The sequence below is a fragment of the Magnolia sinica genome, chromosome 15 (assembly GCF_029962835.1).
Source record: "Magnolia sinica isolate HGM2019 chromosome 15, MsV1, whole genome shotgun sequence".
Classification (NCBI taxonomy): domain Eukaryota; kingdom Viridiplantae; phylum Streptophyta; class Magnoliopsida; order Magnoliales; family Magnoliaceae; genus Magnolia; species Magnolia sinica.
In genome coordinates, this window is record NC_080587.1 from 1,932,808 (window position 1) to 2,004,896 (window position 72,089).

General features: G+C 39.5%; 2 protein-coding genes across 8 annotated transcripts; one reads left to right on the top strand and one right to left on the bottom strand.

Moving 5' to 3' along the window:
• The first annotated feature begins 26,485 nt into the window (after window positions 1-26,485).
• Window positions 26,486-34,894, top strand: LOC131227495 (uncharacterized). Its single transcript, XM_058223281.1, has 9 exons — window positions 26,486-26,686; window positions 28,253-28,416; window positions 28,661-28,765; window positions 28,882-28,938; window positions 31,917-31,997; window positions 32,635-32,669; window positions 33,683-33,772; window positions 33,996-34,146; window positions 34,572-34,894. Exons 1-9 carry the CDS (start codon window positions 26,527-26,529, stop codon window positions 34,689-34,691), a joined length of 963 nt encoding a protein of 320 aa, XP_058079264.1. The 5' UTR covers window positions 26,486-26,526; the 3' UTR covers window positions 34,692-34,894.
• Window positions 34,895-36,952: 2,058 nt separating this feature from the next.
• Window positions 36,953-47,563, bottom strand: LOC131227328 (ABSCISIC ACID-INSENSITIVE 5-like protein 2). Of its 7 annotated transcripts, XM_058223111.1 has the most exons (4): window positions 47,423-47,563; window positions 45,827-46,702; window positions 45,662-45,733; window positions 39,525-39,623 (listed from the first exon to the last, which is right to left on the bottom strand). In XM_058223111.1, exons 2-4 carry the CDS (start codon window positions 46,700-46,702, stop codon window positions 39,540-39,542), a joined length of 1,032 nt encoding a protein of 343 aa, XP_058079094.1. In that variant the 5' UTR covers window positions 47,423-47,563; the 3' UTR covers window positions 39,525-39,539. The 7 variants fall into 7 exon arrangements, 5 of the variants coding, with proteins under 5 accessions (XP_058079093.1, XP_058079094.1, XP_058079092.1 ...); XM_058223110.1 differs by lacking the exon at window positions 39,525-39,623 and adding an exon at window positions 36,953-37,388 and having other exon boundaries at window positions 45,827-47,555; XR_009162204.1 differs by lacking the exon at window positions 39,525-39,623 and adding an exon at window positions 37,372-37,388 and having other exon boundaries at window positions 45,809-47,556.
• Window positions 47,564-72,089: the final 24,526 nt, after the last annotated feature.

Genomic DNA, 72,089 nt, shown 5'->3' on the forward strand with positions numbered 1-72,089 from the left:
TGGTCCACCTGAGATATATATCTCTTTTATTTTAAAAATCAAACCTAAAATGATCTTTAAAAATATATGAACGGAATGGATGAAACAAATACATCATGGTAGGGCCACAGAGCACCGACCACCAGCCCCGGGGCTGGTGTCAGGGGGAGTAGCCAATCCGTTTCCACATCAGGTGGTGCCGTACCATCTCCTGCCAAAGTTGCCGTGTGGAGCGGATTAGGTGTGGTCCCCTGACTGTGGGGCCCACCTTGATCTATGTATTGCATATCTAATCCGTCCAGCAATTAAATGGGCCACAGCGCATGAACTTAGAGGTTATAAGAGCAAATTTTCTTTCTTCTCGTTGTTACAGCCTATCAGAGCCGTTATCAAGCTGGATTCAAATCTTACCGCTGGAAATAGTGATGATTTACCATTATTAATAACTTATTATGTATATGAGCACTCGAACCCAAGACTTGAAATTCCTGAGAGCCTACCACTGAGGTAAGGACTCAAATCCAAGAACGGGATGTAATGTGAACATCACTTTGTCTTATATAACTTTTAGTCTTCCGGGTTTTAAAAAATTGAAATAAATCGTTCACAAAAGATAAGCTTGCATCAAATAGCCATTTTCGTGGGGATTTTATCAATTCGGGAACAAATGCATTTTAAATTATAATATATCACAAGTCCTCGTTTCCTCACTTTATTGAGATGCTCGCACCCCCCAGGCAACTAGAGGTGGGCACGGATCCTTACTCTTGCTCCGGTGGTAGACTCGCCGTAGGTGGTGAAATTCCACTAGCGTGAGTGTGTAGGGGTGTGCGTGCTTGTGTTAAAATTGTTTTTTAAAAAAAAACAAAAAAACAAAAAAACTAGAGATGGGCACGGGATGACTCCATCTGGCTAATTCAAACTTGTTTAGATTTGACTTGACCTGAACCGAATGAGTGAGTCGGCCCGAATCAAGTAGGCTTTGTCCAGTCTAAACTCAAATCAAGTTGATTTCGAGTTACGTAGTAACTCTACCTGAAACTCGATTGGTCATACTTGACTTGATCTGAAACGCAATTGAACTTGAGTTCGGGTAAAAGAAATTTTTTTTTAAAAATTAATAAATAATAATAATAATAACAACTAATTTCTACCATCTCAAAACCTACCTGCCGCACCATACCATAACTCCAATCTGATCCTAAACTCTCTCTTTCCCTCCTTCATCCTCTTCTTCCAAACCCGGCAACCATCTACCACCATCACCCTCCTCACCCTCCGCTCTCTCCCCTCCACTCTCTCTGCTTCTTTCTCTCTCATCTCTCAATCAAACTCGGTGCCAACTTAACCTGACTCGATACTTCTGACCGGATTGAACTTAGTCCGAATCAGTTCAGGCTAAACTGGACTTAAATCAAGTCAGGCATGCCAGACTCGATATCGAGTTGGATCAAGTTCAGGTCAAGCCTATTTTCAAAACTGTATTAAGCCAAGTTAGCCTAACTCGGTTCGACTCAACTCAATACCTAGCTCTAAAGGCAACCAACACATCACCACACCGGGGTGCGGATTTCCTATGGAAGTCTTCCACAGGAAGTTCCTTCATTGGGATGTTGGGGCCCACTGATGTATTTGTTTATCCACTTTGTTCATCCCTTCTCTCAGTTCATTTTAGGGTATGTGCACAAAAATGAGGCACATCCAACGGTCAAGTGGACCACACCAAATAATGTTTAAGGTCAAGTGGACCACACCGAATAATAAACATGATTTGCATTAAATGCACACATCATTAAATGTAAGCGTAATATATGGTCTGTACCACCTACGTGTTGAATCTGATACCTTAGAATTATCTGAGAAAAGAAATGGACAGCATAGATAAACAGATACATAATGGTGGGCCCGCTACAGAATTGCCCGTTCGTGGCCAGAGACGAGTGGGGGTGCGTCCCACCTGATCCGGTTAGCTAAGCCTGCACGTGTGTACAAGCATCCCAGCACGCAATCACTTTTGCCAGCGTTTCGAATGAGTGGAAGATCCAAGCGGTCCATAAGGTAAGTCCTGTCGACCCTGCCATTTGTGCGGCTGACGGCAATCAGATCGGACGCGGATTGGCTACTCCCCCAGCCACCATCCAATGGTTGGTGGTCGGTGCTCTGTGGACCCCAACATGACTTATGTGTTTCATCCATGCCGTCCATCTATTTTTCCATATCATTTTATTATATGAGACCAAAACTGAGATATATATCAATCTCAAATGGACCACATTACAGGAAACAGTGTCAAATGAGCGTCCACAATTAAAAACCTTTTGAGGGCCATAAAAGTATTGGATCAAGCTGATATTTGTTTTTTCCCTTCATATGTACCTGTATGATCTAATTAACAGATTAAATGTCAAATAAACAGTACAGTGGGCCTTAGGATGATTTTAATGGTGGATATCCAATCACTATCCTGTGGTGTGGTCCAAATGAAATTTATATCCCTCTCAATTTTTGTGTCAGGCCCTAAAATGATCTTTAAAAATGGATGAGTGGAATGGATGAAACACATACATCATGGTGGGGTCCATATAGCACCGACCATCAGCTACGGGGCTGGTGGCAGGGGGAGCAGCCAATCCTTTCCCAGTCAGATCGGCCAGAGTTGTAGAAAAAGTCGAACAGCTCAGAAAGCTCTGGATGAGTTTTTTTTAGCCGTACATTTGTTTCATGTATAGGGACTCAGATTCGGTAGTGACCCGTCACAGTGGGTACTGGGAAGGTTTCAACGGAAACGGATTGGCTGCTCCCCCTGCCACAGCCAATGGTTGGTGGTTGGTGTTTTGTGGGCCCACCATAATATATGTGTTTCATCTATGCTGTTCATCTATTTTTCTAGATCATTTTATGCTATGAGACCAAAAATGAGGTATATCCCAATGTCAATTGGACCACATTATAGGAAATAGTGTTGAATGAATGTCGACCATTAAAAAATATTTTGGGGGCCATAAAATTTTTTGATCAAGCCCATCTTTCTCTTTTTTTCCTTTCATTTGGGTCTGTATGACCTAATCAACAGATTGGATGTCAAATAAACAATACAATGTGCCTTAGGAGGATTTTAACGATGGATATCCAATCACTATTATTTTCCTGTAGTGTGGTCCACTTGAGATTTGTATCCCTCTCATTTTTGGGTCAAGCCCTAAAATGATCTTTAAAAATAGATGAACGGAATGGATGAAACACATACATCATGGTGGGGCCCACAGATCACCGACCACAAGCCACGGGGCTCGTGGCAGTGGGAGTAGCCAATCCGTTTCCGGTTTCAACGGTGGGGCCTCATTATCCCCACTGATTTCTGTGGTGTGGTCCACCTGAGCTTTGGATCTATCTTTTCATTAATTAGGCTCATGCCCTAAAATGATCTGAAAAATGGATGAACGGCGTGGATAAAACACATTTATCATGACAGGGGCCACAGATCACTCCAACTCCAACGTTGGTGCTTGAGAGGTCACTACCGAATCCGAGTCTTCACGAGATACACCAAATGAGTGGATGAGATTGGTTTTGGGCCTATATGCCACGCTGGCACAAGTGGACAAGAGATTTTTTGGGTGGAAATCATCAGGAGACTAACGTTATCAGAAATGACAGTACATATTAATAACTCGAACATTTCATGCCCCTTGAATGAATTTGAACCTTATTCTGGTGGGCCCTACTGAAGTAGGCATAGTCCAAGAATCGTAGTCCATAGACAGCACCGGCGTCGGCTATGTGTGCTGCTGGAAAATATCTGTGGCCCCACCATGATGTTTGTTTCATCCACAGCATCCATTCATTTTGCCTGCTCATTTTAAGGCATGAACCTAAAAATGAGATGGATCCAATCTTCAGGTGGACCACACCACAGGAAAACATAGTCATTAAACTCTCACCGTTAAAAACTTTCTAGGGTCAGCTGTAATTTTTACCTGCCATCCAACCTATTAATTAGGTTACACAGACCTGGATGGAGGGAAAACATAAATATCAGCTTGATCTAAACCTTTTGTAGTCCCAAAGAAGTAATTTGTAATGGTGGGTGTTAAATCACCACTGTTTATTATGATGTGGTCCACCTGAGATTTGGATCTGCTTCATTTTTGGAATGATAACCTAAAATGAACTGGAAAAACGGATGGAGGGCATGGATAAAACACACATAAATCAGTTGTGTGCTACACTAGCTATGCAATCCGAGTCCAGGTATGACATGGATCCAACGGTGGTAACTCTTTCAGACATTCTCCATAAAAATATCATAAATGTTTATTTGATAGGGATTCATGGTCCATGCCAAACTCGTGCCTTTGGGATTATTGCAGCCGTGCAATGGGTGGTGGCCATTTAATATAGGGATTTAACTGCTGGATCATCTACACAGTTGGACCACCATTGTGGCACGTGTGCGTGTGAAGAAAATATGCTCTCCCCACATCTATATAACCAATTAGATGTGCCCACACGTGCTAACATGATACCATTGGGACTAAGCAAGCAAGTTGCCAGTGATGAAGACAGGTATTCTCAATAAACTATACTGTCACTGGCCCCCAAAGATCAGAATGAATATATTCGAGCACTCACTGCCAGTATGTGTGTAGCAGTCTTAAACCTTAACATAGGTTGCTTTCCTAGGATGCAATACTCATAAAAATCCACAATGCATGCCTTAACTCTAGTTAACAATTTTCATTTGTAGAGTTCAATCATGCCCCTCCTGCTCATATGCCCTAACGGCATATGCCAGAAATTTGTATCATATATGTCGGATTTTACGTGCGATGTACTAGCAGCCTTACATATAAATATACTCTCGATCAACTTATATAGATTTCTAACCTTATATCTTTTCATCAACACCATCGCACCCTTGGTGACCTTTAATACACCACCAGATGTGGTAAACGTATAACCGTTTGTATTTAAAACCCACATGAATATTAAATTTTTCTTTAGATCTGAGACATGTCTAACATTACCTAGAGTTTTCAATGACTTTGTCAAACATCATTAACTTAATGGTACCTATTTTGATGGCCTTGCATGCTAAATTATTCTCTATTAGAACACTTTCACCATCATAGAATTTATAAAAATCGAACTAAGTTAAATATAATTTTCAAATCTTTACAAGTATAAAAAATCTTCTCCTTTAACACACCATTGTCTATTGAGAGAAAACACTCATATTAATAAAGTCCTAATCTTAAAATATGAACTTAAATATCATTACTTGCACTTATCCACGCAAAACTAATGGTCACACCTTAGTCGACTGTGATATGGACAAAGACTCTTGATCAACTCAACCGGACCTCGGTCAACCGTGAAACAACACAGCATAGTTTCGGTCGACCGAAAGATTCCGAACTGCATGCTATGGTAGCGGAGTCCAAGTCACCATGCAAAACACATTCCTCATGATAGTGGGCCACGGTATAATGGCTAAAATATATTTTCTAGGCCTTCATTCTCTCTTTTCTATGAACTTTGGCCAACCCAGGGACTGAAACAACCTGATGTTTAGTACAACAGATCTAAATAGAGTGGCCCTGATGAAAAGCTCATATTCCTAGCAGGTACGTGTGAAGCTTCTGGTGCCTATCAAACTTCATTCTCATATTCATGACTCAAAGTTATGAAGCAGTTTCATATCTCTTTCAGCATTTCTGCCAATATTTGTATTCTCAACTCCTCTCACCATGCATCACACCATGGAAATCCCAATGCTTCTAGTAATATTCCTTTTCCTCTGCATTCTCATCTCCTTTCCTAACCTCATTCGTCAACTGATCGTGTCGATCTTCCGGCTCGTGGTGAGGATCCACTTCACATGGAGATGGTGTTCATCATTCGGTGGGACCACCATCGAATCTACGGACTGCATTGCACCCGAGATCATTGAAGAACTTAGCATGAGCCACTTCAGGCACACAGGCAGCGGGCCGGACGAACAGGTAGAGTGCGTCATTTGCCTTAGTACGATCGAAGAAGGAGACGAGATTAGAGAGTTGAGATGTGTCCATCTCTTCCATAGGGCTTGCTTGGATCAATGGCTTGGATATCGCCACGTGTCATGTCCCATTTGCTGGGCTCCACTGCAGCGGAAGAAAGAATCCATGGTTGAAGAAAAGGAAGATGAGCTTGAAGATCTGGTGTCTCTATATTCTTCCTATTTTAGCTCCATTTTTCATACTGTCTATTAAGGTGTGTTTGGTTGCACCGAATTTCATGAATCATGATATTTGGTGCAACCAAACAAGCCCATAACTAGTTGTCATTATCATATGGATAATTGCTAGTGGATGATGGACATCATATTGTCCATGCCAACGTTGTAATTTCAGTTATTATGATGATTTTCATATGATCATCATCACCGTACATTTCGTTCTTGTGCCATAATCATGATTTTCATCACGGATAGGTGTGATCTTTCTGTGGGGATTTCAGTTTGTACAAGTAGGGCCCATGGCTCGGTATCCAGATTATTGATATGGGTCGGACCACTGCAGATGGACCACGCCCAAAGCCTCTCAGACTCAAAGATCCACACCATTCAAATCTTAAGTGGATCATATTATAGGAATTAGTGTTAATTGAATGCCCCATATTAAAAACTTCCTAGGACCAACCGTGATGTTTTTATCATCTTTATCTGACATCTAAGTTTGTGGTGGACATGCTCATCGGAAAGTCTCAACCGGTCTGGCACTGGAGGTACTGGTCAACCAGGATTGGAAAGCTGAAGCAAAGAGGGTAGATTAGTTTTGGTCATGTCCTGGGAGAAGGGAATGCTCCTGCAGATGGGATGGCCCGCCTGAGATGTGAGATTCAGAACATTTCCCTTGTCAGGCAGATTTCGGACTTCCCTCCTGAGATTCGGTCTGATTTTATTAGATAGAAATCGGGCTAGGTTCCATTAGACAATCCCTGATGGGTTCTTAAGTTAGGTCTAGTAGATAGGTTGCCTGATAGGCTTCCTCAGGGTATTTTCTCCTTGGGGAAGCCCGGATTGTCCATGGTAATGTACAGCATTATATGTGAAATGAAAATTTTCAATGTTTATCAAAAAAAAAAAAAACTTGCTAAGGAGGTCACATAAACTTGGATGAAGGGAAAGAAACAAATATCAGCTAGATACAATAATTTTCATGGCCCACAAAAAGTTTTTAACAGTCAATCATGACTGATTCTCATGATATGGCCCAACTTAGATTTGGATTGGCTTATTTTTTGGCCTCATGCCTTAAAATGACCGGGCAAAATGGATGGATGGTGTGAATATATAAAATACATACATGATCAAAGGTAGCCCCAAGATAAGGGCCGCACCATCTTCAGTGAGGAGGGAGCGGATTGGGTGATGACTCTGCACCACCCTACTTGTGGGGCCTACTATAATGCATATGTTTTATCCATGATATCCTTCCGTCAGCTTATTCCAGGGTATAAGCCAAAAAATGAAGCAGATCAAAATCTCAAGTATACCACGTCATAGGAAATAAATGTAATCTAACCCGCCAATTAAAAGCTTTTTGGGGGCTACAAAAGTTTTGGATCTGGTTGATATTTTTGTTTCCCTTCATCCTTTAAATGGTGCGCGTCAAATGACCATTATCTCCTGTGGTGTGTTCCACTTGAGATTGGATCTGCTTCATTTGTTGGGACCATGGACATGTTGAATATACAATACATATATTTAGGTGGCCCCACAAACAACACCACTAACGTGTTACCTGGGTAAAAACCTAATCCGATCCTGTCGGTCGGTGTACAAATCCACTTCCCAAGGTTTATATGGCCCTCAGCAATTGAATATTTACTCGGATATTTTCCTGCTGCACGTGATGTCTTAAATCCTACACTAGTAAAGGTTAGAAGGCTCTCGAAGGAGCAGGTCCTGTTGAGTCCTCGAACACCAGCTAATCAAAGTCAGTTATTGCAATGTCGGGGATATTTTAAGAACCAGACGCAGATTTTGGGGTCCAGTGCCCTTTGGTTCTTTCGATGTTGGTTTTGGGTTGGTAGGCCCACTTGAATAAATAAATTAGGTGGTACACTTCTACGATATTTTGACACATTCAAGGTGATTTAAATTAGTACACGTCATTTCATTGTTACAATAATTAATATATTTAAAATTTATAATGTTATTATTAAAATTTAGATATATCCAACTGGACCCATTGACCAAACCTAGACCTCACCGGACCCCTTTTTTATTCACCAGGTCTAAATGGTGGAGCTAAACCCAACCTGATTACAAAACTGGTATGAGAAATTAATTGGACCCGATCACCCGAACCCAGACCCAGACATCCCCTTCTTAATAAAGCATGAGCAGGAGAAAAGCTTTGAAACTTGAGAAGGGTATGATGTACAATTGGAATAAATGTTATTCAAATTGAATATATGGCCCACTTTAGATAGCATTCTGCTTTTAGAAAACACTTCGGGTGATTACTTAATTTTGGCATTGAGCAGCCTATAGAGCTCATCAATAGCATTCCAACATCATATTTGGAAGCTATAATATGCATTATGCTTCTCTCTTTTTTCTTCTCTCTCTCTCTCTCTCTCTCTCTCTCTCTCTCTCTCTCTCTCTCTGCCCTTGCTTAATTTCTCTCTATGTCGGCCACCTGTATAACTTGTTCTACATCATTAATTTGGAACATTGGCTATTTTTATTCCGACCATTCATTAAATGTCTCCAAAGTGGCAAATTAAAACATCTAATTGAGTGCAAGTTTTGATTTATGATCTACAAAAATTAGATTCATGACTTGGACTGTAAGACCCGTATCCTAACCCGTATCGTTCCGTATGCTTCCACGGTCGAATTCCGGTGACCTGCGATGTATTATCGGTGTTTGCACGCGATCCTGAGTCGTGTCTCATATATTAGAGTCGGCTCGATCCAAGACTTGAACCATTGCGACTGCACTGTCGCTGCGGTTCTGACGCCATGTATTTCGCACCGATTTAAGACTCTGGTAGGGAGATGTGGACCCGCGTTTAGTTCGAGAAAAACACCGCGCGTTTGCAATCTCAAGAGAATCTCTACAATATGTCACATCAATCAATCACCTCATGTCAAGTACAAGCAACTCCAAAGTCAACTCTCTCTTACACACTCATACATGTCAAGTACAACTATCACCTCACGTTCATCACTCATACACATCACCTCTCTTACAACCACCATTTCTCTCTTTCTTTCTCAATAATTTTCCAAGCAACCAATGTGGTGGACATCCAAGCATCCTAACAGAGAAAAGTGAGTATTGTGTGGCCCACTTTCCATCCCAAGATCTATCATCCTAGCCTTTCATTTTTCATCATCTTCCATCAAAGTGAAGCACAAGGAGATCAACGTTCCATTGGACCAAGAAGATTGAACGGTGGGTGTTTCTATTGGCCTAGATTTCATGTTTTTATGATGGGGTGAGGCCTACCGATTGATGGTATGGATCTCACTTTGGACCCTAGATGTGTCCGATGGTCCACCTTGATTCCCATGATCATTCCATGGTGGGGCCATTCTCCATGAACCTATCATGATATTTATTTTCCTTGTATGGATAAGGTCATCTAGACCTTGCATTTCGGTGGAGAAAGGATCTCCACCATTGATTTTGATCGGTGGGCCCATATGTAATGGGACCCACTTGATGTACGTTGTAAATCATGCAAGGGAGGGACCATAGTGCCGGGGTCCCTCCATCACTTGATCTCTCTCACTCTCTCTCTCTCTCTCTCTCTCTCTCTCTCTCTCTCTTTTCCCATGTTGTTGGCCCCTTGATGTATGCAATTCATCCTTGTCATCCACCTTCATGGGACCCACTTGATGGACGTGTTGGATCTACATCGTCCAAGTCACATGGGCCCTACCTTAATAGGGATGGGAAAAACACAAATATCAGATTGAGTGGGCTACATCTGTGTGGGACCCACCCTGATGGACATTCACATGTCCAGCGTCTACGCGGTCCAGTGAGGTGTGAACCGATAGTGGGTTGTACTCACAACAGAAGAAAAGGAAAAAAATAAATAAAATAATATATATATATATATATATATATATATATATATATATATATATATATATATATATATATATGTTAGTTTGATTCAAGAATTGGGTGAGCCGCTCATGTAGGCCCCACCTTGATATATAAATCAAATCCATGCTAATGATTCCATTCCCTAACTCATTTTAGGCGTTAAGTCGAAAAATGAGACTAATCCTATTTTTCTGACGGGCCATAGCATAGAAAATATTGATCTTTATCTTTAAAATCGACTAGGACCCACTTTAGGCCAAAACATGTCGCATATTGGGCTTGTTTAGTCCGTCATGAGACATAGAACCCAACCATTGGGTTAGATTTTCCAGATACGGGCCCTACCTAGGAAAAACTGTGATAAAACCAGTTTTCAAAAAAAAAGAAGCAAACAACAGCGTCTGTTGCTGCTGCTGATAGAGGATGGCAGCAGTGTCCTGCGGCTGCATTTGATGGACAGTCCAGGGAGTCCTAACCGTGGGCCCCACCATGATGTATGGGAACATCAACACCTTGCATTTTGACGGGGCCCTTTAGGGCAGTGGGCCACCCCCAAAATCAGCCGTATATGGGAGCTCAAGTGGCCCACACAGTAAAAACAGTGGGATTGAGCATCTTGCATTGAAACCCTTTTGGGCTGTCACGGAAGTTTTGGATCATTACGAAATTTGTTTTTCCTCTCTATCCAGGTCTGTGCGACCTTATCAATGTTGGATGGAAAATAAATGTTACGGTGCGCCACATGTGTGGACCCACCTTATGAAGCAGATTGGCTGGAGTGCCACACACCAGCTATATATATGGTGTACATGACGTCACCAAGTTATGTGGGCCCCACCTATTTCATCCTCGCCGTCCATTTATGGGACCCACCATGATGCATGTGTTGTATCCATACCACCCAACCATTTTGGGAGATCATTTTATGGCATGAGAAGAATGAGTCAGATCTAAAGTTCAAGTGGACCCCAACCATTAGAATAGTGGATAATGACCTCCACCGTTCAAACTTCAAAGGGCCACATTAGTTTCCAATAAAGCTAATATTTATTTTCACTTCATCTATCACTATGTTAACTTATGAATTGGTTGGATCTCAAATACATTACGGCGGCCCACACCATGACGTGATCATCCATTGATCAGGTGGACCACACCACAGAAATAGTGGAGGATTGGACATCTATCATTGAAACTCATTTGGGTCACGAAAGTTCTAGATCAATGGGGAATTGTTCTCCCTCTTAATCCAAGTCTTTATGACCTCATGATTAGATTGGTTGAAAAATAAACTTTACAGTGGGCCCTGTGAATTATTTAACCGTGAAAATTATTATCTCCATTACTATTTGTGGTATGGTCCAAATGATCCTTCAATATGATTCTTTTTAGGATGTATGAGACCCACCTTGGTATATATAAGGCCCATGTGATGATGCCCATCTTGATGTATTTGTGGCTCGTTGTTGAGGCCCACCTTGATATATACATGAGGCCCATGTGATTAGGCCCATCTTGATGTATTTGTGGCCCGTTGTTGAGGCCCAGCTTAATACATACATGAGGCCCATCTTGACGTATTTGTGGCCATCCGTTGAGGCCCACCTTGATATATACATGAGGCCCATGTTATGTGGCCCATTTGATGTATCTAAGACCCATTGGTCGAGGCCCAATGAGATGTACACAAGTCTATTGTAATGTGTGATTTCACCATGGCTTGTGTAATGATGTTTATGGCAGGTCGTGCCATGGGAGCAATGATGGTTTGACGTTTACATTGTGACCTTCCCTTAAGCCGATTGTCAAGGCTGAGTATCGAGGCCGATTCCGATTTGTCGAGGCCGATTGTATATCCCGATTCTGATTGTCGAGGCCGATTTCGATTTGTCGATGCCGATTTCGATTTGTCAAGGCCGATTGTATAGGCCGATCCCGATTGTCGAGGCCGAGTATCGAGGCCGATTGTATAGGCCGTTTTCGATTATTGAGGCCGAGTATCGAGGCCAATTCCGATTTGTTGAAACCGATTATATAGGCCCATTCCGATTATCAAGGCCGAGTATCGAGGCCGATTCTGAATGTCGAGGCCGAGTATCAAGACCGATTTCGATATGTCGATGTTGATTATATAGGCCGATTCCAATTGTTGAGGTCGATTTCGATTGTTGAGGTCGATTTCGATTGTCGAGGCCGATTGCCGAGATCGATTTCGATTACTGAGACCGATTGTCGAGACCAATACAATTAATGTATATGCGGCCCATATTTGAGGCCCTTTGTGATGTGCATTTAGCCCGTGTTTAAAGCCTAATATGGTGTATATGCGGCCCGTATTTGAGGCCCGTTGTGATGTGTATTCAGCCCGTGTTTAAAGCCCAATGTGATGTATATGAGGCCTATGTGATGAGGCCCATTGTAATGTATTTGAGGGCCAGAAGATGGAGCCCATTGTGATGTATGTTAAGCCCATGTGAAAGGCCTATCGTGATGTGTATTAAGCTCTTGAGTGAGACCCATGGTGTTGTATATTTGGCCCTTGTGTGAGGCCATGAGTCCACTGTATGTTAGGCTCTATATAGGTTATTCCTTGGGGACAATGTTAGTTAAATGTCCACATTGTCGAGGTCGATTGTCGATGACGGTTATTGATACCGATTATGAGTATGTGACAGCATAGCATCATGATACATGCTCATACGCATCATCTGCATGTTTGTTATGAGATATGATTGACTATTATATATGTCATAGTGTCGGTTGTTATGAGACTCCCTAATAAGTGGAAGTTATCTCACATGAGCACATGGTATGCGTAGGATTGATGCATGAATGAATTGCATGACTCATGCATCTTGCATTGTGTATTGTGACTACTGTACGCCCTAACGATATCAGGGTCATAGCCTCCATAGGCATATCATGGATGGCTAGATGGGACACCAAAAATATTTGGTTCTAGCATACGGGCGCCATAAATGTCCCTGGGTGAAAATTCCTAAACCTCCATGGCCAGGAGATGCCTTAATGTTGAGACCGAGTAAATATATATTAGCGCATGAGGGCCGAATACCATGAGGCCGCATCTCCCATTGTATCATGGTCGGTTGGGAGGGGGTATGGCCTTACTCGCCTGAGGGTAGGGGGCATTACTAGGCTGAGTTTGACCAACTCGTGAATGAGTCTGCTATTGATGTGCCGGTTAGATATTGGTTGACTACTGGTTAGGCGGATGGTGAGGTCTTTTCCACTTACATGGTAGTGCGTCAGTGGGCAGCGATTTGCATGTTGAATGTACTAGATCCCGATGATGATCCCAGAGAGAAACCATACTGATATGTGGACTTATCGAGTAGGAGTTGCATATTCATTCATTCATTCATTCACTATCCACTCGGATTGGTGGTGCGCAACTAATTGTTGTATACCTTTGTAATGGCAATGATTTCGGTTGGGCACGCGACTAACCTGAGATTAGGAGTCTACTACATTGAGTCTGGCTGTCCAAATTTAAGTATGGGATTGGTTTGGATAAAAGTCCCTTGTGAGGACCCCATAGCTTGCGATACTACATACTATTATCCCGACTTCACTCCAGCTTGGTCATTTCATTCGCATCGCATATTACATTTCATCCACAGCATACGGTATTTTGGATTGTTACGTTTCTGCACTTATATGGCATAACGGATTTATCAGGATTTACATATTGCATTGCATCATCAGACATCTGATCTTTAGTTCTCTATGATTTTGCATTTGTATAGCCGATTCGCATTAGATACTCTGATATCGTATGATTCATGATCTTGTTAGTATTTCTTCTTATTCCAATATTTTATGATTTATAGCGTTGTATTTATGTTCTTAACACTTATCTTGCGCACACACTTTCACCACCCTCCAAGCTTTCTATAAGCTTATGCACGATACATGTGTGCAGGTGATGTTAAGATGCAGCCGATCTGAGGCAGGAGCGTGCGGTAGAGCTTTTGGAGTTTTCTTTGATATCTTTATATGTATTTCCCTTTCAACATTGTACTTAAAGTTTTTGATATAGTAAATATGTGGTGATGTTATTTTGTGACTTGGTTATGCTTGTGGTTATGCTCCATTATAAAAAAAATTCATACTAAAAATCCTCCTTATAGGATCCCAGGATTGGAATCTGGCATGTGAGCGCTGAAAGCCGAGAATGGGGTACTAAAGAGGCTATCGGCACCGGATTCGGCGATCGAGATTCCTGTGAGTCTGATCTTCAGGTTTGGGGAGTGACATGGACAGTTTGTCAAAGAAAGGTATATGAGATGAAGGCAAAGTGTAAAACAAGCATTATGTAAAACACCCAAATATGTGGGACCACTGAGTTTAAATTATGTTAATTACCAATTAGCTGCATCCACAACTTGTAGTCGCTGGATCGTGGGTAGATCGTGCTCACATGTGTGCCCTTTTAGAGGCTTTCTGTTGGTGTAAGAGGGGATGCTATATTTGATTGGAGTCGCCACTAGTTAATTACTCTGTTTCCATAATTAGGTAGATCATATAGAAATGTTAGGAGTAGGAATCTAAAGGATCTCAACCCTAAAATGACTCTTTGATTTACGATTGAAGATTTCATATAAGGGACTACAGTTACAAAGATGAAAGGTATTAGGCACTCTCTCTGCCCGTACGCGTGTACGATCTCCACTTCACGGGTCCATCCATAGTATTGATGGGTAATTGTATATATGTGGGTATTTAATGCAATGCTTATGACAAGATGTAGCTTAGGTTAGATAAATCTACCTTGACTATCCCATTTGCCAAAGAGATAATCAATCAATCCAAGTTTCTGATGGGCAAGATTTGATTAACTTAGCAAGCTATAGATGATACGATTGAATGGATTGGGTGTTAAGTGCTATGTATGCAATGTTGCATATGCAAAATTATGTGATGTCGTGTGTGCGATACAATGTTGGATAGAATTCCTATTAAAAGTTATAGCCTAGGTTAGATAAATCAACCTTGACTCTCTTACTTGCCAAAGCGATAACCAACCAGTCCAAGTTTCTGATGGGCAGGATCCAATTAACTTGGCAAGCCATACATACGTTTGAACGGATTAGGTGCACAATGCTTATGAATGCATTGTTATGGATGGGGGTAAGCAGGGGGGTCGAGAATAGAGTAAATGTTGCACAAAGCTTATGCAAGGATGGTCGAAGTTGATCGACAGTTAGAAGGTAGGATGGATGGTTGTGTTGCAAGGATCGAGTTGAGTGGCTCTGATTGGGGTATGAGTGGCACAGGTACCTAAAAACTTGGCTAGATTCGAGTAAACCTAGGCTTGACTCCTCTAATTCCTACTCTTACTTCTCTTTCGTGGAGGAATGGTAAGGGATTTTTTTTATTTTTTATTTTTTGGAATAGGGGAGGGGGGGTAGCCCCAAGTCTAATTTTCTTATAATTCTTGGCAAGTCTAAGGTTAGAAAGGGGATAAATGGCCTATATTCAAGATTGCCATTTGGCATGATCTGGGTGTTTGGATTGATTGGTAAGATGGTTATATTTGGTCAAAAGGAGGGGTATTGGAGCCATTTCGCATCTCCACACAATTACACCTCAGACGAAGAGAAACCTTACATGCATTGCACCTCCCCATCCAAGGCAGGAGAATTGTCACATGGCAGGCGGCAGCTGGGGCACTACCCAAGCCACAAAACCTCCCCTATTTTGGCTGGTGTGTAGCCCCAAGTGTGTGGGAGCTCTGGCTTTCTAGTGTTATATTGTTAAGTCTTTAGAATTTTTACGGGCCTTGGATTTAGCTTAGTATTAGGTTCAACTTCGGATTGGTTTTGGGATTGATTTGACTAGGTGGATTAACTTGGTGAGTTGACTCGATGAGACAACTAGGTGGGTTGGTTGGGTTGTTGGGCTTATGGTTTAGGGTTAAGTTGGGTTTAGGTTTAGGGTTTTGTGGAGTTGACTCAGTCCAATTTGATCAGCTTGTCAACTTGGGGTGGGGTGTCTATAGATACCCTTCTTTGGTAAAGGCTGTGTGTAATCGAATTCCAAAGCTAGTGGACACCCCACCCTCGTTAATCAGTCGTGATGGGTGACTTCATTCTAGTGGTCATGGCCTACTACTATCCAACATAAGATGATAATGGCTAATTATTCCTCTGCCTAAGATAGCAAAATCCGCCCTTCTGGGCACCGAGTTAAGATTGTGCACGAAACAATTGACAAATGCCTGAGAAAGTTGCTCCCGAATCTTGATTCAATGTTAGTCCAATGACGTGTACCAATCTAACGCGTCGTCTTTTAAGGACTTCTGAAAAAGATGGAACAATGCTCTGTCATTACCTATCATGTCATTAAGCTTTCCACATAATGCTTTTAGGTAGTCTAAAGGACACCTTGTATCATCATATCTTTTGAATTTGTGTACCTCAAGGTCTGAAGGAACATTTGCATCAGGAAAGGGACAAAGGTCCTTGAACTTAATAGATGGGAAATCCAACACATGTTGCTTCTGTAATTTCCTCTTTGTCTCTTGTAATTACTCTCAAATTTGTTCAACTTTGCAGGGATCAAATGAAAGGGATTTTGCCCCATGCCATGCCTGAACTACTCCCCTCTCATAATAATTGGCCTCGTGGATGCCCCTATAACTCCTTCTTGGAGGAGGTTTAACCCAGTGATTGCTCCCATTATGGAGAGTTTGTTGGATTGTGATTGAGAAAGGAAACTGTAAAGAAACTCTAGTTACAACAGGATATTGAAATTGACTGGAACTCTCGTTAGGGAGAGGATTTTGGAATTGAATAGGAGTTCGAGCTATGGGATGATGAAATTGACTCCCGTTCGTGAGACAATATTAGAAGAAATGCCATAAGATGGAGGGTTGTTTTGGTTGAAGGTCTCCTTTGGGAGGGTATCAAAAGTCCTGTGTGGATCCTTACAGCTGCGATTGGACTGAACTGGAGGCTATAAGACATGCAAAAGCTAGTAGAAGTTGCCATTGTGTTGGGCTAGCTTGCGTGCTGGCTGTCAGAATATGTGGACTTTTGTCTTGCACTAGTCGAAGAAGCATTTCTTACACAATCCTCGTATTTTGGACTAGCTCTTGGGTGCAAGACACGAACATTGATTATAATGGATTTGTTCACGAAGGTGATCGTATTTGGGCATTTCAAGGGTTGTGAGAGTTTCCTCCTTATAGTCATTCCAACCCTCAATTGCTGGGAGATACGGCGAACAAGGAACAAGGTGAGGAAGGACGACTGCCCTATGTCTACAACCCCTTCCATTGCTAGAATAAAATGGTGGGCTATGCTTATTTTGGAGGGTCAGCTGAACTGCCTTAGGGAGTTAGGTGTGGTAGGATTGGTTAACTAGTCCCGGCCCAGACAGGTTCATACCATGCAGACTGTCATATAGGCTATGCCGGGTAGGGGATGGGTGAAACTGAATGTGGACGATTCGACACATGGTAATCCGGGTCTATCTGGGGGAGGCGGAATATGTAGAAGGGATGATGGCAGCTTTGTTTTTGCTTTCTCGTCTGCCTATGGGGTGGGTTCGAATAACAGAGCGGAGCTTCGGGCTATATATGATGGTATCGTCCTCTATCTAGAAAGAGGGTTTTTTAGAATTGAAGTAGAAACTGATTCCAAGGTTGTGGCGGGCCTGCTATCTGGGAACTCCATCACCCCTTGGAAATAGAAGCCTTGTGTTTTTAGGATCAAGAACTTGGGCCAGATAGCCTCTTTTGTGTTTTCGGTCATTTCTAAGGAAGGGAATGGCCCGACTGACAACATGGCTAGGGAGGCTAGCAGGGGTCATGCATCAGTAGTGATTTCCCAATTTGGGAATCTCCCTCCCCGAGTTCGCAGCCTTCTGTTTTTAGATAAGGTTAGATTAGGTGCTATTAGAGACACCCGTGTGAAGATGTAAAGTTGTTTTTTGTGTTTTTGTCTATTGGTGGTTGTCTGTGACTGCCTTTATGATAGGCGGCCCTGTTTTTGTCCCAGGGCTGCCTGAAGGTCCTTCATTGTAAAGCTCTATTGTCAATGGAAAAACCTTGAAAAAAATAAAAAATAAAAAATTCTTCCTTGTAGTTCTTCATGGTTGTTCAAGATTGAGTTTGGATTGGGCTATGGTGGAAGGTTATAGTGGTGTTTTTTTGTTTTTATTTTCGTTTTTTTTTTAAAAATAAAGATTGGGATGAATGCTAGATGTTGATGCAAAAGTTGTGCATAAGAACTATAATCCCTAAAAGTTTGTAAAGTCCTATTTTTCAAGCCGGGTTGCGACTAGTGGAACTAGAACATCCTTAGAGTCATCATTCTGTGGACGTTGGATCGCGAGCAAATCATGCTCACGTGTGTACCCTTTCAGAGGCTTTTCATTGGTGTAAGAGGAGAGGTTATATTTGACAGGAGTCACCACTAGCCAATTACTTTTTTCTCATTGTTGGCTAGATCCATTAGAAATGTTAAAAGTGGGAATTTGAAGGATCTCAACCCTAAAATGATTCATTGATCTGAGGCTAAAGATTTTAAGTAAAAGACCATGGTTACAAAGAAGGAATGTGTTAGGCACTCTGTCTGCTTGTAGACTTATACAGTCTCTACTTTACAAGATTAACCAACCTATTAATGATCAAAGTTGGCTCCTGTATATTATGGATGTTAAATGTGTGTAATGTCAGTGTTAAATGCAGCACTTATGACAAGCTATAGTTTAGGTTAGATAAATTCACCCTGACTCTCGCACTTGCCAAAGCGATAGCCAATTAGTCCAATTTTCTAATGGGCATGATCCAATTAACTCAGCAAGCCACATAGCACACATTTAAACGGATTGAGTGCTAAGTGTTATATATGCATTGCTGCATATGCATAGTTATATGATATTGTGTGTACGATGTAATATTAGATGCAATGCCTACGACAAGTTGTAACCTAGGTTGGATAAATCCACCTTGACTCTCCCACTTCTAGAAGAAATAACCAATCAATGTAAGTTTTTTTACGGGTAAGATCTGATTAACTCAGCAAGTCACATAGCATGCATTTAAACGGATTGAGCGCGCAATGCTTATGAATGCAATCCTATGGATTGGGGTAAGCAGGGAGGTTGAGAAGGGAGTAGATATCGCACAAAGCTTATGCAAGGATGGATGAAGTTGATTGGGAGTTAGACGAGCAGATGGACAATTGTGTCACAAGGATCGAGTTGAGTGGCTTAGATTGGGGTCTAGGTGGCATATGTAGCTAAAGACTTGGATGGATTGGGGACAACGTGGGTTGGACTCCTCTCTTCCTACTCTTACTTCTCCTTGGTGGAGGGATGGAAGATGAGAGGCTAAGCAGTTTCTACGTGTGTGAGGGTTTTTTGAGTGGAGAGGTGTGTTAAAATGAGAAGGGAGGGGGCAAGTTTGTTTTTCTTGTAATTCTTGGCAAGTCTAAGGTTGGAAAAGGGCTAGATAGCTTGGATTCAAGATTACCACATGGCATGATTTGGGTGGTTTAATTGATTGGTAAAATAATAATGCCCTTATTTATTTTCAAATAACCAACAGGTGGCATTCAATAAAAGATTTTATGCCAACACAAACTACTATCTTTAGAAAGGAAGGAATGCTGGGAACAACTCATTTGGTCAAAAGGAAGGATACTAAAGACATTTCACATCTCCACACGATTACACCCCAGACCAGGAGAGACCTCACATGCATTGCACCTCCCCTGCCAAGGCAAGGGAGCTTCTAAGTGGCATGTGACGACCAAGGCACTGCTTAAGCCACAACACCTTCCCTGTTTTAACAGGTGTGTACCACCAAGTGTGTGGGAGCCCCAGCTTCCTAGTACTATATTGTTGTGTCTATGGATTTTTTATGGGCTTTGGGTTTGGGCTTGATCTTAGGTTTGACTTTGGGTTGGTTTTGGGCTTCATTCGACTAGGTAGATTGACTTGGTGAGTTGACTAAGTGAGTCGACTAGGAGAGTTAACTAGGTTGACTAGGCTTAGGGTTTAGGGTTAGGTTAGGAGCTTTAGTATAGGTTTAGAGTTTGGTGTATTTGACTTGATCCAACTTGATCAGCTTGTCGGACTGAGGTGTGGGTGTCTACACAACTTAAAAAGGCCATGTCACACTGAAGACTGGAAATGGAATGCCAACCATAGGTTTATGTGTGGGCCACCATATGGTATATCTTTCATTAAACCAGTTAATCAGGTCTAATTCATGAGTTCGAAAGAAGATGCAAAAATTAGCCTAATAAAAAATTTAAATGGATCACATTGTTATTGTTTTTTACGATGATTTTACATTGCTCGCATTGGTGTGACCATATGAGTTATTGATTGGGATTATCTTTTATATATTTTAAATAATATGGTTCTTACTTGATGGGCAAAGTGGATTTCACATGTATAACATGGTGGACCTTATGGAGCATCACACGATCTCCTCTTTGTGTGGGTTACATGCAAAGAAGAGAAGAATTCTCATGAGCTATACACATTAAAAGAAGTGAAGGAAGTAGGTTTAATCTAAGCCTTCCATGATGAACTAGCTATATTTTTATGATAAATTTATCCTTTCTTAACAAATGTTGTGAATATTGCAAGGGCAAAAATGTCCAAAGCTATTGCCATGATATATATACCACGTATATTTGTTGATTTTAAGCGAGGTGATTATTTTATCTATTTCAACTACTTAATAATTATCCATAATCATCTAATTGCAATATCAATGTATTAAAATTTACATTTTATGGATTGTTTGGTTAGTTGTAAAAGCATGTAAATGATGGTAAACAAGCAATTATGACAAGTACTCCAATGTTGTAACAGGTAAACCCCACCATGATGTGTATGTTATATCTACACCATCCATTCATTTTTTTCATATCATTTTAAGGCATGAGCATAAAGAAGAGATAGATCCAAATTTCAAGTGAACCACACAATAGAAAACAGTGAGGATCGAACGCTTAGCGCCTGTTTGATTTTCCATAATACATGTAAATCATGGTAAATAAGTAACTATTACCTTTTCACCTTGTTTGAAAACATGAGAGTAATTCTACCTCAAAAATCGAAACAAAAGTGTTGACTTAAATATGTGGACCCCACCGTAATGTATATGATATATCCGCACTGTCCATCTATTTTATTAGAACACCATGATGTGTATGTTATATCCACACCATCCATTCATTTTTTTCATATCATTTTAAGGCATGAGCCCAAAAAAGAGATAGATCCAAATTTCAAGTGAACCACACAGTACAAAACAGTGAGGATCGATTGCTTACCATTGGAAAACTCCCAAGGACTACATAGGTTTTTGATCTACGTCATTTTTTGGCTCATGCCTTAAAATAGTAGGGCAAAATGAATGAAACACATGCATCAGAGTAGGGCCCATAGAAATTATGTGACACTCCTTCCAAAAATCATACCGATAAACATTTTCACTCTCAACAAACACAAGTGAGCCATCATTGGCATTCACCACATTTTATATGCATTTACAACTAAGTTAAATTTTATTATTTTCAATAAATTAAGGTTTTTAAAGTTTAAAGTCCTATAATAGCTTAAAATTCATATTAGATTCATGTGAAAGAGTTTGCATCAATTTAATAATCATTTACTAATTTTAGTAAATTTATTATTTTTTAAAAAATTCATTGTTCTTAAAAAGTCAAGATCACAAGGTTGAGGGCCTATTCGAGTCACATAAAAGAACTTGGTTTTTTTTTTTTTCGTATTCGGATATTTCTCTCCTTATAAATTTAAGGGCTATTCTTGAGAAGAACGTAGTTGATGTAGAGTGGGTCGCAGACAGTTTCATGGCCAAGATTGATCAAAAAAGGATCGGTCAGAAGCAGAAGTGATCCGGACCATTAGAAGTTAAAACGGACGTATGAGCTATCGGACATACCATATATGATTTTAGGGTAGGATGAGCTACTTTAGCCACCCAACCCCACTATGCCGGGTTGCCCATGACGAATTTATGAAAAACCATCAGATCGACTGTTGAAATCCCATTTTATTTTCATTTTTACTATTTATGGTAAGTTTTAGTTTCAATATAACTCTTCATCGGTTGGGCTTTAGGAGTTGTGCCCAACATGAAAAGTGCTTAGAATAATTAGAAGAACATCATGGTTAGGCCAAATATGGCACTTACTATTTTTGGCCAAAAACCATGCACACTTGTAGACATCATGACCGTCTATAAATAGTAAGTTTACTATTTATAATAAGTCACGATTTATAAGAGTTTTAGTTATAGTTTGATTCTGAAACTTCTCCCATGGCTTAGTATCCCTATTTAAAGGGTTGTGAACTCGTTTATTTCATCCGTCAATCAAATTATGAATTTTACAGAATTTAATTTCTATTTTCTTTGCTTTTTCCTTGTAGATTTGAAAAGAAGTCTATGTAAGGAGTGCAGAGAAGTTTCATAGATTTTGAAGTAGTTATCCTGGAAGAAGACGGTGATCGAGGTCATCACATTCATCCCTGCGTCAATGCTGAACTCTTCTTTTATCCACGCACCCATTACACCGGTTGGTATCAGTCGCTGTGCCAATTCAATAAAGAAATGCCCATTAGTCAGATGATTAATGACTTCATGGCAGGGTAGACAGAATTTCGTGGTAATGACCTATCCATGGTGGGTCCATAGTTGACTGGTTTATTTTGGGTTGATGCATACCACGCATACAACTTCTGAGTGCCCACATATCAACATCACACTCTCCGAGTATTAAATACCTTCCCCATTATATTCTCTCTCCTGGTTCAAAGAGAAGTGTTTGCACCCACCCATCTTGATGGATACACCTTTATTTCCTCCATTCAGTAATAAAATACACCCCAATACCTAAGCTGAGCCCAAAGAAAGTTAATTGCGTCCAGTCCTAACCTTGAGCCAGGGCTAACTCAAAAATGAATAAAAATATAAAATCCCTATTTCCTACTTAAATGTTCTTAATCTATCAGTTGACAAGTGGGCCACACTGGAAAAAATAAAAAAACATTTCAGAGGAATGAAACCCTGGATTCAACATAGACGTGTAGGATTCAAAAGGCATATTTGCAGTCTATAAAGCCTATTTGTGTAAGACAGGTGTAGCTGGGCTGGGCTGGGCCTAACTAGGATAACATGACTTGAGCCCAAGCCCAACTTGAAAGTTGATCAGGCCCTAAATCATGGGCCAAACTAGTAGATCCAAGCCCCGCCCACGAACTGTGGGGACATCTGGTCCGGGATAGAGCTGTATGCGAGCCAAGTTAGCTTGGTTAACTCGCCCGACTTGACTCGAAAAAGCTCGATTTGACACGAAACTAAGTTCGAGCTGAGCCGAGCTAATTTTTGAGCTCGGAAAAATTTCAAGCTGAGTTCGAGCTTGCCTGAGCTGGATTCAACTCGAATCGACTCGGTGACTCGATCATGTTGACATTGATTTTGCTCGCCGAGTGTTTGATGAAATGAATCAATGAAGTGTTGTTTCGGGTGCATACATCCTCCACGAGATTAGCTAGTGGCGAAAAAGGAATGGATAGTGTTAAAAGAAGAAGAAGAAGAAGAAGAAGAAGAAGAAAGAATTTCACATTGGAAAACTAAACTCAAATCATGATTTTGATGTTGCCCGCCCAATGTTTGATGAAATACCTATGAGCAACTATTTCTGTTTTGTATTATGTGAATATTGGAAGATGACCTTGTGTTAGAGAAAATGTCGCTTTGGCTCGAACTCGGCTCGAATTAGCCTGAGGTGCTGATTGATTTGAGCTGAGCTAACCAAACATGTTCGAGGATCCAGCCGAGCCAAGTTCAAGCTAAGGTTAGCTACTGGCCGAGCTGAGCCAAGCTTGACACGGTTTGACTTGTGTACAACTCTAGTCAGTGATATCCTCTTTAAATGAGAAAAGAGCTTTGATGAGTAGGGCTGTTAATGGGCCGGGCCGGGGGTTGGTCTTGGCTGGATTTTCAACTGTTTCAAAATTCTGAGTTGTAGGCCTAAGCCCGACCCATTGACATCCCGGCATGATGGATGGTATGTAGGCATTAATATAAAAGTAATTCAAATTAACCTGCCCAGATTGTGGGTCCCACTTCAGATATATCACCAACGAAATGTTATACATATTTATCTAACCATCGGATTGGTGGACGTTTATTGGACGGTTAAAAATGAAATGCTCGTATTTCAACAAATAAATGGCCACAGCTTACATGTTAAGATTGTTCAACCAATTAGAATTTGGGACTGCGGGTTAACAAACAGTGGGTCCCAGAACTTCTGCTTTTGCAGTATCTGAGTGCCTGCATATCAAGAGTCATTCTTTGCCAGAGTATCAAACCACTCTCGTTGGATTTGGATTGGGTAGTGGCCCCACCGGCCGGTACCGAGATGTTGTTAGGTTCTGGAAAAGCTATAGAGGCCCACCATGCAAGATGCATGTCTTTTATATATCCACGTGGTCCATTCATTTTAGATCTAATGAATGACTCAAAAAATAGACAGATCTAAATCTGAAGTGGACCACACCACAGAAAACAATGATGATTGAACACCCCCTATTAAAATGTTGTTAAGGCTCGTTGTAATATTTATTTGCCATCCAACTTAGTTGGCTAGGTCAAATATAACCTGAATAATAATAGGAAAATATAAATTACCAATGCTTCACGTGGTTTGGTGGTCCACTTGAGATTGAGATCCGTCTCATTTTTTGCATAATGCCTTAAACCGAGCTGAAAAATGGATGAACGGCATAAGTGAAATACATACATTATCGTGGGGCATACAGCACCAATCAGTACCGGATGTGGATTGGCTAGTGACTCAGCCACGAGCCAATGGATAGTGGTAGGTGCTCTGTGGGCCCCATTATGATGTATGTGTTTCATCCTTGCCATCCATTTATTTTTTTTCAGATCATTTTATTATATAAGCCTAAAAGTAAGGGAGATCCAAATCTCAATTTGACCACATCACAGGAAACAATGTTGATTGAACGCTACGGTTAAAATTTTATTGGAAGACACGAGTTTTGGATCAAACTGATAATTGATTTACCCCTTCATCCAAGTCTGTATGACATACTCAATAGGTTGTATCTCAAATAAACATTACAGTGGCCATAAGAGGTTTTTAACCGTGGACATTCAATCAATACTGTTTTCGTGTGGTGTGGTCCATCTGAGATTTATATCAGCCCAAAATTTGGGATACTTCCCTAAAATGATCTTTAAAAATGGATAGACGGAGTTGATAAAACACATACATCATGGTGGGGCCCACAGATCACAGCGTCGCTAGCTAAACCCTGTCTATCAGTACCAGGTCACCACCGAATCCGTGTCGGAACTGAATCATGCAGGCGTCTGGTCTTTTGCGGACGCGGATTTCCTGGGAAAGCACTTCCCATGAAGTTCCTGCGCAAGGATGCTGGGTGGGACCCACCGTGATGTTTGTGATCAATCCACCCCGTCCATACGTTTTTATAGCTAATTTGAGTACCTGTAACCAAAAATGATGTGTAACCAAAACTCAAGGGAGTCACACGAGAGGGAAATTTGGGGAAAGAAATACGTACCATTGAAACATTTCTGGGCTCCACTATGATGTTTATATGACATCTAAACCGTTTATAAGGTCACTCCCAAGTGAAAACACCGAAAATGTATGCTGATACAAAACTTTTATGGCCATAAGAATGTTTCAACGGTGCTCACCGAATCCCCTGTGTTTCCTCTCTTGTGGCTCACTTGAGTTTTGGATCCACTTCATTTTTTGTCATATGTCTTAAAATGATCTCCTAAAACGTATGAACGGAGTGTATTTCTCACAAACATCGTAGTGGGCCCCACCCAGCATCTTTGCGATACTTCCATTTTTTTCGGTTTTTCTGCTTTCACGCGCGCATGAATCCATGCCAAAACTAACACAAACAAATAAAAATATGAAAAACAGTACTAGATCTGTTCTTTTCATGAGGTTTAAATTAATTATTAGGTATTTTTTTCTATAATATAATGCATTTTTACTTTTATGTGGGCCACACTTATACAGACTAAACAGACGGTTAAGAAAAAACTTTATGGCTCTCCCTTCTTTTTTTTTTCATGCTCTGGCCTAGATGAGATGTAAAATATCCATATTTTCAGGAAGATATATCTAGATAATGTATACTATAAGATAGAAAGGTCAGATTACTAACACGTGTTCTATGTTGGCGCGTGTGACTGTATGTGAATGCGCAGGGCTCTCTCAGACACCTTTTCTATCGGCAAACCCCATCTTTTTCTTTTATTTTTTTATGTTTTCTTTTTCCCTCCCTCTTTTTCTTTGTCATAGATAATGCGATCTCTCTCTCTCTCTCTCGTTCAAAAACAGAAATTATGGAAACTCTTCTTGGATTTGGGGTGTTTGGCTTGCATAGTTCCGAGCTGATTACAAACCCATCATCTCCACTTCCCAACAGAATATCTCCATTCCATCATCTTCAAAGAGTTCCAAGGAAATCTCCAAGAGTTTCAGCCTCCAGAAGCTCTCTTTCTGGTAAAGTTGCAGTTTTTCTCAATTGGGTCTTTTTCCTTTTTGATTTTTATGAATTGGGTTTCCTTTTCTACTGATTTTACTGTAGGTGCTTTCCCTTTTCTAGAAAAGAACCCATTTCTGTCTTTGGGCTTGTTTTCTGTTTTCTTTGGTTTTTTATTTTCTTTTTTGATATTGGAAGTAAATGGAAAGTGGGTCTTTTTTAATGTAAATTTTTTCTATTTTTTTAGAGAATTTTGGAGCTTTTGTTAATATTGTCCATAATCTGTTGTAGGAAGTGAATTAGAATTGTTCGTCATGGAACAATGAAATTGGGTCTGTATTATTATGAAATTATGAAAATGCAGAGTTGGGTGCTCGTCGATTTGGAAATGCAGTGGACTTTTTCTTCAGTAAAATAAGATTGCTCTGTTTTCTTTCCGAAAATGCATTGTTAGCAACTTCTTGAATTAGATATGTATGTGGGTATAAGAAAATGTTGGCATTTTAGCTATGCCAGAGAGGAACTTTTGAGCTTGTTTGGATGCTCAATTGAAATGAATTGTACTATGGGAGTGCTAGTGCAATTTGGTCATTTCCAGTTTATTGGACTAGTAATTGCAGTTCAGTTCAATAGGGCAAGTCCAAAACACGCCCTTGATGTTTTCGTTAGTTTGCCAAGTAAGACAGAGCTGTTGGCTTGGATGACCAAGCAGCATTCTCCATTTTCCAGTTATGTATGTATGAATGCAAATTGTACTGCAGCATAGTTGCCTGCTTCACCATCATTCCGGTGTATATTGTTTGCAGCTTTGCACGTCCCAATAAAACTGAGGAATAATATGAACTGACTACTCGGTTTGCCAAGTCAATAATATGAACTGACTACTCGGTTTGCCAAGTCAATTCGTTATTCATAGGGGTCAAGAGCATGGAATTAAATATTGATTTTGGAGTGCAACAACCTGGCCTGGAAACCTGAATTGGTGTGACTCATCATTAGCTTGGTAGGCTAGGGGTTATACACTTGACTCAGCTAGCATTGTGTGTATATAGTAGTGGCGGTTCACTTAGTTCACCAATACTGAGTCCACTCAGTATCAGACTATTTAAAACCATGGGTTGGAATAGAGTTTCATGTTCTTCTAATTAGGTGCCGCTCCCCCTTCAGACTCATGCTCCCATTCTCGCTTCGTACCTGTTTATACTTGAAAATATTTTGAACAGGCACTTCCCCACACCCACACCCGAATATGGAGCACGCTTTGCGCAAAATGAACTTCTAGCCATGATCCAAATGAACTTGGTAGCTATGATCTTTCCTCTTTTTTTCTTTATAGGTAAGCTGGGCTCAATGATCCCACCTCATATGTGTTGATGTTTACACTATTTTAAAGATATTCCTCCCCTTAGCCTGTAGGCTCATTCAACCAGAGAAGCTTTTGTTTTTTCATCATGAACCGAATACCCCATATGTAACCTAACAACGGAGACTAGTTATCTCCAAAGCCCTGAGATTTCATTGTTTTTGTTAATCTTGAGTGTTAGCTGCTAGGGGCTGCATAATTGAAAATCTTTTTTTTTTTCCAGGAAGTGAACTTGCAGGAGATGACATTATACAAATATTTTTAAGGGAAAGACAGTTCAATGGAGATTTTATATCAAAAGTTTCTGATGCACTTTGGAGAAGGGATGGATTGAATTTTGTTGATGCACAGGCTAATGTAGTGGATGAAATTACTCAGCCATTTGAGGTATGTCATATCTTATGAACTTGGTGATTTTATTTATTATTATTTTATTTTTTGCTGCGTTGGGGGCATCCCATCTCAAAGCCTCTTTAAAATTTGAAACTTAGTGAGCTGAGCATTTATTTGTCCGTTAACCAAGAGATTGGCCAACATACCTCTGTATTTGTTGGACAGATTTTTTAACAAGATCCTAAAATTTTAGCATACTGAATTGCTTCTGATACTGTTTTCAACGCCTAATCTATAGGACTCGGACAATGAGAATCCAGGTGGGTTTTTGAAGCTGTCTAAAACACAGGAATGGGTTTCTGGCAATGACACCCCTCCATTGAATAAGAAAATGGCTGCCAAGGTCTGTTGTTAGATTGCTATCCTTTGAATTTCTGCCGTATTGTAACCCCTTCTATTTTTCAGAAGAAGAAGTGGACTTAATATCTAACTTCTTACTTTTTGCATGCCTAATGACAGGAGTGGCAGAATGATAGCGAAAGAAGGAAGAGAATAAACCTTCTCAAATACGATGCAGTATGATATTTCCTTTCAACTTGAATAGTTTTTCTTTTTCTTTTTCTTTTTTTTCATCATCTTTCGAAGTCTGTTGCTTTTCTTGAACTGGGTTTTGATGTTCTTTGTACCTGCGGAAATCCATGATAACAGATAACAAGAAACTATATGATCCCCGAGAAGATATGAATACTGTGTTTGATTCTTGAGCATATCCATATAAACAAAAATGTATTAGTGATCCAGACAATTGATTTGGTGAGCCTACCATTGATTTGGTCTGCCCCAAAAATCTTACGGTTCATAGATTCCGGACCTCCAATCCTTGGTAATTTTCTTTTGAATATGGACCTTTTAAGTTTTTGCTTAACCATCTAATTCCAGGCAACTGATCTAAGGATTAGGACCAAGGTATTAATAAATGGTTACGTAATGGCCATGGCGGCAGTTATGGGCCTGTGACAGGCTGATATGGACCGATAGTTCTTTCCTGTAAATTATTTTTTACCATTACAGGGCTGTAAAGGCTGTTACAGCCCATGCCATAATGGTCATACAGCCAGCTGTTACACTGGCCATTACCATTACCAAATACCTTGGTTAGGACGACTCCACATAGGCATGGTCTATCCATGTTGGTCCCATCATATTAATGGCCTGGATTACTGAACGGCTCCCCGGAGTCCAAGAACACAAAGTTCCCCAACTTAAGCTAGATGCAAATTATATGGAGTAAGGATTGAATTGAGATTTTTCTTGTGTTATAACCATAGAGCATCCTAGCAAGCATGCTTACAGAGGTACTTCATAGTTAAAGGTATTTGATCCTTAGCAAATTTATCATTAAAAAAAAAAAAAAAAAACAATATCCATTGGTCTTGACAAATATAAAGTTATCAAGATACTAGTTTTTGCTGCTCTCCTTTTCATTCTAATTTGAAATTATGTAGGATGCCTCTGTTTATTCCAAGATATTGTTAGAAGTTCTTAATTTTTCTTGAATAATCTGCACCCTGTTTGACCATTCAGATTTTGGTGAAGGCATAGTTTAAAAACTAAAAAAATTGACTCGATTTGATATCCAGCCAGGTTGGGTTGACCTGAAGACTCAATTTGACTCGACTCAATATTTAAATACCAAAGTAGGGTTAAAATTTTACCAATAGTAGACACTTAAAAGTACAAGTATAAAAATAGGCTTGCAAAATCACAAACCAGCTGTGTGGCTTGCTGATAAAAGCTGGGTTATCGCTTGTTTGAGGTTGGGAGTGGCATTTGTTTTTTTTTTTTTTTATAATAATTATTATTTTTATTTAAAGACTTACTCAGCAAGTGACTCCATTCAAGTCACGCCAAGTCAGCCTGAGTTTGAACCAACCCGATCTCACCAGAGAGTTTCATGGTGACGCAGCTTGATTTCTGGACATGTTGAGTTAACTCAGCCGAGTTTTGGGTTGAGTCACAGAGTTTTAGAACTATGGGTTAAGGTTCCATCAAAACATGTCTAATTAGACCATCTATGATGTTTTAGAATATTGTCAGAACCATCTTGCTCTGTAATTTAAGAGGTTGAGAATGCTCTATAGTTGCCAACAACATTAAGTATTTTCTATGCATGAATATGTTAGTGGCACACTGGCACTTATGCTTGTGGTTGGTTCGCGGCTTTGGGCATTTTTCCAACATGAGAGTATTTTTCCAGTCTTGAAGAAGTACTCTCTTTTTTTTTCTTTTTTTCTTTTTTGGTGTCAGATTTCTGGAAACATTAGTTATTTGGATTGATTCTGACAAACCCATGGGATATGAAGTTCAAGGGTGTATTCATTGGAGTAATTACAGCATCCTCATCAGCAAACATACAGTTTCCTGGTACCCAGGATTCCACACATTGTGGCGGCTATGGTTCAGTGATCCAAACCATTAATCTAATTGGTCCCTCCACAACAGAGGGATCCGTCGAAATGTCCCAGATTTAATGAACTCACCCTTCGATTGGTTACACAAAGTAGATTGTTAAGAGGAAAAAAACTACATCAATATCCACATTCAGTGTAAGAGGTTAAATATCCTCCAGTTAGGATTTTCCAGTCCAGAAGACTTCCTGGGCATCCCCATCCGCGTGGGTCCCATCAGATCAAGCATTTGGAAACAGTACATTTGCTGATGAGCAGGACCCCACAATTTCTCTTCACCAAATTTTGGGCCCATTTGGATACCTCCAAATAAGTTACTTTTTCTACTTAAGAGCAGTAGATAAGTAACTTATTTGAGATAAGTTTGGTTTAAGATCAATTATAAGTAACTTTTTTACTTACGGTTAATCACTGCAGCTTAATAAGTAGAAACCAAGATAAGCTACGTATGTCATAAGTAGCTTATCTTAAGTAACCTATGATCCAAATGCCCCTTTAGAGACATCTTTGGTATCATCCCAGTTTTTTGCATGTGGGTCAGCCCAAATTTCCAAATTCGCAGTGTATTTAGGTTATAGTTGCATTAAGTGTGAAGCAAAGCCACAACAAATTCGGCTGGGGGATCAGGAAAATGTGTCTTTCAAAATAAAAACAAGTATGAATAGGTAGGAAACGGGATTCTGAAGTGGGGATTCAAAGCGGAAGCAGCACCTAGTTAGAAGGATCCTGCAATTAAGATTTGGATTGAAGACCGTCAATGAGACTTTCGAGGAATCAATATATTTGCTATAAATGAAATCGAGCTTGGAAAGATTGTATGCATGGAGAGTATGCGCACATATCACCCACCATCCAACAATTTTGAGTGGGAATCTTAACACCCATATTAAAATGAACTTTTTGATAATTCAATTTTTGGAATGTGTCTAGATTCCCTCAACTGTCATTCAATGATGTGAGATAAGGAAGCTCCCGCCTTCTTGCTCCCTGAGCGCATTGAATTCTTCTCAAAGTAGATTATCTTTTAGAGTCATGAAGTGTTAGAATCTGATAGTGCATCTTGACCTTCTGTTTTCATTCTTCCAGCTTAAGAGGGAATTGTTGCTTTTAACCACGGGTATTGGAACTGCTTGCACCGGATATTGTTTGGTAACCTTATCAGTTCAGGTATGTACTCTGATTTCTGCTTTCACATAACAACAACAGGTAGTTTGGAATTCAAAGGCATCTAATTTGAGTTGTTTACTGCTCATTTTTAAGAATTAAGATCAAGGCCATCGCCGTTTAAAATTTTGGAAGCTGTAGCCTTGCCAGTAGGACATCACTAGGGTGCTACATCCCATCCATTGGACACATGGCATCCATCCACGCCAATCCAGATAGTTCAAATGATGGGCCCCATTGTTGCTTGAGCATAGCCTAAGAAACACATTTCATTGACAGATTAAAATTTAACGACAGAAGATTGTTAAAAATTGTCCTTTGGTGTCATCGGTCAATACTCCATCTTCAATGGGGCCCACATTTTTTAAGGTCCGCAATTAGCCACATGTTCGTGTATGGATTTAGCACTCTGCTAATCACAACCAGACCGCACTGAGGAAGCTACAGTCCACCTGCCATAGAGACAATGATTACAGAAATGCATGATGGACATTTCTCAAATTGGTTGAAATTTGTGGTAGATGCTATGTTTTCAGCCTTGCATTAGATTAGTCCTGAAAAGAGAATCTCACTTTATTCTACTCATGTTCATATCACGTGATTTTCTGCCGACTAACCGACTTCTGTCTTGAACTTACAGGCTGGTGTTAGTTATGCAGCAGGTGTCCTTTTCAGGTTAGTTGAAGCACTTTATTTTCTTTTATAGCTAAACTATGCCATTCTGAACAACTCCAAATTAGAACTTATCTTTTCCCTTTTGTAACATTGCAGTTTTCTTCTACACAACCAAAGCATCATTGAAAAATCTGATCCCAACCTTCCTCACAAACACTAACGTTCCGGTTTCCCATTTCCAGATTTCTATATTCGTTTTGTGCTTCATGCTAGATTATTAACCATAGTTCCAAAACTCACTGAATCTGAGAAGACTCAATGACATGGTCGATTTACCACTACTTGACTTGACTTGAACCGAATCACTCATGTTGAGAACATGTTTTTTCAACAAAGATATAAATAGGGGAGCCAGATTTGATCCCCAAACCTCTAGAAATGAAGTTGATGCTGCTAACCAGCAAGGCCGTTAGTTCGTCATCGCTTTGGCTACTGTTTTTTTTATTACTTATCTAAATATGCCAAATATGCCTATTTGAAATGTTTATTATCCATCTTAATATTTTGAGGGTGACTCCATGGTTGATCTATCCAACAAGCCCCCATCATGGCAGATGGATTTCATATAACTCCTCAGCCGAACCAGTCAGACGGGTCAACCTGGCCTCACTTGGTCAAATTGTCCAAGACTTAACCAACTCGCCCGAGTCGGGTCGCATGGTATGAGACTCATGGTATGTCAAACCAGATTGGCCTGAACCGAGTCCAAGTATGTTCATCCTAGACAAGTCGTCAAACCATGATGGCTGGTCTGATCTTTGACAAAGTGAACATGTTTTCATTGACTGATCACAGTCAAAATCACAAGTAGATTCCAACCTTTATGACATTGCTCTAAAGCTTATCTCGCTTACAGCCTACCCAAAAGAGCAAACACATGAAAACTCAACAAAAAGATCTATATTCAAACACAAACACTAGTGTGCGGATGTCCAAATGCATTGAAGAACAAAACTATACATCTCACACCTCCAGAATGTTTATACATCTCACACCGCTCACTTGTACTGCAGTTGTTTGTATCTTCAGCTCCTGTATCACCACGCGGACAACCTATCCAAGGAAGCAGTTCCTCAGATTTTCATGCAGAAGAAATTGAAAAAGTGAGTCGAGGCAACATACTGTCCTAGTTTTTTCTACTGATGTGATCTCTCTCTCTCTCTCTCTCTCTCTCTCTCTCTCTCTCTCTCTCTCTCTCTCTCTCTCTCTCTCTCCATTGATAAATGAATGGTCCTGATCTGGTTAAAGTATGCTCCATGTACAGCAAGAGACATAAATGACCAACAAAGGTTTTTCCATTTATATTTGTATTCATCTGCAAAGCAGGATTGGGATAAGGAGCGAGGACCTGAGGAACGCATTTGAAAAGACAGTGAATGGTAGTATTGTTGCCCTTTCATCGCCGAGACTCGTAATTCCTGCAGCAATATATGGGTTTTGGGGACTGTCACACAATTTCACTGCCTTTGATTTCCAGGTAGTTTGATGGCATTCTTTAGTGTTTTTTTTTTTTACCTTTCCTCACTGGTTTCTGTATGCTTTAAGCTATTGAATAATGCTACTTCCCCTAAACATCTCTACTGTACACATGGCATTTGCATATGATAATCTGGACCCTCGATTTTGTGGGCTACCACATCAATGGGTCATACCCCAAAAAACATGGCCATCTGACTATGGTAACCATTCCAATTGGGGGCCTGAAAGAACGAGCAATGGGTATATCAACAGGGAAAAACTCATAACAAATCAAATGGTTAGAGTTGTTAATTACTATGATGTTCAGTTTATAGCCACCCATCGAACTGGTGGCCCACCGGATCAATAGTCCCAGCGCTTAACATGTGTAAGATACGAGAGTTGTGTTCATTGATGTTCTTTGTATATCATCCATTTTCACAGCTTGTACCAGCAATGGTGGGAATGTTTGCATACAAAGCTGCTTGTCTAGTTCAAGTTTACAGAGACAATGAGGACCTGAGATTTATATTTCCCGAGAGCGAGGACAGTGTAAGTAACTGAAACAGCTTTTCTTCAACCCCATGAAAGGTCCTAAGCTAGCTCTTCAAAAGTGGCAAGTCATGTCTTGCAGGAAAATTGCTTTTGTTATATATCTCTGAATGTGGATTCCTTGTCTGTCTCCACATTCGAATCTGCAAATGCGTTGTGGCAGAAGTGGTCTAGATCAAATGAAAGAGAAAAAGAATCAGAAATTTTGAAAAGAATAGCCATTGTCCAGATGGGAGAGTTTCTAACGTAACATCCCCGTTCTCTTTCAATAAATTGCAGAAAATTGCCATGAATTCTGAGTTAAACCGCCATGAATTCGGAAAAGTGGCAAGCGTTCGTGATTATTGAATTCTCTCAAAGTGCCCATTTCAACTCACCCAATCTCCATACACTGATGTGGAATTACATGATCCTCAACATGAGAATGCGCATGGCATGCTCAGGTTTTCCTTTTCTTTGCTTTTTTAATTTTTGGGTACATGTGGAGCCCATGGTTCAGATCAGGTCCTATAGTACCCATTCCTCCGAGCTAACCGGGTTTTGGTCTTGCTGGGTCCAGTTTTCGTTCTTCGAGACCCGGTTCGGTTATCCATTGGGACTATAGATTTTCTTGAGCTGGCTTAGGTACAAACAAGAGCATTTACATGGTTGGGCCCACCTAATGGATGTATTACATTGCCATACATATGCCACTTAGACACATGCATGGGTGTAAATAGGCTCTTGTGCATGCATATGGCTTAGAAAACCCGGTGTCCTTGCTAGAATAATCAATATATAGTTATGACATGATAGTATTATGAAAACTAACTGGACCCGGCTTGAACTGTCCTGACCCAATTTTAACTGGTCCAAGTTGATGGACCTAGATCTGGCTAGACCCACTTTTCAACCAGGTCTAAGAAGGTGAGGCCAATACTTGACCCAATTGTCAATGGGTCCCCAAAAGGGGAACCAGACCCATTAAAATCAGTTCGGATCCATATGGTACCCGGGGATTCAGATTCCCATTGACAGTCCCAAATCCTCGACTAATCTTAGGTCTTGTTTAGGTAAATTAGGACCATTGCTGCATTTCTGATGTAGAGCGGGTCGCGGACAAGATGGATCAACAAAGGCCTGATCAGAAGCGGAAATGATGCGGACCATCAGAACTTAAAATGGATGTATCTCGCAAACCAGAATGAGCTATGAGACTACCATATATGATTTTGGAGTAGGACATGGTACTTTAGCCATGTAACCCAGCCTTTGGGCTTTAGGAGTTGTGCCCAACAGGAAAAGTGCTTAGAATAATTAGGAGAACATCATGGTTCAGCCAAATATGACACTTAACTATTTTTGGCCAAAAATCATGCTCACTAGTAGACATGACCATCTATAAATAGTATGTTTACTATTATAGTAAGTAGCAATTTCTAGGAGTTTTAGTTGTAGTTTGATATCAAAACTTCTCCCATGGCTTAATATCCCTATTTAAAGGGTTGTGAAGTCGTTTATTTCATCTATTAATCAAAATTATGAATTTTATAGAATTTATTTTCCATTTTCCTTGCTTTTTCCTTATGGATTTGAGAGGTCTATGTGAGGAGTCCAGAGAAGCTCCATGGATTCGGAGCAGTTATCCTTGAGGAAGACAGTGATCAACCTCATCATGTTAATCCGTGTCAATTTCGCATCTTAACCATATATTGAAAGCATACAATTATCTGGCCAATCAACCATCGGCCGGGCTTGTTAAAACGAAAACCCAAAGTACATCGTGCATATACTCCATATACTCTGGCCGACGGTCAGAATTATGGTCCAATGTGCAATCCATCATTAAGCTAGTGGTTTAGCCATTAATGTCCATGTTGGGATTCCTGCGCAAATTGGGATTAATCCCACAATAGAAAAGATGGTTTTACCACTTACAAAAGGCTGTTTGGATGCACAAGCAAATTGAATTTCAAAAATTCAATTTAATCAAAGAACAAATACCAGCAGCAATTAATGATGTTTTTTAGTAATGAAGTAGCCCTCAGATCACAGTTCCCTTGAGCGATCTAAATTGCAATTTGGAGCCCAAACACTCCATACAGGCATGAGTAATCTAATTGCAATTTTGAGAACAAGGCTCGATAGGGATGCTAAGCATGGTAATTGTAATTGCAATTTTTTAAATTTTTTTTTAAATGCAGCCGAAATGATGATTATGGCTGCATTTGGATGTCCCATCAAATGTAGTAGAATGCCCTTCCGCAAAATTTGCTGGTCAAACCTTAAACAGATCCAACAAGCATCGAAACCATTTACAACATGTTGTAGTTCTGGTTTTCTATGCCACACCAAACGCACCCTACATCCAAACAGATCGTGATTTGGTTTACATCCAAAGGCAGCCTCGACCCAGGGCGAGAGAGTAATAAATGTACATAAAAACAAAGCCTCAGCGAGAATTAAAAAAGAGAAAATAAAAAAAAAAACGAGCAGCTCGTGTAGTTTTTTTTGCAAGGCTCCTTAGAAACGTATACAGCTAGCTACCCCAAGAGTTCAAAGGAACTCAGTTGGGCGGAGCTACCCAAACACGACGCAAAATTCAAGAAACCACCCCATTCAAATCTACAAAATTGCATATTAACACAGTTAGAAAGGGGCTGAACTTGTTCTTCGGAGCTGGTACTTTGGCTCTGGAGTAGGTGCACAGCGCAGAATCGTTTCCACTTCCTGCAAGAGAGGATTATGCCAAATCAGGGTTTTTACTAGAAGAATGCAAGGAGCATTCAAATCACTCACTCACAAAGGAAGGAATTTTTGTTAACAAGAGAATGAGCAATCCACGTTCTAATCATCTTACAAGCTACAACACCCAGAAACAGTTCTAATCATCTTAAAGCGACAACACCCAGATACAGTTCTAATAATCTTTACACGCTACATCACCCAGATACAGTTCCAATCATCTTACAAGCTACGACACCCAGATACCGATATGGGTATGTGATTGGAGTACGGCTCTCCATTTTGCATAAAGGTCAGGATGCAATATGGACATGGTGAGCTTTGCTCGTTACACACCACCATGCAGCATGGCACGATAGGTCCAAAGCCCAATCCATAAATCAGAAAAGAACCACTTTTTTCTCTTCTTTTTTTTTTTTTTTTTTTTTTTCTTTTTTGGAGGGGGGGAGGACATGAAAGGATCCCTATATTGATGCACTAGCCCAAGAATCAGGTTGATCTACTGGTCAGGTGAGCCACAGTTTGCAAAACAAATGTAAAGTTTACCCATTCCACCTGTTTCCAGTATAGGGCCCCACATGCTGACCAGACTATGATTTACTTATGGGAAGACACCTAGAAGATTGGACCAACCTGATGGATGCGAAGGATCTCACACCTATGTGCCATGCTAGCATATGTGGCATGTACATGAGCTTTATTGTGCACATGTGTGTGCGCTTGCAGCAAAGCCCCGGACATGGCTATCCATTTATAATTTCAGTTCATCATTACTCGTGCTGTCCATTTGTAATTTCAGTTCATAATTTGCAAGAGATTCCATGGTGTATGTTCTTTACATATGACATAGTTTTAATTGAAAAGCCAGAGGGGTGAACACAAAACTAGAACTATGGAGGGATGCTTTACAATCCAAAAAAACAACTGCGATTTTGGTAACAATATGAATGGAAACGAAGAGTTGTTAAGATTGTTGACCAACAACAAGTACCCAAATTGACCATTTTTTATATATTGGGTCGATTTTTCATGCAAAGATTGAGAACGACATCACCCGTAGAATTAAAGCTGGGTGGAAGAAGTAGAGATGTGCCTCCGGAGTTTTATGTGATCGCCGTGTACCAATCAAAATTAGGGGGGAATCTCATATGATAGATATAAGACCACCCATGTTTATGGGACGGAATTTTGAGCAGTTAAAAGATATGTTCATACGATTAGTATTGCTGAAATGAGGATGCTGAGATGGATGAGTGGCAAGATGATGAAGAATCGAATTAGAAATGAATGTCTTTGAGGGAACTAAGAAGTAGCACCAACAAGTAGTGAGATGAGGGTAAGCAGACTTATGGTTTGGCCATGTTCAACCTAAGCCAAGAATTGTGCTGGTTAGGAGTGAGTTCAAGTTGAAGGCTTTAAAAGGACAAGGAAAGGCCCAAAAGGACATAGGGGGAGGTACTAAAAAAAGACTCATGAACAATGGTTTAACTGAGGATATGGTCCTTGATAGAGTGGAATGGTGGAACAAGATTTGTGTACCCAATCCCAATTAGTTGAGATAGGGCTTAGATGATGATGATTGCAGTTTTTACAGATACAAACACAAGCATATATCATGGAAAGAGAGGGAATCCTCAGAGTTCCATAAAGAACGAAACTAATACAATAGGATTTAGTGAGAACATTTCTTATATAAGTATGCGAGAGTACCTTGTACCAGTATTGGTATCGTATCATGTCCAACACGATACATTGAGCATGCACAAGTGTACGAGTATCATGGCTTATGAGATATTACTTTTGGTTATTCTTTTCTTTTCGCTCTTTGACATGCAAGGAAAATGACAAAGAAAAAACATGGAATCCACATCGAATCATGCTTAAAAAGTTGGAATTGCATTATTGAGATCCTCATTACTAAAAGAAGAAGAAGAAGAAGAAGAAGAAGAGCCCCAAAATGTAATGGAAACTATTTAGTCAACAGCATATTTCTAGCAAAGGGCGAAAAAACATAGGTACCCTGGTATAAATGACACTATAGAGCCTTAAAATATGTCTAGTAAAAAGTAAACATATTCATCTGAGATTACTAAAATTGGGATCTCCCAGATCAACTATCAAAAAAGTTTATGGGATTTACCCCTGAAAGTCGGTGATAAGGTGGGGTTGCCACTTGGGATATGTCCCACCTGCAGTAGGGCTGTCAATGGGTACCCGGACCTGCAGGCATCCAATAGTCCCAACCATGTAAATGCCCTCATTTGATGTGGACCTGACCAGACCTGATTCAAACAGGTATAATGACCCAATCAGTACCTGAGCCAGGAAGCTGATCAGATTCAGTCCTGGGTCCTCAAAAATGAGACTCAGACCCAAAAGGACCTGGACTCAGCAAGACCCGGACCCAACCAGTTAACAGCCCCAACCTGCATGCAATGGCTGCTGACAAGACCACATCGTGTTTTATGTTGGACCACCATTGCAGCAACCAATGGATTGCTGTTCCTCATGCAAGATACCGTTCTCTTCCATACATCAACATAACAAGACAATACCAACTGCGTTAAGGGCATGTTTGATTTTCCAATGTAATCGTAAATGCCTTGCAAATATGTAATAATTACTTCCTAGGGTAATTACTTCATCATCCCCAAGGGTTGATTTGACTCCTATTTTTTTCAACACTAAAATCGAGGTTGCCTACAAATATATGTGGAGCCCATCATGAAATATGAGAATTATTCACACCGTCCATCCGGTATGCCAACTGAATTTAGGGCATGAGTCAAAAAATGAGGTAGATTCAAAGTTCAAGTGGACCACACCATAGGAAAAAGGGAATTAAACACACACACTATTAAAACTTCTTGAGGTCACTGTTTACTTTGGTGTGGGCCACTTGAATGTTGAATTTGCCTTATTTTTTGGCTCATGCCTCAAAATGTTGTGGTAAAACGAATGGACGGAACAGATATATCATATACATCACAATGGGGTCTAGAAATTTAAACTAGCACTTTTAAACCAGTTTCCAAGACAGAAATCCCGATGGATTTTCAAACGGGTGAAATGGTAATAATTACCCATTTACAGGGTATTTACACTTTCTTTAAAAAATCAAACAGGCCCTAAAAGTGGAAGTGGGTTTATCTATGGCAATTAACAAGTGATGAAAATATGGGGCTTGCAATTGCCTAAATGATATAGCAACCTTTTTATACTCATGTTTCAGCACATATCATGAAACTTGTTTACACAGCTTTTTAAATCAAATATGCAATGCATGGAACTAGAGATGTTTAAGACCATGGTGGATGCAAAGGCTATTGCAGAATCGTGGGAAGAGCTGTTCATGAATGAGAATGTCTACTATGCCCAAAAACTAAGAGCGGACCCCACATATGACATCATATACACGAAGGAATGCTCATTCCATATGAGACCATAATGACAAGTTCACCGAGTAACCAATGTTTAATCAGTCATCGATGGAGGATACAAATATTATTGTTGGGGGTAAGGTGGAAAGTGTCATTTACCCCGATCATTTCTATTTCAAGTTTGCTTTAAGTTGTAGAGTTTTGCCAATCACAAGCATGTGTATAAGGCAGCCCATCTACATGCCACCAAATGTGCCCATGTAGCACATTGACACAACATCCAAGACATCCATCAATTGGGCCCCACTTTATAGACTCCCTAGCCCAAATCATGCATGCCCACCAATACGGTTTATGAAACAATGATGGCTAACCATCCGATTTTCTAATGTTGTGGCCCTGCCTGATTTTTAGGTCGGGGCACCTACAAAGTGGGACCCACCTGATGGCCTGGTTGGATCTCATGCCGTGTGCCTCATCGGCACATGTGGTGACATCTAGATAGATTTATTATACAAGATAGTGCAATTAGAAACCCTCTAGTTAACATAAACTTCAATTCAAATGAAATAAGAGAGAATACATCATGGGAGAGTCCAGAATGAGTCTCTACACATAAAACTAAACTTGCATTTCAAAATGTTAGCAAGTATACTATAAACATCTAGCATCGAGAGTCCATAATCTAATAAGAAGAGGGAGCAGCATGGGGATAGAAGGTTTGTGCAACAACCTTGATATAACCTGTTTAGCCAGGTGGCCATCTATCCCATTGCTTCTTCATCATCTAGGCCTTATCCCAATTAACTGGGGTCAGCCACATGAATTTTGTACCACCATTCCACTCTATCAAGGACCAAACCATAGGTCATCAAGTCTTTTTACTACCTCCATCCACATCCTTTTCGGCCTTCCCCTTGCTCTTTTAGAGCCTTCAACTTGTACCAACTCATTCCTAACCGGTGCAATTCTCGATCTCTACTGCATATGACCAAACCGTCTAAGCCTACTTTCTCTCGTCTTATTAACTATTGATGTTATTCCTAAGTTCCCTCGAATGGATTCATTTCTAATTCTATCCTTCCTCATCTTGCCACTCATCCATCTCAACATCCTCATTTCAGATACAGATCCTATGAACATGTTCTTTGATTGCCCAACATTTTGTCCCACAAAGCATGAGTGGTCTTATAGCTATCCTATAATACTTTCCTTTTAGTTTGAGTGGTACATAACAATCGCATAAAACTCTAGAGGCACATCTTAATTTCTTCCACCCACTTTGAATTCCCAACTTGATTCCTTCCCTTCAAAAACAATGAGAGAGAGAGAGAGAGAGAGAGAGAGAGAGAGAGAAGAAGAAGAAGAAGAAACTAACCTAGATTCTAAGTCTACCATTTCATCAATGCTAAAGGATAATCTCTAGGGACTTCTTTCATCTGATGATCCCGTTTGACCACATTAGGCAATCAACCCCTCTAATTTTTTGCATAGTGGCATAGCGAATATTCTCAGAACTTGCCATTTGAAATAAATAAATAACCTTCTGAGTTCATAAAGAGCCTGCACTTTGGCTTCTCTTGAATCTCTCTGCTTGGCCATGGCAGAATATGCCAATTTGATGACCCTCTAATAGGGCACCCTACAATTACCATTAAAATTCATATTAAGCGGTTTGTAGCTGATGGGAGATCACATAGTAAGAGTGGGTGTCCCTGACTCTAACCCTCTTCAACTTGGACAAAAAGCAAACCAGCAATAATCCATTCAGAAGGTAGAAACTGTCATGGAGGAGATGCATTCCATAATCCTTTTTCACCCATTAATAAATCCCATCTTCCTCAACAACTGAGGAGCGAACAATCAAACATGGCCATAAGCATTTTTCAATATCAAGTTTGCAAAGAATCCAGCGCAATTCATCCTTCTTAAATGCCCACTTCCAACCAACTCCCTATTTTGAGGAAGGGACCATCCAACTTGGTCCACCTTGTACTCCTTTTTAGAAGAGGTTCTCGAAGAAACAGATATTATCTGAAAGATTTTCCTTCCTACAACTTGTCATCTTTCATTGATCCTTTTGTATGATTTATTTCCTCCTTGTGCATTTGCAGGTTGCCAAAACAGACAGACTCACACACAAAAATTAATTCAAAAGAACAAAAAATTGTTTTGTCTTCTCCATAAGCTACATGGTCTTGAATTTTACCATCCAAGTCCTCTCTTCTTTTGTTGTCTTTTGTGGTTAGCATCCCTTGACAATGGTTTCATTTCAAGGGAAAAGTTACAAAGGGAGTTTCTTTGGAGAGGCTCTGAAGATAAGCATAAGTTCTATCTCATGGGTTGGAGTGAAGTGCGTAAACCTGTGAGTGAAGGTGAAGGGATCTTTTCAGAAGTGATTGAGGAGATTAGGGGTGGAAGAAGATGGCTTTGAAAGCAGGTGATGTCTGGAAAATGCAGGGAGGTTGGTTAACCAAGTCCTTTTCTCTGTATAGAGCTTCAGGTGTTTGGAAGTCAGTTTTTTCGCATGTTGATCTCTTCACGAATAAAATTGTTTTTTGGTGGGTGATGGCTCATAGTTTATTTTGGGAATATGTATGGTGATTCTGATAGGCCACTCTACCAGGCTTTCCCTAGATTAGCTCGTTGCAATCAATAGGAACGCACTTGCACCATCTTGGGTAACCAAGTAGTTTGGGCACTCTCATGCCACAAGGATTTCGACACACTCTGGCTGGTGAAAGACTCCTCATTCGATCACTAATAGAGTACTCCCTCCCATGTGGATCCACATAGGGTGCGTTTGGATCAAGTAATTCAATAATGGCAATGGTGGCCATAACAGCCACTACCGTTACCGTTACAGTATGGGCCCGTAATGGTCATTACGGGCATTTTTTTTTCTTTATTTGAAAAAAAACAAAAGCCTATATCATCTCTTTAACGAGCCATTATGGGCCATTTTTTCCGTGATGACCGTTACAGTCCGTAAGGCACAACGGTTCCCACTGTTGGCGTTACTAACAGCATGATATCCTCTTCATCGAGAGTGCGTCCAAACTTTGAATTGCAATTAGTGGTCTGGTGGAGTGGAAACAATCAAATTGTAATTTCTTTCCTTGGCATTTGTATTGAGGATTTGGGCTCCAAATTGCAATTGTGTTACTTTCAAGTTCAACCGATGGTCATGGCAATTTGAGGGCTACTTCCTCGTTGTGAATGCTAGCAGATCCCATTGTAAGTAACATTATGGTACTACTCCAGACCTTTCCTGCAACCTGCTATACTCGGCCTTATAAAGTAGCATATGGCAGTTTGCTTCACAAAAGTGTCACTTCAAGAATATCATACATGGGCCCACCATATGAATATTTTCAAATTGAGGCCGTTGTATGAAGGTACAGGAGTCCTACACTGACACATACAACCTGCAAAATTTATCAAGATCTTCAAATTGTTTAATAAATAAATAAAACCAATAAGGTAAACTCTCCCAGTGTTGTCTGCATTTTGATACTAGATCTAATGCTGAAAATGTTACTCATATATCAAGTCAGAGTAATGTCATCAAAGTACAAACAGGTGCCGATGGCAAGGTAGCAGTCATGCGCATAACTAAAAGTCCAGAAGCTTCCTCGTTTTTCTTTTTCTTTTTTCTTTTTTGTTTATTTATTTTTTGGCATGGGGGAGTTGTTTTACTTTGTACTACTGATCAAACACCAATGGACTTTTAGGAACAGATATTTCTAGTGAAATACCAATGAAACAAAAGAGGGAATTGTATAGGATAGCTATAAGACCAGCCATGCTATGTGAGGACAAAATGTTGGGCAGTTAAGGAAGAATATGTTCATAGGATGAGTATAGCTGAAATGAGGATGTTGAGATAGATGAGTGGCAAGACAAGGAAAAAGTTAGAAATGAATGCATTCGAGGGAGTTGAGGAGTAGCACCAATAGGTACAAGACGAGGGAAAGCAGATTTCGATGGTTTGACCATGTGCAACGGAGACCAAGAACTGCCCCAGTTAGGAGTGAGCCGGTACAAGTTGAAGTGTTTAAAAGGGGAAGGGGAAGGCCCAGAAGGATGTGAGTGGAGGTAGTAAGAAAAGACTTGATGACTTATGGTCTAACTAAAGCAATGGCCCTTGATAGAGTGGAATTGAAGAATTGGATTAGCCAACCCCAATTAATTGGGTTAAGGCTTAGATGATGATGATGATGATGATGTTTTCTAGCTTTGCCACCAACAAATCCAATATTCAAGATACTCTTTAACAGTGGCAATTGAAATGCACGGTACAATAAAGTCCAAATTCAGGATGTGAGACATCTTGTGAATCAACTTCACAAAATCATGTGTGATGAGCAACAGATCCCAAATTACCCAAAAGAATCACTGCTTTTTGCAGCTCAAAGGAGGAAGATTTCTCAAAAAACTTGCAGATACAGAACATACTCTCATTTGTTATCCCTGAAATGGTATATTTCTCTTTCTATTTACAAGAAATAAGTAATCTAGTTTTGATACAGATTCAAGCCATGATCTTAGATTGAAGAGAAAAGTTAGGGATTGTTTGGATGTACCCAGAATCAGAAAAGGAAAGGACTACAACCCACCAAATGTATATTTTGCAGAAGCAGAACCATTTGGCATCTCCCGGAAAATGCAGATGGTGCGATGCACTAATCGCACCCAGCAGCAAAATCCACTCCAAAATGAGAATGTGATCCATTATGATCCCATTCTCATGGGGATCCAAACAGGCACCTAAATCTTCATGAGGAATCAGTATCATCTGACAGGAGTATATCTTGAATACAAGCAGAGAAAAGAAGGGAAAAAAAATAAAATCCCAAGGAGAGATGAAATGCCGACCTTCTGCTTCTTGAGCCTTTCATTTTCTTCTTCCAGACGTGAAACCTTGTTCTCCAGCTCGTTCGTGTACGCCTGCCACAATAAGGAATAAATTCTCAGTCTTAAAAAAACAGAAAATGGAAGTAACTGGTTTTCAAAAGAAGCAACCTGATTTTACAGGCCCACCTGCTTCCTGGCCCGTGATCGAGCAGCAGACTCCCTATTCTTGATCATCCTCTTCTGCCTCCTCTCGACAGTCTTCTCGACCACATCGCCCGGTGCAACCCGCTTTCGGCCTGGTGTCTGTGTGTCCGACAGAGTGCCCATCAATGGGGATGACAAGCCCATCTGATTCTCGGGATATGCAACATCCAAAAGCGGGCCCGCACCACCGCCAATGCCCAGAGGCTGTGATACGGGGCGGCCCGCCATATAAGTGCCCATCATATTTTGCTGCTGATGCTGAGGCTGTTGATGCTGCTGTTGATGCAACAATGGAAGCTGATACTGCTGCATCCAAGGTGGATGCTGTGGAAAGTTCTGTGGGCCCACCATTGGATCGGCGCCCAGAACAGAACCCACATTAGAAATCCCTTCCAGATTCTGCGGATCTCCCACGCCCTTCTTTTTCCTCTCTTCAGCCACAATGCCAGCCTTCATCAAGAAATCCTCCAGCGTCATTTCTCCGAGCGTTGGCTGCCGTTCCTTCTCTCTCCTCTCTTCTCTACCCTTCGACTGCCCCTGTTGAATATCTCTCCACACCTCATCGACCGTCTTCTTGCTCAAGGCCTGTGTCAATGTCATGCTCCCCTGGCGATGCAAGCCAGACGCTGAGCTGACTGGGCCTGGCAGTGCAGAGTTCTCCGTGTCCATTCCCATCACCGGATTCACTTCGACAGACCACACATTCTTAAGAAGCTCGTCAAGATTCATACTACTCAACGGTTTTCCTAAATCTCCTAACTGGTTTTGAACTTCATCCAGCGTGAGGTTGTATAGAGAGCTTTGCCGAGCGAGTGGCTGGAATTGAGATTGCTGCCCATTGCCTTGAGAACCCATCATCTGAATTCCCATTCAACGGCAATTTCACCCCAAACAGACTCAAACTCAAAAAAAAATCAAAAAACTAAAACTAAAAAAATAATTCCAAAAACTAGTCTAATAGATTTCACTTTTGGAATTGAATATCTCCACCCAAAATTACAACCTCATGCATGAAAAAGAAGAGAAGTGGGAAAGCCCATGAAACATACCAAACCTTATAATCCTAAGAACTTCCCAAAGAAGCTAAAATAGGGTTTTTTTTACAAAAAATCTTTCATACGAAAATGCCCATCCCACATCACAGACACCAAGAAAAACCCATTAAAAGTGCTCAAAATGGGGTAAATTTTCACCTTTTAACCCCACATGAAAACCCATTTCTACCATCAATCAAAACCCTCAAAAACTCGTGTAAATACAACACCGAAATCTCCAAGACATCCAACACAACCCATTTCTCACCCAAGGCAAAAAAGGAAAAAATAAAATACTCAAAAATGATAGCTAACCCCACCAAAATTCAAACTCATTAACACCGTACAAACATTAACATTTTTCAAAAACACCCAAAAACCAAATCACGCCAACAGAACCCACAAAATCAAAATATGGTAATGTCTCTTCTATATGTATATATGTATTAGTCCATGGATTTCTTCTGAAACTACCTTCTTCAAATGATATAAAATCCAAAAGTCAGCCATCTAAATAGAAATAAAATCAGCCCATTGTACTTACATGCTGTTGGCTCTAATCTGAGAATCTAGAAACAAAATCACCCAATTCAACGCATTTGCAGTTGGAGCAGTGATTTGAACCAAAACCCAGATACCCAAATTCAGAAAAAATAGAAATAAAAAAGTCCTTTATTTATATGGACATGGACAAGATCACTACGTGGTGTGTTATGAAGCTGCTTAAATAGTGGTGACTCATCTGTCATCCAAGTGGCATGCATGTATGTAAATCTAGACCCTTCAAAGTATGCGAGCTAATGAAAATGACCCTAAATTGGACAATCCAACCATCTAATTGGTGGATAACAAGGAGAAGTTTGTAAAGATGCGGTCCAGATTCAATGACAGGTAACGGATGGTTAAGATTTTCCGATGATCTGCTGAAGTAGGTATTTGAACTGTCATCCATCCACAGTGGAGGATGCATAATTTTGATGGTCAGGATTGAATTGCATGTCTGCAATATGTATAAAAGGATGAGTCAGCATCATTTAAGAAATTGTGGCAAAACAAACAGGGAGAGCTAGTGTCATGGCATTCACATTTCTGCATGGGTCAGGAGGTGACTTTGGTCTTTGATGTGTGTATATTTGTTTGTATATATATAGGAATGATAAACCACGCATGGTTGTACGTCCAACTAATTGCATGTGAGGTCCACTATGTATTTTGTATAATATTTCCCTTGTCCAACAAGATTTTTCCACGGTGAAAACGGGATGTTTTGAAAATTAGGTCAATCCAAGGATGAAAATGAGTAGGCCCACTTCAATGTAGAGTTTTTTTTTTTCATGGTTTTCTGTGCTACTGTTAGGTAGGTTGCATTAGAAATGTTTAGATGCATAGTCAATGCTGTTGGTGTCTTGAGTTAAGTTACATTGAAGAAGTTATTTGATGCTCTAGAAAAGTGTAATGTGCATGTAGTCAATGTTGTTGGTGTCTTGAGCTAAGTTACATTGAAGAAATTATTTGGTATTCTAGAAATTGTAATGTTCATGCACATGCTCAAAATTGTATACTTACTTGCAGACAATTGATAAAAGGCTTTAGGAAAAAAAAAAATATCATATCTTAGACCTACTTTAGGCCTACAGCCAGATATCAATTTTATTAATAAGATTTTATTTCTTTTTTTTTTTTTTAATACCTATCTACTTATATAACTTATACAGGTGTTCGAATTTAAAAATATATTATTAAAACACAAAACATTTATCATTGAGCTAGGTAACAAGATTCCACTATATTTAGCGCAAGCACACACAACCTTATGTCACAAATCCATTTAAAACTACATCAATTTATAGAAGCCACCCTCTAATAATGTCAACTACAATGTCTCGACTTATTGTTATAAGATGTTTTGAAATTGTGGCCGGTTGTATCCGGTGTTATATCTCAATATCAAATCTATTTATGTGATGGGATTCATCATAAATAACATATGCCAAAGAATTTTTTTTCAAATTGGAGTACCTCATTGCTGATTCTGACTTTTTTAATTGAATGGCAACCGCCTTAGTAGTAGTTATTTTGCAGTCCAATGACCAAAAAATAAATAATAAATAAAATACTAGGATATTTTAATCTCCAATATTTTAGAGGTAACCATGTCAGCTATGTATCTCATCAATTTTGGACCAGTAAATGAACCCATGTACAATGGCTATAGTCTGAATGTATCCAATAACAAGCTAGACATGCTTTAGCAAACATCACCTCTATTTTGTTGAATTTGGACCTTTGAATATTTTCCACTTAAAATATAAAATGGATGTCAATCAATCTCTGTCATTGATCGCATTTAATTTTCAGTCAATCAACCCATTTTAGGTGTGGATCACAATTTCAACGGTTTGATTTGAGTAGCGTGTATTCCACTTCTGCAATTTCTGAGCGCATGTGCATGACGCTCCATACTCTCCTAGACAACCAAAAAAATTCACTTCTCTAAATGCAATGAGGAAGTTGGGTTTTACTCGTTCAAATGTGGGGTAGAAAATGGGAAGTGTTCTACCAAAACAGAACCCGGGAAGTGGGATCTGAACGTAGCTATGTTTGGAACCAATATAGGAGCTTTCAGTGGAGGGATTGTAATGATACTCTGGTAGAGTTCAGTGGATCATACTCATGCATGTTAGTATCATATTCATGGGATACATCTAGTCCATCTAAACCTTCCAATTTGTGGGGCCCATCTTGATAGAATTAAATAACCAAATTAGTCGGACATTTCTAATCTTTTTAATCAACGATCATTGAATCAGCATTTAAAACGAAATAAGATGGTTAAGATCCAAAACCAACGGCTGAATATCAATAGATCGGAAATGTTAGGATCTTTGATCAATATAAATTTGGGTCTACCATCAGGTCCACAATTAAGACAGTGTGGGTCCAGTCCATGTGTTTGTACCTTAGAAATACAGTATTGTTGAGATAGTATACGTCAAAAAATGTGATAGCCATACATTAAAAAGGTTAGTATAACATTTTCTTTAAAGCAGTTCAGTTGAGCTATGTGCGACTGTATGTTGTTTTGTACACATGCATTGTGGGTACAACATGTACCATATATCTCACTGCATCACATGTCACAGCAAATTTTGAAACGCCCCCCATTTGTTGTATATGACATATACAAAGTTCAAGAACCCACAAGTTTCATGCACATGCACCACATGTGTCATCGTCCTATTTCAATTACTTGACATGTGTCACATGTGCCACCATCAATCTATAAGCAAATTGTGTGTTGCACATGCTATTATGCTAAATGAAGCGTTAACAAGGGTTAAATAGACCAACTTGCAACGGTCAGAAAATAGGCAGAAATTAGGATCATTTAGTAGAATTGAGCATAAGTTCGATGGGATTAAGCAACATAGGATTTAAGTGAAGATGTTGTTGATGAAATTTATGTTCCAAATCGATAGGATCAAATAGTTCTTCAAATCCATCTAACATCTCTTTGATCCCATCAAACATGACTTCGATCTCATCGAGCATTTTGGTTTTTCTTTTAAGAACTTGTTGGACATTTAAATGTCCAAATCAATAGCATCGAATAGTTCTTCAGTCTTATCAAATGTACCCTTGATCCCATCGAACATGTCCTCAATGCCATCAAGTAGATATGGTTTTACTGTAAGAGCTTGTTGGATAAATTTCAATGTCCAAATAGATCCCATTAATGAGGGTTTTAATCCTATTGAAGCCCATTAATAGCCTAACAATAGAATTTAGATCCTAGCGACAAAGCCAAATGAGATAATGCTCTTTTGTTCTTCAATGCCCGGGTTTGACATTAATACGAGAGATCGGAAAGAAATAGTTGCCTGTGTAGTACTACATTAGCAAAGCCTTAGTGCAAGCTAAGAGATGATGCCCTGACATAAAAAAATAAAAATAAAAATAAAAAATAGAGCTAACCCTAATCGTATCATCACAATGTCTCTGACCATACTTTCAGGCTCACACCATCATTATTCCAATCAGCCAATTGCTTTGCCAAGTACTCCAGAAACCCAAGGCGTCGGGAAGATTGGCGAAGTTGGCAATTGAGTTCGATGTCATATATCAACCTCAAGCTATGATCAAGGGGTAGGCTCTAGATGACTTCATCGCCAAATTTACTTACTCGGTGCCCTTGGTAGAAGACGACGATGATGTAGGAGTTCCTCTGCAAGAATGGTTCCTCCATGTGGACAGATCCTCAAATTCAAAAGGTAGTGGAGCGGGGTTGATACTCGTCGCACTTGACCAGACTTGCGTATAATATGCCCTGAAGTTCAGATTCCTGACATCCAATAACGAAGTAGAATATGATGCACTACTTATAGGCCTAAGATTGGCCAAAGTAATGGGGGCCCTAGCCTTGAAGATTTACTAATTTGCTTGATTCATCTCTATGTGCTTTTGCAGTTTCCCAACAGTTTGTCCCTTATAGCTCTCTCTCTCTCTCTCTCTCTCTCTCTCAAGTGTTGTCTATATAAGGAAATATAGGGAGAGAGTCTAAGATATTTCGCAAGGGGAGAGGTCTTGTATGGTGGAAGAGTGGGAGAAAGTAATGATTCTTCAGTTTCTTACTCTTGTTTTAATAAAGAAAAAAGCTATTTAATATTATTGCCCTAATGTAAGTATATTGTTGAATCATTTAAATCTATATGCCTTTTATTTCTTTAAAAAAAAAAAAAAACTTTGGCCCATGTATTTTTGTTTAGCTCTCTTTCTTTTATAATTAATTTTATTTTGTCTACATTAATTAGATGCGGGTGTTTTTCCACAACATGCATATTATGCACCAAAAATCTTGATGGTAGACTCATCGAATCAAGTTTGAATAGGGACTAATAGACTTCTTTTCTAACTACTTATTTTTCTCATACAAATTTAACTTATGAACCAGTAGAACAACATTTATAATCCATCACATGTTCACAGTGTTAACCTACTTGATGAATGATTTGATCTGTAGAATTGGAAGACATTCACAATAATATATAGAATTATTTCATACTTCTGTAGTGTATGGCATTTGATAATAAGTATACAAGCACTTAAAAATTACACAAGATATGTATTAAACAGACTAAACTATGGAACCTAATGTTGCTTAACATGCAACCCAAAATCAAATTGGTCCAATAATCCTAACCAATAACTTGTGGACTCTTATTTGTTGAAATTGGATGGATGGATATTTGCATGTTGATTAAACTATCTAATAAATGTCCCCCAATCTAACAAATAAATAATCAAATAAAATTATTTTTTTGTTATCATATATATATAGTGGGCAACATAATTGAATTGTTCTTCAATTATTCAACCCATATGCTCAAGAACCCAGATTTGATGCCACTCCAGTTACTCACAGGTTTTTCAGTTCATGACCTTTTTAAATTTCCATTGCTTAAACCACTCACATGCAGTTTGAGGATCAAATAAAACATATTTATTTCTTCATGGCTAAAGCACCCAACAGACAGCTTTAGAGTGTCCTTTTAAAGTAAGGGTAAAGCCATTCACACCTACCTGGTTAGTTTTAATCATTTCTTAAATGATAGTGACTCATCCTCCCGCCATGTGGCGCCGATGTACGACTGTCCAAACAGTCCAACTTGTGGGTCCCAATGTGGAAGAATTGTAACCCTAAGATCACTTGGACCATCACATTAATGGCTGGTTAGTTGAAAAGTACAATAGTAAGTGGTCCAAATTAGAAGGGAAAAATCAAAATTTTAACATTATGTCCCTAGTGTAATTCTCGGTTATGCCATGTGATCATTGGGTTAGCTATTTGGATGGTCTAGATTGCCGTATATGGTCTCCATTGCCTTACAACTAACATAGAAGTCTAGTCCAATTATCAGATTAGAGAAATGATCCAGTGTACTCAGAGCACTATTGGTGTTACAGTGCTCCTCGTTGTATTGGAACATTTGGATAATCCAATAGGTCGGTCTGAACTGTCCATTAGATGAAGTATATAGCTCCATGGTACCATATAAAAATTAGACTAATCAGACAGTGGTAAGCGTCCGATATGTGAGCAATAAAAAATGGTCGGTCAAGATCACTGATAAAAGAGTAGGTTCAACCAATAATTTGAACCGTCTATCCGTTGGGGATCATTATCAATTATTCTTTTAAAGAATCCTTCTACCAAACCATCCTAAACATTTGATTCGTCATTACTTGGGAAATGAATGGCTATTACAAAATAACAACAATTTACAGATGAAGTGGATAATCTAATCCGCAGGATTTTTGCTTGTTAGTTCATGAAATGTGTTAAGCACGTAATGGATGGTCAGGATCAATATACTAGACTGCTTAAGTGTTCCAATGTGATTAGAAGCACTATAAACAATAGTGCTCATGCAAACATGTAGATCTATGTGATGAGTTCGTTAGCCCCAGTAGTGGTGTCAATGCCGGCTCGGGCTAGAGAAATTAGAATTTTGAGTAGGTCGGTCTGATGGCCCTGCCCGAAACAGCTCAAGATCTGGACCGAGACCTGCCCCAGGCTTGGCCCCTGCCGACGAGCATCCACACACGTGCCAATCCAGTGCATATATGTTTAAGATTTGAGTTGTGTTGTTGGCTATTCAAACACAAGGGCACATCTGTGATTGATGGCCTCTATTTGGACTTCGTTTGTGATTATGATATGTGGGTGTGATAAAGTCTACTCAACTCAATATTTGATTGAACATTAATGATCCACATTGAGTCAAACTAATTAGATATTGGACGCTGATTTAACTATCCTTTCAACCACCGGTTATAATCAATGATAAGATTGATGGGGTTTTCCTCTTCAGGTCAGAGGAGATGTGGTGCGGTTCGGGTGCCACAAATAGTAGAATCACCGCACTGCTCGACCGGTCGAGTGAACAGTGCTCGACTAGTCGAGAGTCACTCGACTCAAAGTCCAGTAAGCTTAGTGAACAGTGCTCGACCAGTCGAGGGCTCGACTCGACTAATCGAGTGAACAGTCTCGACCAGTCGAGGACTCTACTCGATCAGTCGAGGTTATGCAGATTTAAATCCGGATCTTGCACGGACTGCGGAAATCTGAGGCCCTTTCACAAGGGGTGCGAAGGGAGTTTCCTAAACTATAAATAGGAGTGTATAAGGCCTTTATAGGCAATGCAAGAGGGTTTCCTAAAGCTTTGCAAGGGTTTGTTAAAGGGTTTAAGGCTATCAAAGGTGTGAAAGAAAGAGAAAGAGAGAAAGGAAGCTTGTGGAAAGGAGGTTATGCTCGTAGAGGTGATCTACTGTGCACTCAACATCTCAGCGCTTCTAAGTCATTGTGATCAGTGAGATCTCTCTGTTTTTCTTTTATTTTTTTATTGTTTATCCACTCCTGCATGAGTGAAGAAGGTTGTAACGTTCTACTTTATAGTGGATTGTTGATCTGGACAAGGTCCCGTGGTTTTTACCTCTTTGAGAGTTTTCCACGTAAAAATCTCTTGTGTCGTATGATTTGTGCTTTGATTTATTTCGTTGCTTTATTATCTCATAATTCTGGTTTGATTTGGGAGACTAGATCCTAAGGTTTTGTGCAAGGCCCCCAATAAAGTGGTATCAGAGCTAAGTTCATTAAACGTAGTAGGATCAGTTCTGAATTATGGAAGGTGGCTCATCAAGAATAATCAGTCTCAATAGTTCTAACTAAACCATATGGAAAGCTAAGATGGAGAACTTGCTTTATTGAAAGGACTTGTATTCTCCAATTCAAGGCATATCAGCAAAGTTAAAGGATATGACAAATGATGATTGGAAGAAATTGGACCGGAAGGCAGTGAGGTTTATTAAACAATGGTTGGACGATTCTGTATTCTACCATGTGTTTACAAAAACTTCAGCCGCTAGCCTATGACTGAAATTGCAAGGGCTGTATGAGAGGAAAACAACCTGCAATAAAAATTTTCTGATAAGATAACTTGTGAATCTCAAGTTCAAAGATTGTGATTTTGTGGCTGAACACATGAATGAAGTTAGAAATATATTGAACCAGCTCTCCGTCATGATGATGGTCATGGACGATGAATTATAGGCTTTGTTATTACTTGGTTCACTGCCTGATAATGGGGAGACATTGGTGGTATCTCTAAGTAACTTTGCGCCAGACGGAAAAGTGTCCATGGAATAGGTAACAAGTTGTCTCTTCAATGAGGAGATAGGGGGGAAGTCTCAGAGGTCTATTCAGTAAGAGGCTCTTGTAACACAGGAACAGGGAAGAGGAAAGAACAGAAAGGGCGAGAAAGCCCAAGATAAATTAAGAGGCAAGTCAAGTACCAGGAAGGATATTGAATGCTGGAATTGTGACAAGAATGACCACTATAAGAATGAATGTCGTAAGAATAAGAACAACAAGAAAGAAAAAGGAAAGGAGAAGGAAGATTAATCAGATTCCACTGCGATCGCTTCAGATGGCGATGCTATAGTTATTTTTTCAGCAAATCATGATATTTGTCTCACGGCTACGAGTCAGGACACCGACTGGGTGATTAACTTGGGAGCCTCTTTTCATACGACTCCACGCAGGGACTTCTTCACAAGCTACAAGTCAGGTGACTATGGGACCCTGAAGATGGAAAATTCTGGCTATCAAAGATTGTAGGGGTCGGTGATATTTATGTGAAGACCGATGTGGGCTGCAAATTGGTTCTCAGGAATATGAGGCACATTACAGACCTTCATCTCAACTTGATGTCGACGGGAATGTTGGATGATGATGGCTATGAAAGCCATTTTGCTAGTAGGCACTGGAAAGAAGTGTTGCACCCTTTACAAGGCAAGTGTCAGTGTGTGCAAGGGTGGGTTGAACGCAGCGAAAGATTCAGCTATTGACATGTGGCACAGGCGTCTAGGTCACATGAGTGAAAAAAGGCTTCATGTACAAGAAAGGAAGCGGTTCCTTCCAGATGTGACAGGTATACCTTTTAAAACCTATATTTATTGTTTATCAGAGAAACAGTATAGAGTTTCATTTGTTAAAACTGTTTCTCATGTTAATAAAGTGCATGCATTAGATTTGGTTTATTCTGATGTTTGTGGTCCTATGAAGACAAAAACCTTGGGTGGGGCATTGTATTGTGTCACTTTTATAGAAGATGCATCTAGGAGGGTTTGAGTTTATGCTTTGAAATCCAAGGACGAGGTCTTTGGTGTGTTTAAATTATTTCATGCTATGGTCACTAGAGAGAAAGGTAGATCATTAAAGTGCATCCGTACTGACAATGGTGGTGAATACATTGGCAACTCTCATGAGTATTGTAAGTCCCTGGGTATACGGCATGAGCAAACGGTTCCCAAAACCCCCCAGCATAATGGTGTGGCTAAGCGAATGAATCGCACAATTGTAGAGAGAATCAGATGCATGTTATCCCATATGAAATTGCCCAAGACGTTCTGGAGAAAAGTAATGCACACGGCAGCATATTTGATAAATAGGTCTCCATCAGCCCCATTGAATGGAGAAGTACCTGAGAAGGTGTGGACTGGACAGGATCCATCGTACAGTCATCTCAGGGTGTTTGGATGCAGGGCATCCATTCACGTACCAAAGGACGAGAGGTCCAAGCTCGATATGAAGATCAGACTATGTGTTCTTGGGGTACGGTGATGAAAAGTTCGGTTACAGATTGTGGGATCCGACCGAAAAAAAGCTTGTCAGGAGTAGAGATGTGGTTTTCTTTGAAGATCAGTGTATAGAAGACATTGGTAAGCCAGCGAAGAACCAGCCTAGTTCAGGTGAGCTAGAGGACATGGATCCGATTATTCTTCTCGTGGTGCCCGATGACGAGGGAGTACAACAAAGTGCAAAGGACGAGGGAGTTCCTTCAAAAGATGGACCAGGGGAGCAGCCCCCACTTGATCCACCTATTGAGCCACAAGTGAGGAGGTCATCTAGGGACAGACAATCATCCAAGAGGTACTCGCCGCATGAGTACATTATACTGACTGATGGTGGAGAGTCAGAAGATTATTCTAAGGCCCTAGTTAATGAGCATAAGGGGGAGTGGTTGAAAGCTATGCAAGAGGAGATAGAATCTTTACATAAGAACCACACCTATGATATGGTGAAATTGTCTGAGGGCAAGAAAGCTTTGAGCAACAAGTGGGTGTTCAGAAAGAAAGTTGAGCAGAAGAATTCAGAGACGAGGTTCAAGGCCAGACTTGTGGTGAAATAGTTTGGTCATAGGAAGGGCATAGACTTCGAGGAGATATTCTCACTAGTGGTGAAGATGACATCCATATGGGTGCTGCTTGGGTTGGTGGCTAGCATGGATCCGGAGATAGAGCAGTTAGATGTTAAAACTGTCTTCCTCCATGGTGACCTGGAAGAAGAGATCTACATGCACCAACCAGAGGAGTTCGAAGTCAAGGGCAAAGAGCATATGGTGTGTAGGTTGAGGAAGAGCTTGTATGGACTGAAATAAGCTCCACAACAATGGTGCAAGAAGTTCGACTCGTTTATGTTGAAGCATGGGTATGACAGAACGGAGTCAGACCACTGTGTGTTCACGCACAAGTTCTCAGATGGTGATTTCTTAGTTTTGCTGTTATACGTTGATGACATGCTCATCATGAGAAAAGACATCAAGAAGATCGACAAACTGAAACAGGAATGGGGCAAGTCGTTTACGATGAAAGACTTGGGCCCGGCTAAACAGATCCTAAGAATGGAGATAACCCGTGACAGAAGCAGCAAGAATCTTTGGCTGTCACAAGAGCAGTATATTGAAAAAGTCTTAAAGCGATTCAATATGAATGCAGTGAAGCCAGTCAGTACTCCACTGGATGGTCACTTCAGATTGAGCGACAGGCAGTGTCCGAAGACGAAGGCAGAGGTGGAAGAGATGCAGAAGATACCTTACACATCAGTTGTAGGAAGTTTGATATATGTTATGGTATGTACACGCCTAGACATAACATATGCGGTTAGTGTTGTCAGCCGGTATCTTTCCAATCCTGGTAAAGAGCATTCGACAGCGGTGAAATGGATACTGCGGTATCTAAGGGGCTCATCCAGGTTGAGCCTATGCTATGGTGACGAAAAATCTGTGTTAAAAGGCTAAATAGATGTAGATATGGAAGGCGACATAGACTCCAGGAAGTCTATATCGGGGTTCATGTTCACGTTTGCAGGGGGGCAGTTTCTTAACAAAGCAAACTACAGAAGTTCATAGCATTGTCGACGACAGAGGCCGAGTACATTGCAGTCACAGAGGCATGTAAAGAGATGCTTTGGATGAAGAGGTTCCTACAAGAACTTAGCCTGAAGCAGGAGCAACACATGGTCTATTGCGATAATCAAATCAAAGTGCTATACACTTGAGCAAGAATTCAAGTCAGCTCTCCAAGTCAAAGCACATAGAGATTCGGTATCACTAGATCAGGAATACTTTGGAACAGAAGGTGTTACAGCTTGAGAAGGTTGACACGGACGATAATGGGTCAGACATGATGATCAAGGCTTTACTCAAGGGCAAGTTTGAGGTTTGTAGAAACCAGGCTGGCTTGAAAAAGGTGAATTCCTCCTAAGTCGAAAAAGGGAGAAATTTGATGGGATTTTCTTTCTCAGGTCAGAGGAGATGTAGTGCGGTTCGGATGCCACAAACAGTGGAATCACAGCGTTGCTCGACCGGTCGAGTGAACAGTGCTCGACCAGTCAAGGGTCACTCAACTCAAAGTCCAGCGAGCTCAGTGAACAGTGCTTAACCAGTCGAGGGCCCGACTCGACCAGTCGAGTGAACAGTCTCGACCAGTCGAGGACTCCGCTCGACCAATCGAGGTTATGCAATCCGGATCTTACGCGGACTGCAGAAATCTGAGGCCCTTTCGCAAGGGGTGCGAAAGGGAGTTTCCTAAATTATAAATAGGGGTGCCTAGGGCCTTTCTAGGCAATGCAAGAAAGTTTCCTAAAGCTTTGCAAGGGTTTGTTAAAGGGTTTAGCGCTATCAAAGGTGTGAGAGAGAGAGAGAGAAAGAGAGAGAGGAAGCTTGTGGAAGGAGGTTATGCTCGTAGAGGTGATCTATTGTGCACTCGACATCTCAGCGCTTCTACGTCCTCGTGATCGGTAAGATCTCTCTGTTTTTATTTTATTCTCTTATTGTTTATCCACTCCTGCGTGAGTGAAGAAGGTTGTAACGTTTTACTTCATAGTGGATTGTTGATCTGAACGAGGTCCCATGGTTTTTACCTCTTTGAGGGTTTTTCACGTAAAAATCTCATGTCGCGCGGTTTGTACTTTGATTTATTCCATTGCTTTATTATCCCATAATTCTGGTTTGATTTAGGAGGCTAGATCCTAAGGTTTTGTGCAAGGCCCCCAACAGAGATGACTTATGAAAGAGTTTTCTTTATTCTTTTCAAATGAATTATTTTCTACCTTATGTTTAAGGGTCTATTCTTTCACCAGTAGAATCACATTACACTTCTCAAAAAACAAAGATGAATAAATAAATAAAATTGATTGAACAATACTGATTTCGTTTATTGAATATGTGGTTCATTACAATCGACAAAGTGTTGAAAATAACCTAAAAAAATAAACACTCGAGAGATTACATTAGGCGATCGAGACGAATGGTTAGCAGGATGTGACCAGATAGTTGTAATCACCTAATGTAACTGGATAGATGTGGTCGCCTAAGCAAGAACTATGTTGATTCGGATCTAACAACTTAGGGTTTTAGACATTTAATATAATTCTATAGAATTGTAGTGGTGGGCGCTAGACAGTAGCGACAGTAACAATCTATTCTAAAGCTAGGTTAGGTTATGTAAAAATAAACTGTGGTAAATGAAAGATAAATTAAAAAGTAGATAGATGTATTTGGAGTATGGCCTCGAGCTCTTCATCATGTACTCCTTTTATAGCTTTTCGAGGCAGATAAACCCTAATTTGGTTTTATTGCTGATTTTGAATCTTTAGTGTATTTGACATGCATTCCGAATAGAAAGATCTTTAGATATATCTGAAATTTTTAGCTTCTCAGATATTCTTCTCGTAATTGATTCATTGATAGAAGATGTTTGTGGCTCACTAATCAGATTCAGGATTAATCAAGAGAACCTCTATCATTGATCATGTACCTCAAATTGATCATGGCCATGTATTTGGATGCTCGATCAAATCACCTCTTGCATTTTACTGAGACTTTTGTTCTTTGATAGTTTGTAGTGTTAGAGAGATTAGATGGACTAGATCCACCTAATATTGACCTGATATATCAGATGAGTTGGATCCTTCATCAAGCTCTCTCATTCTTTTAATTCCAATTAATTTACGAGATTGGATCCGATTTGTTTAATGATCACTTGCTCCTGAGTTGGGTTTGGACCATTACCAGATTTGCTTGGACATAGATCCGATCTTTTGATATTTAAAATATTCTCAAATGTTAGAGACTCTCATGATATCTCTAGGCAGATCTCTCATTTTGGAAAACTGTGAGAGACGGTCTCATCGAGTGTATTATAGATAGATCCATGTTAGGATTTTTGCCAAAATGAATCTTTTATAGACTTGATAGGCACATTGCCATATTAATTGGTTCGCTTAACCGTGTCTACATTTATAGAATGTAAAGGTTCACTTCCTTAAAGTGATGTGTAAAGGTCTATAACTCCGCATTAATTATGGAATGTGTATCATATGTATCATGTAAGGAAGATCAATCCAAGATATCTCCAAGTTGCGAATAAAACTTATGTGAATACCAAATCTGTAGTATCAATACGTGTTAGCTTTCCAATATTGTTCAAAGTTAAGGTGCTGAAAATGGGTGTAAATAAGCTGTGTATCATGTGATCGATCATTTCACCGAAAACTAATGTTGGTCGTTTATTAACACACAAAAACTGCAAGTTTTATAGGCTTAGCACATCTGATAGTTTATCCATCTACACGGTGTGTCCCAGCTGACACAGGCTCAGATGTCCTACACGTGTTAGGTTCGCACATGTATCAGTATAGAGCTACAGGTGGGGCCAGCCATGTTGTGGGCCTACTTCTTGTGATTCCATCTAAGGCATTAATTATACAGCATCGGACCTAAAACTATGTGCACCAAAAGCACATCTACATGCTCTCCATCACCTCATGTACATGTATTTTGTTAGTAGACAAGGTACTGCGGTGGGCCCCACAATATCAAATAAACTAATTGAATCGTGTTGTATAGATAATCCAACGGTCAGATTTGTATATTCAGTCAAATTAATGTGGATGATTAAAAGTACTAACGAGCACAATGCATCATGGGGTGGGCCTGATCCTTGGTTGTGGGAGGAGCCTTTGTCTCCAAGAGTCTCATTGTTGTCTCCCATTTAGAACAGATATGCTCAAATCCAATCGGATGAACCTAGGGTTTAGGGTCCAACCAATGAATAATTTCCAACCTGTCATGTATGAACAAAATCAAACCCATCCAAGCAGTTGTAACCGCTACACGGATCATCTTCTCCAAAAATTAGCAAGATCCACATGTCAGGTGGACCACACATGTCTTCTTATTATATCAATGCCAACCATTGTGTTCCATTTTGTTGACCAGTTGATGAGTTTATCGAAATGATTATTTACATTTGGTGATCCTCATGATGGGCCCAATCCATTGGACGTGTCGGATGCATGACACGTTGGAGTTGGACAGTAACTTATGGTCCAACCGGTTGGACATAAGCACTTCTCCATTTAAAAGTTCTACTTCTAATACATGCAATCAAATCTTCCTTCACCCACAAAACAAAGATAATACCAATCCTAAGAGATGCCATTACGAAGTGCACTTCATTGTTTTATGCTCATCAGGACCCTTGATCTGCTGGACCACCAAATGGATGGACTATGTGCCCAAAACAAAGTTACTTATTGAACAAATCCAACTGTCCAATCATTGTGTTTGGAGCTAACCATCGACATTTCATGCCACTGATCGGTTAGTTACCACCCTCTAATCTCCTTGATTTTTCAGATATGGTCCATTCATGTAGTCAGTAACCAAATCAATGGTCTGGATGAGTGTACAAGTTTCACAGGTACAAAAATAGACATTTTTGGTGCACCATTTCATATGATTAGATTTGCCTACACATAATCTAGTTTATGAATATGTCTTCACCTCAAAGGCATTACACATATTGAAAATCTTATTTCTACCTTTCCTTGGATCCTCAGAAGATTTCCCCCTATAGTTTATAAACATGCTTGATGTCCTGGAACAACCTGCCTGAGATTGAACCTTCCTCAGATGCCCATTGTAGGATCATTTTTTAGACGGCGATTGGCGGGCCATTCGCCGATCATGGACACTTTTAATTCATGGGATTATTGCTAAGCTGCAGCCATTAAAAATTTCAATTGGATCATGCGCTACGCGAATTTTTTGAAAAAAAAAAAAAAGAAAGTTATATAAGGAAGATTTCTTGAGGGTGACGCTTAAAGATATGATTAAAATAGTTTTTAAGATTAAAAAGGGTTACTATTTCATGGTAGTATGGTTTTTATTTTTATTTTTAACTATAGATTCAGTCCGGATTCGATTTGTGACTCATCCGAGTCATGGGGTGACTCGTCTAGTTGGGCGCGGTTAGTGGGCCATTCACCGAACATCAAAACTTTTAACTCGCGGCATTATATCCAAGTAACGGTCATTAATGACATTCGATCGGATCATGCGCTGCGACAAGTTTTAAAATCAAAACTTGTACGAGGAAGATTTCTTGAGCGGGATGCTTACGGATACGATTAAAATAGTTTTTAAGGATTAAAATGATAATAGTATTTCATGGTGGCTTTTTGAACTATAAACAAGTGTTATGAGTCGAGTTGTGACTCACCCAAGTTAACCGGTGAGTCATTCGAGTCAAAGAGTGACTCATCCAAGTTAGGCCTATTTGCACTATAGACTTATGGTGTCAAACCATAATGGACTGGACTGAGTCTGAATTGACTCGGTTAAGTCACACTTGACTCGGACGAGTTATCAATCCATGCAAGGTTGGTAATACTGGCATTGTAATAGTCAAGTCAATGCCTTCCCGCGCATTTTTAGGACGCGGCTAGGGTACTGCCCCTACGCGCTAGCTAGGAATAGACAGGGGCTTTGAAGGGCCAAAATGATGGTTTTATCCATCCCGTCCATCTACTTTTTCATATCATTTTAGGTTTCACCCCAAAAATAAGACTGATCAGAAGCTCAAGTAGACCACGCATTGAAGATTAAACATGCACCGTTGAAAAAATTATGGGCTACAGAAGTTTTTTATCAAGTTGGGATTTGTTTTTTTCCCTTCATCTAGGTCTATGTGAGCTTTTGAACAGGTTGGATGGAAATTAACCATCACGGTGAGCCCTAATAGGGTTTCAACTATGGAGCTTTTGAACAGGTTGGATGGAAATTAACCATCACGGTGAGCCCTAATAGGGTTTCAACTATGGATGTCAATATTACCACTGCTTCCTGGGGTGTAGCCCACTCAAGCAGTGGATCTGTCTCATTTTTGGGCTTGTATTCTAAAATGATATGAAAAAATGGATGACTGGTGTGGATAGAATCCTTACATCACGGTCGCCCCTCAGAATCCTTTTAGTGCAAGTAGCATGAATTCATGGAGAAGCCCACACGATCATGTACGAATCAGCTAATGCACACGCCAGGACATATGCCTCATCAAGTGAAGCTCTCTGTGTAAATACCGCTGCCAAAAAACGTAAGGGACTGTTTGGCCAACTGCACTAGGTGTGTGATTAAGGTGGATGGAATTGTAAAAGTAACAATAAATGCAAATGTAAAGTATTGTCCTGGATTGGGTGTATCCCATGTTTTCTAATACCATGTTTGGAACGCATGCATTAAAAAGTAAATCCCTGAATTTATTTTCAAATTATACTTGAATCGAACTTGGATAAAGGAAAATTTCACCATCCATGTGATTTGTAATCCCATCTCATACTTTCCAACACAAGGCTCATTTTCCAAAGCCTATAAAGTTAATTTTAATCCCATCTCACACTCCTTCCAAACATGTCATTTCCAATTTCGAAGTGGGATTAGCAATGCAATCCCATTTAATACAACTTAATACCACTGGCCAAACAGGCCCCAAAGGTAGTCTGCTCAGTAGGTGTGCCGAGATATTAGAAATAAGATGATAGGTCAAAAGGTTTCAAGAATTTTTTTTTCACAACCGTACATTTGTGCAGTGAATTGTAGCCCATCTGAGTAGTGTACTAACCTGATCATGAGGATGAAGAATCTAAATAGCATTACTCTTCTGGTGGATGGCTTGGATATTTCATGTTTACACCATGCTAGTATATACGGTGGCATGTGCTTAAGCTGATTGTACATGTGTCCGGGCTTTCACTCACACGAGAAGATTGTAATTATTTGGCAATGTGGATTTGAGGCTATTTGAGGCTGTTTCAAATTCAAGATATGATTACATCTAAAATCCTTCTAAGAGTCTCATGTGTTATATTTTGTTTTAAGATAATATTAAAATTTGAATTTTTAAATTTTCGATAATTTTCCTCCACATTTGAAAAGTTTTGTACTTTTGTGTTGTGGGTTTGTCCCACATCGGATTTAATAAAGTAAACTATTTTGTATATAAGATAGTCTTTTTACCCAGGGCTTGAGCCCCTTTGGGGGGGGCTCTAATATATGTCATTGACCACACGCACGCGCGCGCGCCGAGCCCATGTGCGCGACGTGACGGGACGGGACGGGCTGGGCTAGGCATGGGTCGAGTGCGGGTGCTGGTGCGGTGTGGGTGTACTCTCGTGGGTGTGTGTATGGGTACTCGCGGGACTTTATTTGTGAGAGTATACTCGCACAACTCTCTCAGATAAGGTTTTAAGAATTTTACTGAGTTCATTGCTGAGTTAACTCAACACTTTCGGATTAAACTGCAAGTGGTTCGAGCCTATGTACAGTGAGTGTACCGCTGGGACCGGGTCATAGTCGTTGTATCCTGGAGGTCAATTGCTCTGGAAACCTGTTGCACTTAGGACGCTGTCCAAGGGGAGTAAATTCGATTTCAAGCCGAGTGACTTAATCACGCCTCGACTCAATTCAATAAGTTCTTCTTTCTTAAAAATTTTATTTTATTTTTTTGGTTCTCGATTTTCTATAGTCTATTTAATTCATCCAAATATTCCAACAATCTTGAAATCGAATTTGTTGAATTACATAGACTATGACTACAGTAACAGTAAATGCTTCTACCGAGTTAGCGAAAATCGAACCGTTCCCTGGACAATGCTTTAAACGGTGGAAACAGAAACTGATGTTCGCACTTACCACCCTTAAAGTTTCATACATTTTATCTAAGTCATTTACTATAGATCCAGCAAATCAAAATGCAATAACAGATGAAAATAATTGTAAAAATTATATTTTAAACTCTTTATCCAACGAACTATATGACGTGTATGCTTCTTACGTGCCTGCTAAAGACATATGTACTACTTTGGAAAAGAAATACATATTAGAAGATGCAGGCACTAAGAAACATGCAATTGCTAATTTTCTTCATTATGAAATGATAGATGATAAACCTGTCACAAATCAGATTGACAATTTTCAAAGTCTAGTTCACGAACTATCAACAGAAGGAATTAAGTTGGATGAAGTGTTTCTGTCAGGAGCACTAATAGAAAAGTTACTGCCCTCCTGGAAAGAATATAAGAATAGAATGAAATATAAAAAGAACGGTGTTTCTTTGGAAACCACTATTGTACACATACGAATAGAGGAGACCAATAGAATTAGGGACCAAAAATAAAATAGAAATGAGATAGATTCAAAGTCAAATCTTGTGGAATCAAATAGGGCAAATAATAAGAAAAATGGCAACTGTCATAACTATGGCAAACCTGAACATTACGCAAATGAATGCAGGCTAAAAAAAGAATGCAAACAATCAATTCAAGAAAAAGGAAAACTGCTACAACTGTGAAAATCCTGGGCATTATGTTAAAACGTGCAGGCTTAAGAAAAATAAAGATAAGCCGCAGACTAATCTCACAAAAACAGGCAATGAGTCTGACATGATAGGAGATGTGGTGTTAGAAGTCTTCCTTGTAAACAACTTGGAGTGGGTACTAGACACTAGTGCAACTAGGCCCGTGTACAAGGATTGTAGCATATTTACCTCCTACCAAGTATCAGGAGATGATGAACATGTGTTCATGGATAATGATAGAACGTCTCCAGTTGCAGGGAAAGGGAAAGTACTTCTGAAACTCACTTCTAGAAAGACTCTGATGTTGAATGATGTCCTACATGTGTTCGACATTAGAAGAAACTTGGTCTCTGGTTCACTCCTCAATAAGGCAGGTATCAAGTTAATATTTGATTCAGATAAGCTTTTAATGACTAAGAATGAAACTTTTGTTGGTAAGGGATACTGTAGCGATGGTTTATTCATTGTAAATGTATCCAATGATAATAATAAAAAGACATCCAGTTCTGTTTATATCGTTGAACCTTTTTATCTATGACATAGTAGATTAGGTCATGTGAACGTAGTATCTTTAAAGAAAATGAAAAGATTAGGTTTATTACCTAATATATCTAATGAAGGATTCGATAAATGTGAAACATGTGTAGAATCAAAATTCATTAAAAAATCCTTTAAACAAATAGAAAGATCATCTGTTCTGTTAGAGTTGATACACAGTGACTTAGGTGATTTTAGAAATCATATGTCTAGAGGTGAAAAAAGATATTACATAACTTTTGTAGATGACTACTCTAGGTTCACTAAAGTCTATCTGTTAAGGAACAAAAATAAAGCTCTAGATGCTTTTTCTAAATACAAAATTGAAGTTGAAAATCAGTTAAATATAAAAATTAAAAGACTTAGAACAGATAAAAGAGGTGAATATGAATCTTCTCAATTTAGATAATTATGTGAAAAACATGGAATAGTTCACGAAACTACAGCTCCTTATACACCAGAGCAGAATGGAATTGCAGAACGTAAGAATAGAACTCTAAAAGAGATGATGAATGCTATGTTAAATAGTTCAGGCTTACCCTCAAATATGTGAGGAAAAATAATTCTGTCTGCCTGTTATATCCTAAATAGAATTCCTTCTTAATCTTTTGAACAAATACCTTATGAACTTTAGAAGAATCATGTTCCTAATTACAAATATATTAAAGTGTGAGAGTGTCTTGCTAAAATAGGATTACCTGAAACTAAGAAAAGAAAATTAGGTCCTAAAACGACCGACTGTGTATTTATAGGTTACGCACAAAACAGTGCGGCCTACAGGTTTCTAGTTTTAAAAACTAAAGATAATATTCTAGATCCTAATACAATTATAGAAGCTAGGGATGCAGAGTTCTTTGAGAACGTATTCTCTATAAAATATAAATCTATAAGAATAGAGGAAGTCAATGAATCAGATATTGCGTTTACTAGTTAGTAAAAACGCATACGAGAAAATAGTAGAGATATAACTAAGAAAAAGTACTAGGGTTAGAAGAGAAACTAACCTAGGAGATATTTTTTCACCTTCTTAGTAGAAGATGATTCTACAACCTATTTAGAAGCAATTAACTCTCCTAATGTAATCTTTTGGAATGAAGCAATAAATGATGAGTTAGAATCTATTATATCTAATAACACTTGAGAACTTATAGACCTATCACCTGGAAACAAACCAATAGGCTATAAATGGGTGTTTAGAAAAAAAACTAAAACCAGATGAGACTATTAACAACTTTAAGGCTAGGTTGGTAGTGAAAAAATTTAAACAAAAGGAATGAATAGATTACTTTGATACATATTCCCCTATAACTAGAATTATTATTATCAGGGTCTTAATAGCGATAACCTCTATATATAAACTGGTGGTACATCAGATGGATGTTAAGACAGCTTTCCTAAATAGAGACTTAGAAGAAGAAATATATATGGAGTAACCCGAGGGTTATAAGATATCAAGTAAAGAAAATAAAGTATGTAAACTAATTAAATCACTATACGGTTTAAAATAGGCTCTTAAACAATGGCATGAAAAATTTGATGATGTTTTAAAATCAAATGGTTATCATATAAATGATGTAGATAGATGTGTATATAATAAAATTTCTGAAAATAATTATGTTATTATATGCCTTTATGTTGATGACATGCTTATTTTTGAAACTAATATTAAATTAGTTAATGCAACTAAGAAATTCTTGCCATCTAAGTTTGACATGAAAGACTTAGGAGAGGCTACTGTAATCTTTGATATTGAAGTAACCAGGAAAAATGGTGTTATTATATTATCACAATCTCATTACATTGAGAAGATATTGATAAAGTTTAACCATTTTGACTGTTTACCTGTCAGTACTCCTTATGATTATAGTGTGACTCTCATGAAGAATACAAAAAATAGTGTATCTCAATTGGAGCATTCCAGAATAATTGGTAGCCGCATATATCTAACAAACTCCACTAGACCAAACATAACTTTTGCAGTAGGAAGGCTAAGTAGATATACACATAACTCTGGAAAAGAGCATTGGAATGTTTTGTCTTGGATTTTAAGATACCTAAAAGCCAGTATATCATATGGTTTACATTATAATGGTTTTGTTGCTGTATTAGAAGGATACAGTGATGCTAACTGGATTAGTGATTCAGATGAGACAAAATCCATGAGTGGATATGTCTTCACTTTGGGTGGAGGAGCAGTCTCTTGGAAGTCTACCAAGCAGACATGTATCACTCGGTCTACTATGGAATCCGAGTTTATTACCTTAGAAAAGGCTGGATCAGAAGCCGAGTGGCTTAGAAATCTCTTAACTGATATACCATTGTGGCCAAAGCTTGTATCGGTCATGTCTATTCATTGTGACTGTCAAGCAGCTATAGCGAAAGCAAAGAGTAAAATATATAATAGAAAGAGCAGACATATTAGACTCAGACACAACATAGTGAAACACATGTTGCGTGATGGAGTCATATCTATTGACTTTGTGAGGTGAGAAAAGAATCTAACAGATCATCTGACTAAAGAACTATCTAAAAGGTTAGTCAATGATATGTCGAAGGGAATGGGACTGAGCCTAATATATGAGCTGCCAGTGTTGGTAACCCAACTTATACAAGTGGAGATCCCATGAGATAGGTTTAATGGATAAACAACAAGACACGAGGTGGACGATTGCATTGAGTTGTATGAGCCCCCCTTCTATGGTGTACAGTGCGAGCAGCAACGCAAAAGGATGAGTTATTAGAACTCTTAATAAATTCATAGCCATATATTTAGTGGTGTATACAGTTGCTGCATACACTTGATGGAATTTACCGATATGGGTGTGGAGGTGGAGGCCGCTTCCTATGAGAATCTAGGCAAATTCTCTAGAGCACTCATGAAATCCAGGTAATGGTGTATGGCCGAAACGCATCGAACCGCAAAATCACTTGTAGAGGAAGAGTTGTGTGAGTGGCATGTACTTACAATCTACATTAAAAGAATTCAGGTTCTAGACTATATTGTCACTTGATTCCTATAGACCTGTCATGCTTACTCTAATGTCGGTTCAAGTCTATGGTGACACCGGCACCATTACACAACTATTACTCTTTAATCCAAAAGAGTTTTATTTTAAAACATGTGGGGGATTATTATATTTTGTTTTAAAATAATATTAAAATTTAAAATTTTAAATTTTCGGTAATTTTCCTCCACATTTGAAAAGTTTTGGTACTTTTGTGTTGTGGGTTTTGTCCTACATCGGATTTGACAAAGTAAACTATCTTGTATATAAGATAGTCTTTTTGCCTAGGGCTTGAGCCTATACCAATAGCTCTAATCTATGTCACTGACCACACACACACGCGCACGCGCGCCAAGCAGAGCTGAGCCGAGTCCTAGTCCGTGTCCGTGTCCGCGTGCGCGACGCGACGCGACGCGACGGGATGGGACGGGCTGGGCTGGGCTTGGGCGCGGGTACGGGTGCGGGTGCGGGTGCGGTGTGGGTGTACTCGTGTGAGTGTGTGTGTGTGTGTATGGGTACTCGCGGGACTTTATTTGTGAGAGTGTACTCGCACTTGCGCCTTTTCTTTTTAATTAAGAGAGATGCATCCCTTCCAGTTGGTCGCACCTATTGGGTTTAAACCCAACGGACCTAACCCTTTGTAAAGGGTGCTTATGCACCACTTCGGAGTCTATATAGGGACTTCTGTTTAAATTTTGAATATACGAAAAATATTATCTCTCTTATAAAACTCTCTCTGATGCAGTTTTAAGAATTTTACTAAGTTCATTACTGAGTCAACTCAACACTTTCGGATTAAACTATAAGTGGTTCGAGCCCGTGTAAAGTGAGTGCACCGCTGGGACCGGGTCATAGTCGTTGTATCCTGGATGTCGATTACTTTGGAAACCTATTGCACTTGGGACACTGTTTAAGGGGAACAAATTCGATTTTAAGTCGAGTGACTCAGTCACGCCTCGACTCAATTCAATAAGTTCTTCTTTCTTAAAAATTTTATTTTCTTTTTTGGTTCTCGATTTTCTATAGTCTATTTAATTCAACCAAATATTCCAACAACATGAGTAACATGTATATCATTAGGCTACTAATTCATTGGGCCCACGGCTCACTGGTGATATCTCAAAACAATTAAATTATCAACTACATCATTAAAATTACTTTGATAGGATGATATGTGTTGTACAAACATTGTCCATGTAAATTAATGGTTAAAAATCAGTAGTTAGTCACTCGGATACGTTCTGTGCTTGTAGCCCATCCAAGACTTGGAATTTCATCATTTTAGGTCAAAGTATATATTTCAATGGGCTTATTACAACCATTGTATCAAATATTACATACATACGTACTAATTAAGGATATTAAAGTTGAATTAGTAATTAAATTTAAATTCCTATAAATATACTACACATAGTTACTCTTAGATTATAAGGGATTTTAAATCCAATATGCCAAAACACAACATGAAGATAAATGTGCCATTGGATCCAGAACGGCTTGAAGAGGCGATTTTCACTACAAATGTGCCAACGTTTGTAAGTTCCATGCCATTCATTAGTTAGAAAGGTCAACTCATTAGGTGGGCCATAGATGTATGTTAAATATAGGCCATCAATTACTTTCTAGCCTTCCAATTAATCCCATGTATATTCCAACTTTTTTTTAAACGCACCCTCACACTCACACTATAGTGATTTTTCACCACTGTGGGCACTCAAACCTATAGCCTTGTGTTGAAACTCTTGTTAGTCAACCATTGAGGCATGAGTAAGGACCCAAACATATGCATACAATTCCTAACCAAAATTTCCTAATCACGGCATGGGTCACATGCACATTTTGATGTTTTCAAATGGTGTACATTTTTTGTTATGGTGTGACTTGCCTTATGTTTAAATTGACTAGATTTTTTATTCTCCTTAACATCATTATAGATTGCATCTATTGAATACAATAGAGTTCATAAAAATGCCACGTGGCCCTACAACTCTCTACTTTACCACTTTTCCTAAAGATCATTTCAATTCATAGAAGCTTTATTTGCTAAATCTTATTTTGCGAGGAATTTTGCATTAAGTCTCTCATTTTATTTAGAAGATTCTAAGTCCAACCTGTTCAACTATAATTAGAGGTTCAGCCAGTGGATAATCACAAGAAAGTGTGATCCAATAAAGAGGGAGGTCATTGTCTTCCTCAATTAGTTAAGAGTCGAGCCCATAAGCTAAATTCTTGAGTCTACAATAATGTAAAAGAAAACTTAAATATTTTATTGAATAATAAACTTAAGATTTCTAGATTATATACATAAATGACTAAAATTCTAATTTGATTAAAAATTAGCTGAAATAGTAAAATCTCTTCAAAAAAAAAATAAATTTGCCATAAATATATAAACATTAATTAATAAGAATTTACTACCTAGAACAATTTCAACATTATTACAAGCAAATTCTAAAAAGAAAAAAAAAATCTAAAACTCCAAAATTATAAAGATATAACAATAATGAAAATGATCAAAAATAATAAAGTGTTTCTAAAACCTCAATTTTAACCTCAAAAAAATACATTTTCTCACAAAATGGATATCTGCGACCCGCGTAGCAAGTAAAATTAACCCCGAATGCACCGCTA

Excerpts from the sequence above, each read along its gene's own strand:
- LOC131227495 (XM_058223281.1), top strand. The coding sequence starts at position 26,527 with ATGGAAACTCTTCTTGGATTTGGGGTGTTTGGCTTGCATAGTTCCGAG. Across the intron at positions 28,417-28,660 it reads AAATTACTCAGCCATTTGAG|GACTCGGACAATGAGAATCC; the intron begins GTATGTCATATC and ends CCTAATCTATAG. Across the intron at positions 31,998-32,634 it reads TGGTAACCTTATCAGTTCAG|GCTGGTGTTAGTTATGCAGC; the intron begins GTATGTACTCTG and ends TTGAACTTACAG.
- LOC131227328 (XM_058223109.1), bottom strand. The coding sequence starts at position 46,714 with ATGGGAATTCAGATGATGGGTTCTCAAGGCAATGGGCAGCAATCTCAA. Across the intron at positions 45,734-45,826 it reads GATCACGGGCCAGGAAGCAG|GCGTACACGAACGAGCTGGA; the intron begins GTGGGCCTGTAA and ends TTATTGTGGCAG. Across the intron at positions 39,624-45,661 it reads AAAGGCTCAAGAAGCAGAAG|GTCCGGGTACCCATTGACAG; the intron begins GTCGGCATTTCA and ends GGATGCCTGCAG.